The 72,089-nt window shown below is 38.0% G+C and overlaps 1 pseudogene; it reads right to left on the reverse strand.

Annotated features, from left to right (window-relative positions):
- Nucleotides 1-1,620: 1,620 nt before the first annotated feature.
- Nucleotides 1,621-58,831, reverse strand: LOC139704236 (growth factor receptor-bound protein 14-like; annotated as a pseudogene).
- Nucleotides 58,832-72,089: the final 13,258 nt, after the last annotated feature.

The raw sequence follows: 72,089 nt of genomic DNA on the forward strand, positions 1-72,089 counted from the left end.
TTTTATTAGTTATTGGTGGACCTTTATCATTTATTTTTTTATATGTGGTGATGAGAATCGAACCCAGTGCCTTACACATGCTAGGCAAGCAGTTTACCACTGAGCCACAATCCCAGCCCCATGACCAATAATTTATAATAGTAGATTAATGTTCTAAGTTTTATTGTTTTAGGAGTTAGATTTGCACTGAGAAGTAAAGTGAATATTAAAAATCCAATAAGTAATTATTTTTCAATAATATTGATTTTATTCACATTTCATGAATGCATTCTATGCTTTGTTAACAAAAATGTATAGTTTTTAATCTAAAAGTGAATTATGGAGTTTTGAAATATTGACTAAAAAAAGCTATCTTTCCAACAAGCTTGTTACAAGGCTCAGTTAGAGGGGATGGGCAATATTTTGTATAATATTGAGGTTTACTTGATGTTTTGTTTCTCCTCTTTTTTTTAAAGAACAATGATTATTCTTCCCACCAAACTGGGAACAAGAATCATAGAACAACAACAACAAAAACAACAACATCAAAACCCAGCCAAACAAACAAAACTAAAAAGTAAAAACATCCCAGATTGTCTTGGAGTGGTAACAGGCAGATTACTGTCTCAAGTATTCAAAATCTTTGGCTTCCATATTGATGTTGCCATGCTAAAAAAACTAAAAGGGGCACAAAGAGAAGAACAAAGATTTACCTATTAGGATCCTCATAGGTCTTGAATCTTTCTTTCTACCTATTTTAATTGGTTTACTGACTTATTAATGAAAGGATCTAATGAATGTTCTAAAAAGCATGAGTTAAACATGAAATATTAAGGTGATAATGTTATGTTATCATAGTTTATATATCATAAAGTGTGTGCAAATTATCAAATTTTTTAAAAGAATTTGATCATTTTCTTAAAAATAGATAATCTCAGCCAATTATTAAGAAGTGTAAAAAGTGCAATTAACAATGTGCCACTAATATGTTCAATACTAGTATAGATTTTATGGTACAATTGATAATTCAATGACTTTAATGAAAGTTTTCTAGACAAAAAAAAAACAATTTACTTCAAAAAATTTTAAGCTGCTACCACAAAGTATGATTTGATCCTTTGGCTATAATAAAGCCAGAGAACATACAATTCAAAATTGTTTTTAGTTTTATTAACAAGTCATGCATACTTTCTTTTAATTAAAAACTAAAGATTTTTCATGCTTCTTAATATTAAAAAAGTAGTATAACTGGAATTCAGTTTGCAAAATGGTCATTCTGAAACCTGATTTCTTCTTCATATTTGGTGTTTGAGAATTCTAGGGCTGTCATATTTTAAAAAGGAGCAGATAAATGTTTGAAGTATTCATATTTGAAGAAAATACAGTAATATATGAAACCACAAAAGAACACTCCAAATCATTTTTTCTTAAGGTTTAATTTCAACTTACAAATTTTAAATGACGATTGTAATGCCAATCCAAGTTTTTGCTTGTTTGCAAAGCACGAAATATTTTTTATAACTTTCAGGTGAAATATTCCTTTCACCACAGTATTTTTACCCTTATTTATGCTCTCTTTTTAATATTTTTCCCCCTTGAGTCTTTTCTCTTGAACAGTTTAACATGTAATTTCTGGTTCAGCTATAGTGCAATCCTAGAACAATAATGTTTCAACTTGCAAGGAAGAACACCCTTCTTGAGTTGGTAGAACTCCACCAGCTGGATTAGATCCATAAATCTAGTGTGGCCATCATCTAGCATGCGGAACATTTCACCATCATCTTCCACCTGCAATAGGAAAAGCAGCAAGCTGGTAAATAGGGTAAAGAATCCAGAAGGATGATGGTTGTTCCACTGCAAGCTATGTCTTCATGCCAAAATTGACAAGTTTATAAAACTAAGGATTGTGCAGAGAACAGCATGGCATGCCCACTTCTTTAATTTCACTTACGTTTAAAAGTATCATCTGATCCTTGGATAAGAAACATGCCTCCACTTTCTCTGCATCTAATTCTCCCAGAGTTCTGTTTAGTTAGGATAGTTTAACAATTTTGAGTCAATGAACTGAGAGAAATCTGTACTATTCAGTGTAAAAGTAGACAGAAGATTTTAATGCCTCTGTGTACAGAAATTAATTTCTGTTTCTAAACATTGTCTACTTAATGCCTCAGTATATTAAAAATGACTATTCATATAATTTTTATCAGCAAATTCATTCTGAAGCAATAATATATTATGCTAATGGAATGTCAGTTGACTTTTTTTGTTTGGTGGTGAAGTCTTCTAGCATTAAACACTCATAATTGCTGGGGACACTGATCAAATAATCAAAAAAGCAGGGTTGGTACTCTCTATGGCCTTTGAATGATTTCAAAAAGAGGCAATTCAAAGGAAAGCATTAGTAAGTTAAATAAGACCTTCCTGAAAGTAGATTGAATCTGTTTTACTCTGCCTGATTCCAATATGCATGTCACATATGTACATATGTGCACATGCTGACACACATCAGCAGAAGTGAAAAAAAAAAACCCAAAGCAAGTTGTGCCAGACAAAAACAGAGTCACAGATATTTTAAAAATGTTCCCAGGATTATTTAAATGTCCACCAATCTCACAGTTCCTGTGTTTCTATACAAATAATTTAAAACAAATGAACAAAAATTAGCAACAATAATAGCAAAAAAATGTCTTTGAGAGAAAAGAAGAGAAAGGGTTTTAAAATAATGTTTTTTTTTTTTTAAGGAATGGATAGAACTCAGAAAAAAGAATCTTTAGTGGCCTTTTAAAAATAGGTGGCATTGGGTCTATACAATATTGCTAAATCATATTTCATGGAAAAAAGATAAATTTAATTTTTACAATTCCTGTATTTCTTATATTAATTCAGGCTCATAAAACCATTTCTGCCAAACTTAACTCTGGTCAAAGCACAAGCTCCCACATTATATTTAATAAAAGGAACAACAGAAAAACAAAGTTTCCAAAAGCTTATGCATTAAGATCATATCTAATATACAAATGTGAAATCACAAATTACTTAGTGGTATAATTTGAAAGTGCTTTATTTTTTGTCCATGACTCATTGACAGGACAAAATTTTGGGGTTACTCTGACTACCCCTTACCAAGAAAACTCTAAAAAGAGAGAGGAAGAATTTCAATATGTTTCTACATTTACTCACAGATTTCATAGAAACATAGCATGTAACAAAAACAGGATATGTACTCATAAAAGCTGTAGCTGGGATCTCCTTAACTGTGTATTCAGTGGGTATGATTATTCAACTTGGTGAATGATATGTTACAACATAATCTCATACTACAAAACTGTCATCAGTGCTAATGAAGATAAAAGGTTTTTTTTGAAGATAAAAGGTTCTTTCTCCAGTTGTTTAAACTGACAACGGTTTCATTTCTCATCCAATACTCAATAAAATGTTCTCATTGTACTGCATTTGGGAAGGAACTTGGCAGTATCTGAAAAGTATCTGAAACTGAGTAATGTGAGAAGAAAATCCTTCAGATTATAAATCTCTCATAAAATATTTTATGCTTTTCTTGTGTACTCCATGGTATCCCATTAAAAGATAACACAAAAAATAATCAAAAAGTACTCTTTTAATAGATTCATATTTTTAAGCTGTTAATATTTAGAGAAAAAGCAATAGGGATGTAAACAGAAATAAAAGCAAACATTGAAAACATCAGAAAAAAATTTTCTACTTAATATACCCTGCATTATACCTAAAAAGAATTACAATGTATAGGATAATGTCATAATGTAAATCATATTTTAGAATCATATTAATTACTTGTTCAAATTGAAACATTGATACCCAAAAAGAAGGTTAGTTTTTTTTTCCTCTCATGAATTAATATCTAAAATGCTAGAATTGGCACAGAATGGATAACATTAGTGCTCCTAGTCAAGAACAAAGAATACTATTCTTTTCTCTGTTAATTTATACATAAATACTAAGCACACTCTGTGTACTGGGTATTACACAGATATTGCTAGAATTCAGTGATAGCCACTCTTACAGAACAAAGTCATTTCTGTGTTATGATAAGCCAAAATTAAAAACACTTGGTGTGCACTGAATAAATTATTATTATTTACTGTCAAAATCCAATCCAAATCCAAAATCCAAACCCAAATTCTACTCAACACTAAAAGTATCAAATTTACCCATCCACAAGTCCTTGTTGAATAATCAATCGCTGAGCTTCATCTCTGGAAACCTTGTGGTGAAACCATGGCTGGGACCAATGGATGGCTGAAGAAATAAAATGAATGAATACAAAGGTTTGCTTGCAGTGATGTAATTTCACTACATATATGTCCCCCATCACTTAGTAACCACATGTCACCAAAGTCATGTCAAGCTGCCCATCAGCTCAGTGACCATGGCTAGGAGCAGACATACCCATGTTTGTGGCAGAGGTTTGTGAGGAGGCAGTGGGTCTACCGTGACTTCCCATGTGCAAACATCCTTTTTTTCTGAGCAAGGAATGGGGGTGAAACAAACTCAAATTAAAAATTCTTTCAAGAAAGTGAAATCATGAGTATCCTCCAAGCGAGTCCTTCTTCAACTGCAACTGAAAGAGCTTTGGTGGGATTTTCTATAACTCTGCTTTTCTGACCTGAGAAGTCCATTGCTACCAGGGAGTTCTCAGATATACTTCTCTGGAAAAAAAATTTTGAAAAACAAAACAAAACCAGAAAACACTTGCAAGTCATGAAAATCTTCAAAAGTAATCATTTACTGTTTTGCTGGCAATATGCTTCAATTTGAGACTGGGATTCCCAAAGTGGCTATCAGGAAATTAAAAAGTTAAAAGTACATATTCACTATAAAATGATGCTATGGAGAACTTTGCTAAATAAGTTCAATGGCTATTTGTTAGGATAACTGAATTAAGTGCTGAGTAATGTGATGAAAATCTTTGAAAGCATGTCTTTCCCCTAAAACAAACCTTGTTTTCACATTATCTCCTAATATGGCAAAACTCCAACTGAGGAAGAAATAACCCTTCCTACTGGCTATAAGGAACTACCAGTTCTGAACTCATCTCTGTATTAAACTTTATGTCAAATACACGAACATTGAAGCCACAATTTTATGATTCAAAATATGTAAAATCTGTAACTTAGATTGATACACATCTTCTTAGAAATAGTACTCATGTTTTATAAAGGAGCAAATTGGAGTATGTGTTTTGAAAGCTTATCATGTCAAGTTTCATTTTATTTGGAAAATGAAATTTAGCAGAATAATAATACATAATATTAGATTTCATATTAAAATTTTTATGATGGGGCTGGGGCTATGGCTCAACAGTAGCGCACTTGCTTGGCTTGTGTGAGGCACTGGGTTTGATTCTCAGCACCACATACAAATAAATAAAGGTCTGTTAACAACTATTTTTTTTTAATTATGATGTAATATATAAACACTTTTTCTTTTTTGAAGAGATGGGTGGCCAAGTTAGAGCTGCAAAAACAATTCTGAATGAAAGAAGCACAGACATGGAAAGAAGACATATTTTAAAAATGTAATCAAAACAATGATAAAGTCAGTGTTTTTGCTAATTACTTCTTATATTCATAGTCTCTAATGGGAAAGTAAAACATATAAATCCTGGATCTTATTTTTATTTTCCTTTTTCTGGCGTCCTATTTTGCAATCATCTTTCAAGAAACAGGCATGCTATCCCACAATGAGTCATGAGTACTAAAAAAAGAGAAAATTGCCAAATGCTCTAGTCAAGAGTCTCACATGTCTTATACACTAGGAACATAACTTAAAACTAAGCAAAATAAAAAAAAAAAAAAACTGAATGGAAGTGTGTGTGTATCACTTATTCTTCAATAATTACTAAAAGAACAAAACCCAAAGTGAAATTACACTGGTAAATTATGAGCCAACCTGCATCTGGAGACTTGTGGCTTTCACACACACACTCTCTTTCTACATTTGGAAAAGATACTATAGTCAAATGTGGGCTTCAAATAAAAAATTATCCTCAAGAAAAAAAAAAATTTAGGTTCCTTTATTACTGCCTTACCCATCCCATTTTTAGCATCATTTTCTCTTCAAACCATGTGATAATGGCCGACAATCTTATTATGGTCCATCTATATTTCTAGAGATCTGGCATGCAATCTTCCATTTGTTACAGGAGCCTTTATAACTGACAGCTGCTCTTTCCAGACAGATACTGTCTCAGTAATCTCTATTTGCTGTCACACCTTAGTTTGCCCTTCTCACCCCATGATCTTCCATGCTGGGCCTTGAACCAGTTGGATATACTTTTGCTTTCCCAACATTAATGGAAAGTGTCTGCCTGTCCAAATCAGAGTAACAAACCTGGATCCTAATGATAGATTTATTCTTATAACATCTTTAACTTCACATGCCAAGATGGGTTCTATAATGAGAAGTTCCTGATAACATAAAATTACTGTGAGGAAAAAAAAAAATAAACAAGCTGTTGTTCTCTCCCTACCCAATACAGGGGACCAGATGTACAATAAGATCCCATGTTCCATAATTATTTGGCAAACAGAGAATACAAGACAATTAAAGAAATTTTCCATTTGCTACAATAACTACACTAAGAGGAAATAGGAGTGTAGTAAATGTTGTCTATTGAATGGCAGGTGGTGGATGAAAAAATAATAGTTTACCATTGGTGGACAAAGAAATGGAAGTAAAGCAAAGTCTGACAAACCCAAAAGGTCATTTTCAGCTCAATTTCTTTCACATAGGAAAGCAATGCTGGTAAAATTCAGAATTGGCTGTATTTCTCAAATATTTGTTCCTTTTTCTATCTCTTCTTAGGGGATGAACAGGGTAGGCCGTAGCAAAATGAGCCATGATTTTAATTGCATAGCCTTTCTCTCTAAGAAGGGAAGCCTGCGTGTATCCTGGATTACCCAGGCCAGACTCTGAGACTGCTTGTATCCACTTTTAGTGAGGTTTACATGTAAAATGTTTTTTACACAATATAACTGCATGGCAACTAGCCATGCTTTCTCTGTCACTCTATTTGAAGGATCTTGATAAACCTGCAGCTCAGAATGACTGAACAAGAGGGCAAAGAATTCCTCCAGACACCATTCTCTCATCTGCTTCATACAGTGGACATCCCAGATGAGTCAGGAGATTATGCAACTACCCCCTTCCTTTACACTGCAGGACACCAGAGATCCAACTAAGATCACACACCTTATGGTAAAAATAGAAACCAATATGTCCCATCTAGGGTTATTTCAAGTACCACATAGTGGGAGGTAAAGGAAAGAAACTTCAGCTTAGCAAGTCTAGCCCAGGGTCAAAATTAAAGACTAAAAAGAACTGAGCAGATATTTTCTCCTGATCTCCTCACTCCAGCCAGGAACATATTAAGAGACACTCCTTTAAATGAATTCCTCCTTTACCCTAAAATGAACCAAATCTATCTGGCTTCCTAAAATATCTGCTGATGATTCTCATTTCAAAAGTTGATATGAGTGGCTGTCACATGGTATTATGGGTAGGTGCTCCCTTTGGTATGAGAACTGTTGTTTTGTTTCTCTTCTCAAAACATGCACAAGTTTAAAAGAGAATACTGTTACTTGAGAAAGGTAACTAAATTATTCTAACTTTTTTATGTAACTCACTGAAAACAGTTCCTGAGAAGAAAGCAGCAGAGACAGGTGAGGGGCACCAGCACTATTCAGGTCACTGATCCCTCTGTAATCATCTAGAAAAGTGGGTCTCTCCATACACACAAAAGTAAACACAAATACCTCCCCAAACATCTAGGTCTCCTTCACAGACATTAAGAATAGCATAGATACAGTTCTCAGGTGCTACCTTCTATGAACACAACTCCTGTGTAAAACAAGCCCTTACTACAAGGCATTGGGACCTCTTGCCCCTATCACACCTGATTCCAGTCAGATTCACTCAAGGAGCAGTTCTTTTTACAGATGGGGTTGAATAAGCAAAGACGGGCTAAACAAACTCAGATATGCCATGATCAACAGCAGAATGACTTTAAGTGGGAAAAAGTAAGAATAATATCACACTTGTATTCTAACAAAAGTAATGAAAATGGAAAGGACTTTATTTATAACAATTTTTTTCCTATGATTAAAAGGACACTAAATAATAATTGCTTCCAAAGATTTGGCTGCTATTAATACGTCCATGCTAATAACTCTAGATTCTAAAAGAAAATTTGGAGGGATTTAGGAAAGGATTAAGATAATAAAATTCATTATTTTTTATATACAGATGGACTGAAAGATAAGAGTAAGCTGACAAACTAGAAAATATTCACCTTAAAGTGATTTCTATTATAAAAATCATTACATTCCTTAGTTTCTTATTTTAGGGCTTAAAAGTAATATGATACAAAGATGAAAAGTTATTCTTCCATAATTTAAAGCAACATAACTACAAAATGGGGCTCTTTTTCTATATCATCTATTGTGCTTCATAATCAACATAATTTCATGCCACATTCCTGGAACTGAGCATTTCACCTGGCTCATTACATGTGGGTAAATGTACCTTCCTTGGTCACAGTCAGGAAGAACACATTATTAGCCTAAGTGGAAACACGGTTTTCAGAAATCTGCATTAACTTATCTGTAACACAGGCACATACATCTGGATTTCTAGTATACTCAATATTAAGGAGTGCAGCAAGAATTGCAGAACATAAACTCTAAGTTCAGAAATAAATTTCTGTGATAAAGCACAGGAAATTAAAATTAAGTGCTAAAGAAGGTAAAAGATGTGCCTGTGTGTGTCTGCAAATAAATATCCAAGTTACATTTGGTAAAATTCTGAGAAGCACTGCATAGTTCATGTAATGCATAACCTATATTTTGACTTGTAGTTTTTGCATTTCCTGGAAAGCAGTCTGCTCTTTAAGGACCTGGAACTTAAAAAAATTACTGTTAGAAAGCCAGAAAGTAAAAACATACACATGCGTATATTACAGTTTTTAAAATTTGAAATCATTGGCATCTCTATAATAGGCTACAACAACCTCAGAATCAGTATTAAAATAAATAAGCAAACCCACAATCAAAGAAAATTAATTAAAAAACACACAATGCCAAGGAAAATGTTCTACAAATTATCTTATTAAGAATCTAATCCTCAAATGATGTAATGACATAGAATATACATTCCTTCAAATATTTAAAATATTTTACGAACATATAACATTATGTATTATAATTGAATATTTCATATATGTCCTATGATTTTTATCACAGACCATACACATATGCTATCCAAGTATAAAAAATTCAATATAACATCATACATACAAAGTATAACTTTACTTGACCAAAAGGAAATGGTAAATATATTGTAGTATATATTTGTAATGTAATAGCAAATTAACATAATATAAATATAAAATAAAATATAGGTTCAAAAAATCGATCCTTACTATGGGTGATATACTCTGAGAACTGCAGCCACTTCTGCCTTGATATGGAGGCATAAAATTCTGGTACAGCTTCATGCCATACTGCAAAATAAATAAACAAAAACACAATGTTACAACTTTTACTTTACTACACTGGTAATTCAATTAAAATATTCTTTCATTAATCATATGTTATCAGTATAAAAAAATAATTTTATGATTTTCCTTCAAACAGACAAGTAAAGCAACCAAAATTTGACAGAAAATCTTTTAATGCCCTTCAACAATACATTTAAAAAAGATATGTTTTTTAATTTGTTTGTTTTACTGAGGCTCCCAAATTAAGGTCTTGCTCACTAGTATTACTTTATACTGGTATTACTTACGTTTCTACTTACATACTTACATAGTTTGCAGCAAAATCCTTTGGATTGGTACCTTGTCTCGTGAAAAGAAAGCTCACTTGGGAAAGGTGTCATGCTGTACATTCCAAAGATTTAAAAAACCTCACATATGTCCTAAGCAACACTGTAAAATTCACTCTCATTCTGATGATTGATGAATTAATTTGTCTCTTTGGTAAAACTATAAATTGGGGCCTATCTGGAAAATTCATGGCTCTATATCATTCTTGGTTAAATATTCTTATAACCAAGAATAATTATTCTCATAATACTTTTGGGCTTCACATTCAGAAAACCAAAATACTGAGGAGTCCAGCTGATTTCAGAGTTTCAAAATACAATGTAGAAGATTAGAAATGTGGGGTCTTCACTTTTAGGAGGCAGCATCTGACAGACTGAGCCATCTGGCCATAATGGGAAAGTAGGAGGTCTGGATTCTAACGGGATTATTAGTTTGAGAAAAATTAAGACTGCTAACTGCCATGAGCAAACTTGTCCTGAAGGAATCCTCATCTGAATCTGGAAACTACTCCTTTAGATTTAAGCTATTTTGTTGAGGGGGGGGAGCAATTATATTGGCAGCTTTGAAATTTTTATGATTTTAAATTATTTATATTTATACATATTTATTTACATTTTGGCTACACTCCACAATTCTTTCCATTTCATGAAGATATAATGAACTTCATGTTAGGTCTCAGCAGCCCTGTTCCATCTACTGCTTCCACCTTTGTAATGTTGGCATTTGGCAGGGTGGTCATTGTGTTCTATCTCCTCAAGGCCCCAGCAGCACCTGAGCCAGCAGGTGCTGGGTCTCAAATGGGCCTGACAGTGGAAGTGTATATGGAAGGTGTGGAGGATGACTTTGAAGAAGAATGTGCTGCTGTTGATTCCATGTTGGCCCTGATGAACCATCCTTATCACCTGGAGGAGAATGACCATCTCCATGCCTGCCTCCAGGGGCTGCCAGAGTCCAAATGATAGGTAAGATGGCAATTCAGTGGCAGGTCTAAAAGGCCCCCCCTAAAGGTGCCAGCCCTTAGGTTCTTCAAAACCCCAATCAGGCCACAACACTGCTTCCGGGGTCAAGCTCTAGCCTAAGCACCACCACTTAGCTCAAGGTTTCCCGGTGGGTTTGCCTGCCCATGCCACTCTTCTGGCACCTCCCTTTGGCCCACCTGGGCCAGCCTCTATTGACCTGCATCCCCTCTGGCACCAGGTATGGGTCTGTGACCCACATATCTGTCTACACAACTTCTGAGCAACACCTACTCTGCCCAGTACTTGAGTGTCCACCTTAAATGGGATTCCTTCATGTACCCACACAGATGCACAGACACACACACTCACAGACATGCATGAGCACGCACACACACACACACACACACACAAAGAGTACTGTATAGAAAATATTGAATGACACCATGAAATCAAATCTTACCCATACGATAAATTTTATATAAATAGTTCAACAGTGCTAATTCTCTACTAGTTCCATAAAACCAATTCTAGCAAAGTGGATATATTTGGTAATTAGGCAAATAAACAAAAAAATTGGGGGGAGGGGATCAAGAGAATCATTATTTCAAGATTTTGCTTCTAACATGAATACAAACCCACACTCATTTAAAATTCTGTGTGCTGACTTCTTTATCCAATTATTTCCCAACTTTAAAAAATTATTTAATTCAAGGTTTGAAGGACATTAATGGGACCTAACGAAATTCACTTTAAATCAACTCTAACCCTACAATAACTTTAAAAAGAAGACAGAAGAGCTTAATTCCTAGTCAAGTTCATTATGAAGTATAGATAATAACCTCAAACCAACACTTTAACAAGGAACATGAGGATTGGCCACCTTCTTCATTGAAAAACCTGCTACCTACTAATAAGATGGTTATCTTCCTAGATGTATTGTTCCTGACACCTGCAGTGTTAGGTAGGTACCTAGGTGCCATTGAAGACCTTTAGTAGGCATTTAACTCTTGTCAAGGGTAGTCATGGGTCAACTTTAACATTTCTCTGTCCTATGGAGGGGCAGATAAAAGAATGAAATACCACAACAGAGAAGCCTTCTGAGTTCTAACTGAAGGGAGAGAAAGAGAGAATATGTAACTGGGACATTCTATGTGAGCAATCCACTTTTCTAAGTCTTTGATGTTCTACAATTCTATATGTAACTAGAATTTCTCCAAAGAGAGGCCGGATCTGTTAATATTCAAATGTAAAACAGACTGGTTTCTCATTGGCTACAGGTTAAAGGTACTCCTGGATGTTCGCCTCCTTTTCTGGCATCATCTGGAAAAGTTTTGTCATTGAAATAAACAAGGAACACTGATATGATAGGTAGAATAACCATCCCAGAAAGATGTCCACATCCTAATCCCTGGAACCTGTGAATATGTTAGGCTACATGGCAAAAGGAAACTGAGGTTGCTAGCCAGCTGACTGTGGGATGAGGATTATCCTGGCTTCTCCACGTGCACCCAATGCAATCACCAGGAACTTATAAGTGGAAGGGAAAGGCAGAGGGACAGAGCTAGAGAGTTGGTAGCAAGAGAAGGACTTGGTGTGATACTACTGTCTTTGAAAGTGGAGAAATATCCACCAGCCAAGGTATATGTGTGGCCTCACAAGGCTGGAAAAAACAAGGGAAGTGGTTTCTCCCCTGAAGACTCCAAAGGGCAAGCAGCCCTGCCAAGCCTTGACTGTGACCCATTCTGGACTTGAACTAAAAGAGTACAGGATAGCTGGGAGGAGTGTCACATGCCTACAATCCCAGTAACTAGGAAGGCTGTGACAGGAGGATCACAAGTTTGAGGCCAGCCTGAGCAACTTAGCAAAACGCTTGACCAAAATAAAACATAAAAATGTGGGGGTATAGCTTAGTGGTAGATTGCCAAGTTCATTCCCCAATACTGTCAAAAAGAAAAAAAAAAGAATATAGGATAATAAGTTTGTGTTATTTTAAGTCTCTAAATTGGGGGTAATTTACTATACCAGACTTGAAAGGGTCTTTGAGAATAATCAGATGAGGGGAAAAAGCAAGAAGTGAACAATCTTCCAGAAACTAAACATCACCAAGATGGAAGAATTAAAGGAATTTTTTGGCATATTTCATTGATTCTTGCACTTGCATTTCAAAATACAATATTTGTCTCTTCAAAGATGGCACAAAGCCAGACGTTATGTGGAAAGTAAATGGTATCCATGACTCTGAGATGAAAATGATTCAGGAAAGCCAGACTTGGAACAGGAAGAAGTTTTACAGATATCTTGACTAATTTATTTCATTTATCATTTCATATATACATATACACATACACATATAGCAATGTCTACATATTTAGACATATGTACATGTATATATAAGTAAGTCTGTGCATGCAAAAGTGAAATATGGCAAATTTCTAGCTAAGTCTAAATAAGTCTATAATAACTATTTAAATAAAAGTAAAACAAATGGCAAAAGTGATGTGAAAGTCACCTGTCATAATTATATTGTCATTATTTTTTTTTTATTTTTTTTTGTAATATCACAAAGTGTATCCTTGTAAAATCAATGGAACCTGAGATTCTCTGAGATACTGCTTAATGGGTACATTTTGTGGTGATGAAAATGTTTTGGAATTAGATAGAAGTGATGGTTGCACACTTTGAATGCACTAAATGTCAATGAAATGTTCACATTAAAAATAGTTTGATTAATTTTTAATATCAGAATTTTACCTCAACTTAAAATTTTTAAAAATAAAAAATAAAAATTCCCTCCAAAGCTAGTCTGATCACTTATCTGATTATGATTGTTCTATCCTTCTTTACCCTGATCTCTCTCTTACACAGGATGCTAGTAATGTTTTGAAGAGCTACCAAGTGGCAAATATGGAAATGGCAGCAGAAAAACTTCTAGGTCCAAAGTGGACCTAGTAAATACATAAGCTGAGAACTCGATTATGAAGTGAAGTGTACACTCTTCAGCCTAATGAAAGGGCAGAACCCAGGGATTCTACAAGACTCCATTTCTCTGATGTTAACTTCTAAATATATCAAAAAGCTAGTTTTAGGACACACTCACTGTTAATAATCTAAATCTTTATGTGATGATAAGTGAATCATATATGTTATGCATAGAATATGAAATCTATAAGTTAATAAATTATATTAGTGATCAGGCATAAATTATAAAAAAATATCTGGGTAAATGCTGAAACTTCTAATTTAAACAAAGGATTAAGAAAAATAGTAATTTGTATATTTTGTCAACTTTGGCAGTAAATGATACTAAATAAAGTATACAGACATACTCTTTGTATTTTACTTTTTCAAAAACAAAAAAAAAATCATGATTTTTACCCAATTGTGATTATCAAAGTAGTGTCTTTATAAGGAAATGAGTGATTACTTTTATAACTGTAAAGTTGTGTAAATTTACTGGCATGTAAGTTTCAAAATAAATTAAATAAACATGTGCTTTCAATACATTCTGAAAGAAATCAGTTCTATATCTCTTTTCTACATGTATCTGCCTTTAGAAGGTTCTTACTCATTTCCAAATGCTCATCAACAAATTATGCTTATGGAAGTTGTAATTTCCATTTAACACCCAAGTGGATGATTTAAAAATATGCTCATAGGAAAATCATACAATTTTTTTGATGTTCTACTAGAAGTAAGTTGTAATTATTAAGCTAGAATGTAATTTATAAAACACCTAAATGGAACATAAAACAATCACATGAAACATATCCAGGCAGACACATTTTAAACACACTTCACACTGAATTGTAAGCAATGTTGTATAAACGTAGACTAAGTTGTATAATGAGAGACATCCATTCAGTTATACTGGCTATGGATATAATACTCTTGGAAAAATAAAAATTAAAAATCAGAGAATTTCTAGAAATGGAATATTACTTCATAAACAAAAGATAAAATATTAGCCCATTCCACTTTACTCCACAAATGTTTATCTTTTAGATTAAAAAATACATGCATTTGGTGGTGGTTATTTTTCTTCTTTCTCATGTAGCCACAAAGATTCATATTAGGATTCACTCTTCTTTGCATTTTCAACTACAGATATTTTCAAACTTTTATGGTACTCACAGCATTTAATAGAAATTCATGCCTCCAGTGAGATTACCTTAAGCAATCTAATCGTGGTCACCCAGCACATCCTACTCTGCTCTTCTTCTGCACAGAGCATTTTCAGGTCTCGGGGCCCTCCTGCTTTGTTAGGCTAGAAGGGCCACAGCACATTGTTTATCGTTAATGCACATCTTGAAGGTAACACCTATTGAAATAAAAGCCACTAAAATTATCCTATATGTAAGAGAAAGCTGTCTCTTTATTAAAAGAAATTAAAAGAAACTCAAGCTTACCTAAAAGGCTGAGGCTTGCTTTATTGATCTATCAAAATATTAAGCCTGTACCTTAAAGCAGAATCCATAGTTAGTTTGTGCTCCTTGTTTTTTTTTTTTTTCTTTTTTTGCCCACCAGTGACACATAAATATCACTAATTCAAAATTCACTGAAAAACTGCAAATGCCATGGTTCCTTAAAAAATACATAGGAGTGTTGAAATGGGTACATGTTTTGCAATATTTCTTTTTGTATGTTTATAATGTTAAATAATGTATTCCTTGGGCAAACATTACCTAAATACAATTTCAATATAATATGACAAAAAGAAAATATTTTTTTTAAAAAAAAAAAAAAACCTATGTCACTACACCCTTAAATAATCAGGAACTTGATACAGTTTTATTAAAATTGACAAGCGACAATTTCTTTATAATGTAACACATGCATATGTGTGGGCATACACACACACATTCTATTTTAAACTCTCTATTCTCTTTATTCATCATTTCCAGAATTCAGAGAGAGAATATAGGAAACAATGACTTTTGAACACGTTTTCCTAATCCAGGTTTCAAATTATGGTATCTCCATAAAGGGAAGAAGGTTGGTTTGAGCTTCTGTAGCAGTTAGGAAAAAGGTAAAGGGGACAATGTGTCCTGCTTCATTAGACTACAACCATGCCTCATAGTTGTGTACTATGTAATACACCACAGGAAACAACCAGAAGGGTTGTGTGACTATCTTGCTTTACAAGAAGGAAGCTCGTATGGCTGAGCTCAGGGAAATTATCTGGCAGTGGACTGTGTCTGATTTTCAAGGCAAAGTGGAAACATGAACAGCTATTTCTTCTCTGGGAAATCTCTGAGAGTTAGAGCTGGTCATGGGAAATTACTGGGTCATATTATTCTGTGATAGGTTAATAACTTGGAGAAGTACTTAATTCTGAGGTTCAATGTGCAATCAAAATTGGACAAAATGCATCTGTTCTCTAAAACTTTGCCATTAGCAGTATGGTCTCAGACCAGGAAAATCTTTATCCTCTAGGATTTTTTTGAAAATGCAAATTATCAGGCCCCACCCCAGACCTAGTGAATCAATATCTGCATTTTAACAAGATCTCACTGATACCATATGCACTAAATTTTAGTAGCAGTGTGTGTGTGGGCATGTGCACACACACACACACACACACACACAGAATAAGAGAGAAAATATTCAGCAATATTAGCAACTCCTATTAACACCCAATCTTTAGTACCAAAAAGAAAGAAAAAAAGGTGGAGGTGCAGGGAGAAAATTAAAGGTATAATCTATGTTGGACCTCAAAACCTTCAGCCTTGGATAAAGAGAAAGGAGTAAACTCGGGGTGGGTAAAAATGAACAACATATGTGGTACAGAAATAAGAGCATCCAGATATCCTCAAAGATATATAGAAACTACTTTGAAATAAAACTGAACAATTTTTAAACATATCATGATAAATCTTTAGAATACAAAAAATGTCACCACCTCCTGATATCAGGTAATAAAATCATAAATATAACAAAGTAAAAAGTCTGTTTTAATTTACAGCTAATAATCTTATGTAACATATCACAGATGCTTAATTTACCTTTGATGTTCCTTTAGTAGAAAAATATAAACCAGATCTTCTTAGAAGGATGTAAATTTTTTCCAGGACTTCTTTCCCTGTTTTTCTGCATGTAAGAAGCCATGGATTTCAGGATATGTGCTTGAACTTAGAAACATCTGAAAGAAAAATTAGACTCTCCCCTAATATTATGGAAACAATGATTTTGTAGCCTTTTACCAATCAAATGTAAGTATGAAAATCTAAACAATATCAATATCAAACATCAAAATTATAAACTAGTTGATTGTCTATTTGTAAAGCTGGACATCATTTATAGGGTGAGGTCCTATACTTCTCATCCTTTCCCATGGTTTTTTATTTTGTGAGTTGACAGGTTTACCTATTGATTTCCTTGTGTTATAACATAGAAGACCACAATCCTGACTTCAATTATTAAAGACAAGAAGTTGAGCCAACTTCACTTTGCTGATGAGAATATACAACCTCTTATCTTCCATAGTTCTGTCATGGGGCATTATGACAGGCTGGGTTTTCTCCAAAGAGGACTGCAACCATATTTACCATCCCACATGTCCTTCTGCAATTGCATCTTGGCTTTAAACCATGAAAAGGCAGAGTTTGTTTCTCCATCCACCCTGAATCAGTGTAAGCCTGTCACTGCTTGGACCAAAATAAAATTGTAGAAGTAATCCTTTGCCAGTTCTAGATATGTCCTAGCCTGATGGCTTTCAAACCAACTTGACTTCTGCAAGTCAGATGCCACACAGGAAATGTGATTATCTGGAAACCCCCATGGGTGAGAAGCCCAGTGAAACTGGAAAAGCTCTGGAGGACGAAACGCCACACAGAAGGAGAAAGAGAGGACAGGAGTTGAGTGTCACAGCATGTGTGGTAAAAGGGACAACTTAGAAGGGGACCTAGAATTTTCTCTAACCACTGAGTCAAAGTGCTTCAGAGATGAAGCAAACTCTTCTTAAATCCCTGCTCCTCAAAATGGTTGGCAAAATGCAGGTGGGTCCTTTAAACCATTAAGGTTTGGAAGACTATGTTATACAGTTGTAATTAACTGAGATGGGGACACACATTGTCAGCGAAAGGAGAATGGAAGGGAGTCACTCTGTGTGCATGGCCATGCTCAGTGTCCTTAATAAGACACTGGAAGTGCATTAGTGTCTCATTAAAAGAAGAAAATAGAAATCCCTATGAATAAACAAATGGAAGAACTGAAAGTAAGAGAAATTATTAACTACAACAATGTACTTTATTTTTAAAGACTATTCATGGAAATGCCAATAGTACATACCTACATTTTTTAAAGTAATTTACTAAAATTTTTTAAATTTAATGAGCCACAGATATTAATTAATTGACATGTAAAACAGGTAAGTAGGTTTTTTATTTTGAGTGCTTTCCAATTTATTAAACCAAACCAATTAAATTTTAAAAAGAGAGTCATGGAAGTCAAACTAGAAAAAGAAGAAACATTTTAAAAAGTGGAAACATTGCCTCAGTGGAGAGAAGAGGTCAGGGGCACATGGAGGACTATCTAATTCCAAAGTCTACAATTTTTCTTGTTTTTATAATTTAGCATTAAAGCAATATAATTATGTTAGAGGAGGGTTTGGGAAAGGAGATAGAAGAAAACCTCCACCAACCACTGAGTCACAATACAATGGTGAAGCCTACAGGGAGCTGAGAGTTGGGAGTCCTGAAGTTGTCATTTACCCTAACATTCAGATGGTGGGGGGGGGGGTGGCTGTGAAACCCAGCGGCATAGAAGCAGCCTTCAGAAAAACATCTGGGGATTAATCATATTTCTAAAATATTCTGAAGTATGAAAATAAAGCATGCCCATATTGAAAATCCCACAGGAAACAAATCTATGGTAGATATGCCTGATTCATATATTAAAATCATATTGTATTGGAAATATTAAAAGTTATCTTTATGAAATACCAGAGAATACTGAGTGAGTTCAGGAATGCCTAGAGCTTAGCTTCAATCCTCATGAAGACATAGCTCAACATTAACCTGTGAAAAACAACTGCAGAGCTTCTGATACCAAATCTACTAATCTATCAAAATTAAAATAAACTGTTCATTTATTGTAATGACAATATCTTAGGAAAATGCCCCCCCAAAATAACTGCTAGTTTGGAAGAAATGAATCTAACAGACACAACAGTAAGGAGATTTTTAATTAGATAACCAGCATTCATGATTCAGCTAAGAATATCTTACAATTCTATGCCAGTATTTCTGTCACAGCTATTAGAGATGTTGGTATATGAAACAAATATATCTGTATATCCCTCCATTAATTTAATTGCTAAGTATTTTATCACAAATAGAATTGAAGGTGTTTATTATGAATGCTAATACTATGTATCTATTGATAAAATGTCTTCAATTTACTGAGAATTTTGATTTTTTAAAAGAATAACATAACCTATACACACATCACAAAGCAAAACTCTAAAGTTTCCTTTCATAGTGCACATTTTTGAATGTTTAAAATCCTTTGACAACTGGCCAGAACTGGGAAGAAAAATATTTTTAGGGGGATGAATTGATTTAGGGCATTCTTTACCCAGCTTTATGTTTGGTTGGTTCTTTGTTTGTTTGTTTGGTTGGTTGGTTAGCTTTTTGCCCCCCCCCAAAAAAAAAAATAAACATTCAAGTCAACATGTCAAAATATGAGCATGCCTAATAAGGACCTAAAATTTTCCCATTGTTATGTGATTTCTTACGTATTTTAATGGAAATATAAATTTACCTGTAAAATTTGTGTTGGGGATATTTCACCAGTGGTTTCAGTTGCAAAAGACACCATATGCTCTGGAAAAAAATACTGACAAAAAATAAAGGATAAATTATCGCTAAACCTATGCTAGAAAAGTTTGAATTATGACCAGTATAGAAATCTAAAGCAGAAGATCCTTAAGCCAATGTATCTAAAATCCACATTAAGTGCTTCTGAAAATGCTGGTCCTTGGACTGTACCCTCAGGCATCTTCCGAGGTAGAGTTGGGCCCAGATGACAATGATGCAGAGAGATGCTCTGACCTGGAGTCATAGGACACTGCCCTCAAGTTGACAATGAGCTTGTTCCCACATCTCTTCCCCAAATCCTCCAACTACTCTACCAGGTACAAAAAGACTACTGACCCATTTTACAAAATCAAGGCTCACAGAAGTCAAGGGCAAAGGCTGTACCCAGGTTCACAGTCAAGAACATAGAGAAACCAGGACTCGGTGTGGGAACTAAAAGTCCAATTCTTTCCACCTACTGTTTTTCCAAACTTGTTTAATAATAAAATTCACCCATGGCAGTTGTTTAAAATAGAAATTCCCAGACCTTATTCCTGGAGTTTCTGATTCTGTAGGTCTGGCCAGGTCTTGGAGTCTGTGTTTTTAATAAGTACTGGGACTCCCTTAGGTAAATTTTATGATCATACAAGTTTGGAAAAATATATTCTACTATATTTCCTCTATGACAGGGTTTTTCAACAGCAGATCTACTAACATTTTGTCTAATAATCCTGTGTTGTGGGGCTGTCCTGAGCCTTAGAGGATGTTCAGCAGAATTCGAACTTTGCCCACTTTGGCACTGCTCCTGCTGATCCCCACCCCACTCCTAGTCCTACAACCAAAACTGTATCCAGATATTGTCAGATCACCCAGTTGAACCATTGGCTCCAACTATACAAAGTGAATGTCTCGTCTTATTTAAATTACAAAGAACAATAATGATAATAATAATAATAATAATAATAATAATAATAATAATAATAAAAACAGAAATGAGCACCAAACAATATTTTGCTAAGAGCCAAGTATATGATGCATGGCATTTTTGGTCGAAAGGTGACGCCAGCTAGCCATTGAGATGATATGATTATGTTAAGATTTGCATTCATATGGATATTGGACTCCTGCTGTTCACCTAGGCCGGCTACGGGACTCCTGGAGAGTTCCCATTGGTTGGGGAAGTACAGTAGGAGGGAGTTCCGGGGGAGGAGCTCTCTCGGCGGTCCAAGAGGAGGCCGCGTGTGTGGAAAAAATCTTCCCGGGCGGTACCGGACATTGGCGGCAGTTTCAAAAAATAAACTTTGTTCCTGCTTGAGTGGCTCATGATTTTGTGCCCAGCCAGACTGCGGCAACTGGTGGCCCGCACGGGGAACGCCTGAAGTTTGGAGGTGAGTAAAATTGCTCGCCCCTGAGGGAAGGCAACAAAATGGGTGACCATTTCAAAAAACAATGTGTTCTCGTTTTGATTTATCTTGTTTTTGTTTCAAGCTGCCTATCCCTAGAATTTTCTCAGGCAAACTGGGAAAATTGGTTGGCTCAAGGTTTGAAGTTGTTCGGCCCTGAGAAAGAGAAAATTGATACAACTATTCTTTGTTCGGTTTTTGTTTCATTCTGTTTCGGTTTTGTTTTATGATATCTTATTGGGTTGCGTTACCTTTATAGTAGATTAGAAACTAGTAAAAAACAAACTGAAAGACTGTTAAGTAAATTGTTAGAGGTCCAGACTATGGTAGAAAACATGTTAGGTCAAGCGAAAGAGAAGGTCTCTCAAGCTAGTCAGACAGAGGAAGATTTGAAGAAAGAAAGCTTAGAGGAAAAACAACCATCAGGCGGGGAATTACAACAGGAGGCTGCTACTAACCCCGTTCTATCACCAGAGGGCGTAATTCAACCAACAGCTCCATCTACAGCTGAGCGGCCCTCAACTCCCGTAGTTGATGGACGGAATCCTGAGGCAGGACCCCAAAGATTAGCATGCCCTGTACTTGAGCAGGCAGGAGGGCAACGAATTCACCGTGCTTTAGATTTCAAAACAGTGAAGCAATTAAAGGAGGCTGTAACAACCTACGGGCCGCAAGCACCCTTCACTGTGAGCATGGTCGAATCCATTACCAACTTAGACATGACGCCAGCAGATTGGGCTAACATGTGTCGATCTGTGCTAAATGGAGGACAATATTTGTTATGGAAGGTTGCCAATGAGGAATTTTGCATGGAGACAGCTAGGCGAAATGCAACAGCCGGTTACCCTCAAAGAAATCTAGAGATGTTATTAGGAAAAGGACCTTATGAGGGTCAACGGCAACAAATTGAATATGATCCTGGCATATACGCACAAATTGCTGCAGACGCAGTTAGGGCATGGAAAACTTTACAGGGGCATGGAGATTTACAAGGACAATTATCTAAGGTAATACAAGGAGCTAATGAACCTTACGTTGAATTTGTAGATAGGCTTATTCAGACAGCATCTAGAGTATTTGGAGATACAGAACAGGCAATGCCATTTATAAAACAACTGGCTTATGACCAAGCAAATCGTTGCTGCAGAGAGGTCATCAGACCATGGAAACATGAAGATTTAAACACATATATTAAATTATGTAGAGACATTAATGAACAAGGGCAAGTCTTAGCAGCAGTACAACAGGCTTTAGATGCCAGGCCAAAAACATGCTATAATTGTGATCAAACAGGACATTTTAAAAGGAGTTGCCCCATAGGAGGAGGGTTTAACAAGGCTAGGTATCAAAGGAATAGAATACCGGGTATTTGCCCACGATGCCGTAGAGGGAAACATTGGGCTAATGAATGCCGTTCTCAAACCACCATAGAAGGTATTCCATTATCAAAAAACAGACAAGGACCAAGTGTTTACCCACAATATCATGGAGAAAGACATCAGGCTCCATTGCCAAAAAACGGACTGGAGGGCCCAATGCTCCGGGGCCCCAAACCACAAATATATGGGGCAGTGGAGGAACCCAGCAACACCATCAAAGTAGTGCCCAGGACGCATTATCCATTAAATCCCTCATCAGACAAACTAGAGGGAGCACAGGGTTGGACATCTGCGCCTCTGCCAGAGCAGTACTAACTCCAGAGATGGGAGTTCAAATCATTCCCACAGGAGTAAAAGGACCTCTTCCCCAAGGAACAGTAGGCTTATTATTGGGACGCAGTTCTTCAACACTAAAAGGACTTATGATAAGTCCTGGGGTAATTGATCCCGATTATGAAGGTGAAATAAAAATTATAGCTAGTTCTCCAAGAGGTATATCAGTAATTTCACCAGGAGATAGAATAGCACAGTTATTAATAATACCCAGCCTACATGATAAATTTTCCAGTCGTACTGTAGAAAGAGGTTCCAGGGGATTAGGCTCCACAGGTGTAGATTGGGCTATGCTGTCTTTAAATCTAGATTCTCGCTCAATGCTAAAACTAAATACTCAAGGACATGACTTTAATGGGCTACTTGATACAGGTGCAGACCTTAGCATCATATCTCATCAAGAATGGCCAAAACATTGGCCATTACAACAAGCCACTCAAACGCTTCAAGGCCTAGGAGTGGCAACTAATCCCCATAGAAGTGCAATGGTATTAGATTGGAAGGATCCTGAAGGATGTGAAGGAACTATACAGCCCTATGTATTGGATCATCTTCCTATAAATTTATGGGGACGAGATGTCCTAGATCAATTAGGTTTGACATTAACAAATAACATCAATCCTAATGCGCCCACTACTAGGGCTAGACAAGGCTTTAGGAAAGAAGAAAGATTAAGAGAACAAGAACAAGGTATGACAGCACCAATTCAAATAGATCAAAAAACAAATAGACATCGATTGGGTTTTCAGAAAGGGCCACTGAGACAATCAAAATTACTTGGAAATCAGAAAGACCAGTGTGGGTTCCTCAGTGGCCCCTGACTAAAGAAAAGATACAAATAGCCCATGACCTGGTCAAACAACAATTAGCGGAGGGACATATACAACCTTCCGTATCTCCCCATAATACTCCCATTTTTGTCATTAAAAAGAAATCTGGTAAATGGAGATTATTACAAGATTTAAGAGCCATTAATAATGAGATGGTTATTATGGGACCTGCTCAATCAGGGATTCCCCAATTGTCTGCTTTACCAAAAACCTGGTATGTTTTAGCTATAGATATTAAAGATTGTTTTTTTTCAATTCCAATTCATCCTGAGGATAGTCCACATTTTGCATTTACTATCCCTGCACTAAATCATGAAGGTCCTGATCAGAGATATGAATGGAAAGTACTCCCTCAAGGGATGGCTAATAGTCCAACTATGTGTCAAATTTATGTTAACAAAGCAATCCAGCCACTTAGAAATCAAAATCCTGAACTACAAATATTTCACTATATGGATGATGTGTTATTGGCACATAAAGATAAAAACACATTGCTAGAATGTTATGCCACACTTACAAATTTATTAAAAAATTATAATCTAGAGATAGCAATAGATAAAGTACAATTAAATCTTCCAATTAATTATTTAGGGGTTTTATTATCCTCAACCATGGTCCGTCCACCCAAAATTCAAATACGAGTAGATCAACTCAAATCACTTAACGACTTTCAAAAGTTATTAGGAGACATAAATTGGATAAGGCCTTATCTAGGCATACCAACAGGAGAGTTGGGACCTTTATTTGATATTCTAAAAGGTCCATCAGATCCAAATTCACCCCGCATGTTGACGCCTGAAGCAAGAAAGGCATTAAAAATCATTGAAACATATATGGAAAATATGCATTTGGATAGAATTGATATAAGTTTGCCTTTATTATTTATTGTACTGCCAACAAAAAATATACCTACAGGAGTATTCTGGCATGAAGGTCCATTATTGTGGATACATTTATCTTATTCTCCTAATACTATTCTTACTAGGTATCCTGAGGCTGTAGGACAATTAATACTCAAAGGAATAAAAGCAGCCAAGGGAGTGTTTGGGATTTCTCCCAATAAAATTATTACTCCATATACTATAGATCAAATTGATGAGTTAGCTAATGAGTTAAATACTTGGGCAATAATCATGTGTAAATCTAATGTTTCATTTGATAATCACTTACCGTCTAATCCTTTGTTGTCTTTTTGGTCTAAACATCCTGTAGTTTTTCCAAAGATGACAAAAAAAAAAAAAAAAAAAAAACCCTATCATGAATGCTCCAAATATATTCACTGATGGGTCAAATAATGGTACAGCAGCAGTAGTTACCCCTGATCAAACTTTTACATTTTTAGTACCCAAACAATCAGCTCAAAAGGTAGAGCTTAATGCAGTATTACAAGCTTTTATGATGTTTAAAAATTCTGTATTTAATTTATTTTCTGATAGTCAGTATGTAGTTAATGCTATAGTATCCCTTGAAGATGCTGGTAGGATTTCCCCTTCTTCTACTGTTTTCTCTTTGTTTTCTACTATACAAAGTCTAATCTGGGACAGAAAAGATCCATTCTTTATAGGACATATCAGGGCACATACAGGATTGCCTGGAGCCCTTAGTTTGGGCAATGAGTTAGCAGATAAAACTACACATGACATACATATTTTCTCCACAATAGAAGAAGCTATAAATTTTCATAAAATGTTCCATGTCAATGCTAATACTTTACAAAAGCGTTTTAAAATAACTAAAGAACAAGCCCGACATATAATAAAACAATGTCAAAATTGTGTGACATTTTTACCACAATTTAATCTTGGAGTCAATCCTAGAGGACTGATACCTAACCATATTTGGCAGATGGACGTCACACACTTGCCACAATTTGGAAAATTAAAATATTTACATGTTACAGTTGATACTTCTTCCGGATTTCTGATGGGCTCCCTTCATGCTGGAGAAAAAACTAAAGATGTTATAGCTCATTGCTTACAAAATTTTGCCACTGTGGGCGTTCCAAAACAGTTAAAAACCGATAATGGTCCTGGTTATACGTCCACCTCTTTTAAACAATTTTGCTCATCATTTGGCATTACTCACATAACAGGAATTACATACAATCCACAAGGACAAGGCATAGTTGAAAGAGCTCATCAAACTATTAAAATGTACTTATTAAAACAAAAGGAGGGAATTGGAAAGGGGTATATATCCCCCAAAGATAAACTTAAAATAACCCTTTTTACTCTAAACTTTTTAAATTTGGATTCATCAGGGCTTAGTGCTGCGGAAAGACATTTGTATCCAAAAAATGTACATAAGCCTAAGGTACTTTGAAAAGATATTCTAACAGGACAATGGAAAGGTCCTGACCCAGTGATAGTCTGGAGTCGGGGCTCTGTTTGTGTTTTTCCACAGGAAGAACAGCAGCCGATTTGGATTCCAGAGAGACTAACTAAAACAGCTCCTACAGAACAAAAGGAAGATGATTCCACTCAAATCCATAACAGCTGATATCCAGATCTCCAGCTTGGCTATTCTTACATCTGTGACAGTGATTAACCAGGATGTTTTTTTCAATATCTATTTTATTATTGCTTTTTCCCACATCATAAAGTTCTATTTTATTTTTGAGCTCATACAGACCTAGGTTAATGTTTTTTCTGATCAGTTTTTTTGACTGTGGAGTTTTTGAACATTGCAATGGAGATTTCACCTAGGTAAAGCTACAAGGCCTTTACTATTGTCTTATGTGTTATATGTTACGTGTGCACACTTCTGTTTTGTGTTGTATGTCTGTATGTCGTATGTCCATATTTCACATATGAGGGGCGCTCATGCACATGGATCCAAAAAAAAAAAAAATTTTTTTTTATTATTCACGTGATTTTAATAGTTTAATTTAATTTGGGTAAACAGCTGTTGAGGATTGTTCTAATATATGAACAAATAGAAGGTTAACAAATCTGTTTGTTTACTTTCACCTTTCCTTTTCATTATATTTAATAATTCTGTTCAGGATAATGTAAATTGTTCTAAATATTGTTTTCTTAGTACCTGTTGAAATGTTACATATTTTTTTTTAGCATCATTGTCAAAATTCCTATTTTCATCCCAGTGCCGGTGAAGACAAAGATAAAACCAAACTACAACTTCTTCGAGAGTTATCACAACAAACCATGTAAGCTGATACATCAATGATTTATAACTCAACAAGTAATGCTCAATCAATGAGTCGATTTATTTTGGAAGGATATGGACATATTGATAGATTCCTCTGCTTTGAACTGCTTACAGAACTTGCCTGGACTATGTATCACTTGTATGCTTTATTTTGGGAGGATATGGACATATTGATAGATTCCTCTGCTTTGAACTGCTTACAGAACTTGCCTGGACTATGTATCACTTGTATGCTTTGTGATCTATTTGTTGATGCAGCGAATTATGGTAGTGCTAGCCTATCTTTGCTGATGTGTCACCAGTGATGTAATTTTTCCTAGGAGCCGTTAATTGACTTGGTGTCATGACATTTCTGTATCCTCCTCCCTTCTACTAGTGATGGTCTAATTTTGGGGGCCAACAGAGGTGAGGTAAAGAACCTCACCCCCCCACCAGCACCAAGGCCAATTTTGGGGGCCAACAGAGGTGAGGCAAAGAACCTCACCCCCCCACTGGTACATAGGCCTATCCACAAGTATGGCTATATGCTGGACCGGTAGTCAGTGACGGGTATGATCCAATTGCAGTGGTATCAACCTAAGACAGGAGGCTGACGCCTAAAAGTCAGTTTTCCGATGACGGGTAAGAACCATATGTTGAATTGGACAAACCTAACAGGCACGGTCCCTAGCCAGATTGCTTGTTACTTAAACAGAAGGGGGGAGATGCTAAGAGCCAAGTATATGATGCATGGCATTTTTGGTCGAAAGGTGACGCGAGCTAGCCATTGAGATGATATGATTATGTTAAGATTTGCATTCATATGGATATTGGACTCCTGCTGTTCACCTAGGCCGGCTACGGGACTCCTGGAGAGTTCCCATTGGTTGGGGAAGTACAGTAGGAGGGAGTTCCGGGGGAGGAGCTCTCTCGCGGTCCGAGAGGAGGCCGCGTGTGTGGAAAAAATCTTCCCGGGCGGTACCGGACATTGGCGGCAGTTTCAAAAAATAAACTTTGTTCCTGCTTGAGTGGCTCGTGATTTTGTGCCCTGCCAGACTGCGGCAATATTTCTTTAAATACAACTTTTAAATTCTAGCTTTTAATAAAGATTTGCAACAAGAAAACACTTTCCCTTCAAATCTATTTAATTTTTGTTAGAACTCTTATTTTCTTTGTCAAAGATCATCCCATTATGTTTCTATTAATAGGTTAAAATAAAAGAGAATGTAAGAGGTCTTTCAGGGTTTGAAAATATTTATTATGGTGTGTATCATATATTTTTCATAAAGGATCATTTCAATCCAATTATCCAAAACTTCGTGTAAAAATATGCTACTGCTGCAGAGACAAAAACAATTTAAACTAATGAGCCCAGAGGCTATTCTGACTTCTCTATATCCCTAGTCTTCATTAGAATGTGACATACATTTATTTTCTTTTAAAGAGAATTATAATGAAAGTAGTATTTGCTATATAATATGCTACCCTTTATCTCATTTCTATTTAGCTCAAAAATTATGTCACTAAAAACAAAATAATTTGAAGCATCAAGATTCATGTCAATCTTAAATTTCTGGCTAAGCTACACATTCCCAATGATTACCAATCTATTTTTGTTTTAGAGAGTTTCTTACTTAAGTTTCCTAAATATTGTGAAAAAAAACTTAAACTACATTTTGGAATAGATTTGAGGATCTATAATAATTTATCTCAAAGTCAAATGTACAGTTGCTTTGTCTAGTTTTCCTCTAAGGCAAGAAAAAAAAAAGCAATAATGCCTCCAAAGTAGGTTTACCTATATTTTTAAGTTAAATGACTAAATGCATCTCAATTGAGATTCTGCAAGTAAGGCTAAAGAAATGTTTTATATGTGTCTGAACTTCTTGTATCATGGTGACTAATCATTGTTAGAATAAGAAATGTGAGTATAATTTTAAAGGGCCAGAATCACTAAATGGAACTATATTTTATTGATAGTGACCATATTCTTCATGTAAAATTTAAATGACTCATTTAATTTTCATTGACTGTTAATGGAGATTTCACTTACCATTGGGTTTTTAGAGAATTCATATTTGGCATAATTTTTTTCTAAAGTACAGCTTATTTTCTTCTTCCATTCCCCAATTAGACAGCACTTCAATCACCAGCTCATGGTCTTCTAATGTTCTTTCTGTGAAGAATGCTTCAGTGAATATGTTAACAGATAAACAGACACACACACAAATAACTGTACAAACGTTTATAATAGATTTTGTATACATGTCTCATATGCATAGAAAATTTCAACTCAATTCCTAAATATCCAGATTGATAAAAATTTCTCATCAATTTTGAATTAGTAATTCAATTTTTATACCAAAGCAGTCATCTGAAAAGAAAAATTACATATCACAATGTAAATTTTGCTAATTCTCAATTTCCTTTTATTGCTATGCAAATTATGATATAAATTTAATAACAAATCTGCATTAAGATACAAGAACTATTTTTCCTCCAACTCATCATGGTGCCAAAATTAAAATATTTGTTTCAGGGTTGAACAATTCACCTCATTAAGGGATGAAGATTTTTTTTTTAATTTTTATTGTTGGTTGTTCAAAACATTACATAGTTCTTGATATATCATATTTCACACTTTGATTCAAGTGGGTTATGAACTCCCATTATTACCCCGTATACAGATTGCAGACTCACATCAGTTACACATCCACTGATTTACATATTGCCATACTAGTGTCTGTTGTATTCTACTGCCTTTCCTATCCTCTACTATCCCCCTTCCCCTCCCCTCCCCTTCCCTCCCCTCCCCTCTTCTCTCTCTACCCCCTCTACTGTCATTCATTTCTCCCCCTTGTATTATTTTTCCCTTTCCCCTCACTTCCTCTTGTATGTTATTTTGTATAACCCTGAGGGTCTCCTTCCATTTCCATGCATTTTCCCTTCTCTCTCCCTTTCCCTCCCACCTCTCATCCCTGTTTAATGTTAATCTTCGTCTCATGCTCTTCCTCCCTACTCTGTTCTTAGTTACTCTCCTTATATCAAAGAAGACATTTGGCATTTGATTTTTAGGGATTGGCTAGCTTCACTTAGCATAATCTGCTCTAATGCCACCCATTTCCCTGCAAATTCTATGATTTTGTCATTTTTTAATGCAGAGTAATACTCCATTGTGTATAAATGCCACATTTTTTTTTTTTTTATCCATTCGTCTATTGAAGGGCATCTAGGTTGGTTCCACAGTCTTGCTATTGTGAATTGTGCTGCTATGAACATCGATATAGCAGTGTCCCTGTAGCATGCTCTTTTTAGGTCTTTAGGGAATAGACCGAGAAGGGGAATAGCTGGGTCAAATGGTGGTTCCATTCCCAGCTTTCCAAGAAATCTCCATACTGCTTTCCAAATTGGCTGCACCAATTTGCAGTCCCAACAGCAATGTACAAGTGTACCCTTTTCGTTTTTTTTTTTTTTAATATATGTGAACATGTAAATGTCTTTATTCATTATTATTTATGCATGTAAAAATATATATTTATGAAGTACACATATATGGATGTCTTTACACTTGTATATATTTCTTAATTTGGTCCACCAAAATACCTAAACAAGATATCACAGCAGCAATAAAACAAAAAAAAAAATCTCAACTGAAGTGTACCCTTTTCCCCACATCCTCACCAGCACTTGTTGTTGTTTGACTTCATAATGGCTGCCAATCTTACTGGAGTGAGATGGTATCTTAGGGTGGTTTTGATTTGTATTTCTCTGACTGCTAGAGATGGTGAGCATTTTTTCATGTACTTATTGATTGATTGTATGTCCTCCTCTGAGAAGTGTCTGTTCAGGTCCTTAGCCCATTTGTTGATTGGGTTATTTGTTTTCTTATTGTTTAATTTTTTGAGTTCTTTGTATACTCTGGATATTAGGGCTCTATCTGAAGTGTGAGGAGTAAAGATTTGTTCCCAGGATGTGGGCTCCCTATTTACCTCTCTTATTGTATCTTTTGCTGAGAAAAAACTTTTTAGTTTGAGTAAGTCCCATTTGTTGATTCTAGTTATTAACTCTTGTGCTATGAGTGTCCTATAGAGGAATTTGGAACCCGACCCCACAATATGTAGATCGTAGCCAACTTTTTCTTTTATCAGACGCTGTGTCTCTGATTTGATATCAAGCTCCTTGATCCATTTTGATTTAACTTTTGTGCATGGCGAGAGAAAGGGATTCAGTTTCATTTGGTTGCATATGGATTTCCAGTTTTCCCAGCACCATTTGTTGAAGATGCTATCCTTCCTCCATTTCATGCTTTTAGCCTCTTTATCAAAAATAAGATAGTTGTAGTTTTGTGGATTGGTTTCTGTGTCCTCTATTCTGTACCATTGGTCCACCTGCCTGTTTTGGTACCAGTAACATGCTGTTTTTGTTACTACTGCTCTGTAGTATAGTTTGAGGTCTGGTATCGCTATACCGCCTGATTCACACTTCCTGCTTAGAGTTGTTTTTGCTATTCTGGGTCTTTTATTTTTCCATATGAATTTCATAATTGCTTTATCTTTTTCTACAAGAAATGCCGTTGGGATTTTGATTGGCATTGCATTAAACCTATAGAGAACTTTTGGTAATATCACCATTTTGATGATGTTAGTTCTGCCTATCCATGAGCAGGGTATATTTTTCCATGTTCTAAGATCTTCTTCTATTTCTCTCTTTAGGGTTCTGTAGTTTTCATTGTATAAGTCTTTCACCTCTTTTGTTAGGTTGATTCCCAAGTATTTTATTTTTGGGGGGGATATTGTGAATGGAGTAGTTGTCCTCATTTCCATTTCAGAGGATTTGTCCCTGATATACAGGAATGCCTTTGATTTATGCGTGTTGATTTTATATCCTGCCACTTGGCTGAATTCATTTATTAGCTCTAATAGTTTCTTTGTAGACCCTTTTGGGTCTGCTAGGTATATAATCATGTTATCTGCAATAGTGATAATTTAAGTTCTTCTTTTCCTATTTTTATGCCTTTGATTTCTTTCATTTGCCTAATTGTTCTGGCCAGTGTTTCGAGAACTACGTTGAACAGAAGTGGTGAGAGAGGGCATCCCTGTCTTGTTCCAGATTTTAGAGGGAATGCCTTCAATTTTTCTCCATTCAGAATGATGCTGGCCTGAGGCTTAGCATAGATTGCTTTTACAATATTGAGGTATGTTCCTGTTATCCCTAGCTTTTCTAGAGTTTTGAACATAAAGGGATGCTGTACTTTGTCGAATGCTTTTTTCTTCATCTATCGAGATGATCATATGGTTCTTATTTTTAAGTCTATTGATGTGGTAAATAACATTTATTGATTTCCATATATTGAATAAGCCTTGCATCCCAGGGATGAATCCTACTTGATCATGGTGCACAATTTTTTTGATATGTTTTTGTATATGATTTGCCAGAATTTTATTGAAGATTTTTGCATCTAGGTTCATTAGAGAAATTGGTATGTAGTTTTCTTTCTTTGAAGTGTCTTTGTCTGGTTTAGGAATCAGGGTGATGTTGGCCTCGTAGAATGAATTTGGAAGTTCTCCCTCTTTTTCTATTTCTTGAAATAGCTTGAAAAGTATTGGTATTAGTTCCTCTTTAAAGGTTTTGTAAAACTCTGCTGTATACCCATCGGGTCCTGGGCTTTTCTTAGTTCGTAGTCTTTTGATGGTTTCTTATATTTCCTCCATTGATATTGGTCTGTTTAGGTTGTCTATATCCTCCTGACTCAATCTGGGCAGATCATATGACTTAAGAAATTTATCGATGCCTTCACTATCTTCTATTTTATTGGAGTATAAGGATTCAAAATAATTTCTGATTATCTTCTGTATTTCTGAAGTGTCCGTTGTGATATTGCCTTTTTCATCCCATATGCTAGTAATTTGAGTTCTCTCTCTTCTTCTCTTCGTTAGCATGGCTAAGGGTCTGTTGATCTTATTTATTTTTTCAAAGAACAAACTTTTAGTTTTATCAACTTTCTCAATTGTTTCTTTTGTTTCGATTTCATTAATTTCAACTCTGATTTTAATTATTTCTTGCTTTCTACTTCTTTTGCTGTTGTTTTGTTCTTCTTTTTCTAGGATTTTGAGATGAAGTATGAGATCATTTATTTGTTGTTTTTTTTTTCTTTTTTTAAGGAATGAACTCCAAGCAATGAATTTTACTCTTAGAACTGCTTTCAATGTGTCCCATAGATTCCGATATGTTGTGTCTGTGTTTTCATTTACCTCTAAGAATTTTTTAATTTCCTCCTTGATGTCTTCTATAACCCATTGATCATTCAGTAACCTATTGTTCATTCTCCAAGTGATGCATGATTTTTCCTTCCTTCTTTTATCATTGATTTTTAGTTTCATTCCATTATGATCAGATAAGATGCATGGTATTATCTCTACTCCTTTATATTGTCTAAGAGTTGCCCTGTGACATAATACATGATCTATTTTTGAGAAGGATCGATGTGCTGCTGAGAAAAACGTGAAACTCCTTGATGTTGGGTGGTATATTCTATATATGTCGATTAAGTCTAGGTTATTAATTGTGTTATTGAGTTCTATAGTTTCTTTATTCAACTTTTGTTTGGAAGATCTGTCCAGTGGTGAGAGAGGTGTGTTGAAGTCTCCCATGATTATTGTATGGTAGTCTATTAGTCTCTTGAACTTGAGAAGAGCTTGTTTGATGAACATAGCTGCACCATTGTTTGGGGCATATATATTTATGATTGTTATGTCTTGTTGGTGTATGGTTCCCTTGAGCAGTATGTAGTGTCCCTCTTTATCCCTTTTGATTAACTTTGACTTGAAATCTATTTTATTTTATATGAGTATGGACACTTCTGCTTGTTTCCGAAGTTCATATGAGTGATATGATTTTCCCCAACCTTTCACCTTCAGTCCAGGTGTGTCTTTTCCTATCAAATGTGTCTCCTGTAGGCAGCATATTGTTGGGTCATGTTTTGTGATCCATTCTACTAGCCTGTGTCTCTTAATTGGTGAGTTTAAGCCATTAACATTTAGGGTTATTATTGAGATATGGGTTGTTCTTCCAGCCATATTTGTTTATTTATGTTACTAAACATGGTTTGTTTTCCTCTTTGATTATTTCCCCCCCTTTACTGTCCTACCTCCCACTGTTGGTTTTCATTGTTATTTTCCATTTCCTCTTCCTGTAATGTTTTGCCAAGGATTTTTTGGAGAGATGGTTTTCTAGCTGCAAATTCTTTTAACTTTTGTTTATCGTGGAAGGTTTTAATTTCATCTTCCATCCTGAAGCTTAATTTTGCTTAATTTTGCTGGATACACAATTCTTGGTTGCAACCCATTTTCTTTCAGTGTTTGAAATATGTTATTCCAGGATCTTCTAGCTTTCAGAGTCTGTGCTGAGAGATCAGCTGTTATCCTGATTTGTTTACCCCTAAATGTAATCTTTTTCCTTTCTCTTGTAGCTTTTAAAATTCTCTCCTTATTCTGTATGTTGGGCATCTTCATTATAATGTGTCTAGGTGTGGATCTCTTATGATTTTGCACATTTGGCGTCCTGTAGGCTTCTAGGATTTGGGATTCTGTCTCATTCTTCAAGTCTGGGAAGTTTTCTCGTATTATTTCATTGAACAGATTGCTCATTCCTTTGGTTTGGACCTCTATACCTTCCTGTATCCCAATGACTCTTAAGTTTGGTCTCTTTATGTTATCCCATATTTCTTGGATGTTTTGCTCATGGTTTCTTAACAGTCTTGCTGAGCTGTCTATGTTCTTTTCATGTTGAAATACTTTGTCTTCATTGTCTGATGTTCTGTCTTCTCAGTGTTCTACTCTGCTGGTTGTATTCTCCATTGAGTTTTTAAGTTGGTTTATTGCTTCCTGCATTTCTAGGATTTCTGTTTGTTTGTTTTTTATAACCTCTATCTCCCTGTATAGTTGATCCTTTGCTTCCTGGATTTGTTTATTTAATTCATTGTCGAAGTGATCTTTCATTGTCTGATTTTGCTGTCTAATGTCTTCCTTGATACTCCAGATCATCTGAAGCATGTATATCCTGAATTCTTTATCTGACATTCCATCTGCTGCAGATATTACCTCTTCTAACGTTGAGTTGACCTGCATTGCTTTTGGTCCTTTCTTTCCTTGTCTCTTCATACTGTTCGTGTTTCTTTCTGCTTGGTGAAACTGTTGTGTTATTGAATTTTCCCCCTATATATTTATATTGCTCTTGTATAGTTGCAAAGTCTCCCTCACAGGTGCAGGTGGCGGCTCTGCCCCTCCTCCAATTGGGGCAATGTGCCTACCACGCTGGCAGGCCGCTGGGCCAGTTCTGCTGGTTGGTAGCAGGTCCGCCTACCTTGCAGGCGCGGGCGGCGGCTCTGCCCCTCTGTGGGCTGCTGGGCCTGTTCTGTTGGCGGTCACAGTTCCACCTACTTTGCAGGTGCGGGCAGCGTCTCTGCCCCTCTGAAGGCCGCTGGGCCTGTTTTGTCGGTGGTCACAATTCCACCTACCTTGTAGGTGTGGGGGTGAGGGGGTGGCTCTCCCCCTCAGCAGGCCGCTGGGCCTGTTCTGCTGGTGGTCACAGTTCCGCCTATCTTTCAGGAGCGGGGGGAGGGGGCGGCTCTGCCCCTCAGCAGGCCTCTGGGCCTGTTCTGCCTGTGGGTCGCAGGTCCACCTACCTTGCAGGTGTGGTTGGCAGCTCTGCCCCTCCGTGGGCCACTGGGCCTGTTCTGGCGGTGGTCACAGTTCCGCCTAACTAGCAGGCCCGGGGCCAATGTCATTTTTTCAAAAAAATGTCCTTTCCTTTTGAAATTAGTGGAAATGAGGGTTAAGAAAATTTCCTATGGTGTATAATCTCCTGTTATCAAGTATTCCTAAAAGTATGGAGTATTCCAGGTATGGTGGCACACACCTGTGATCCCAGCAGCTCAGAAGGCTGAGACAGGAGAATCATGAGTTCAAAGCCAGGCTCAGCAAAAATGAGGCTCTAAGCAACTCAATGAGACCCTGTCTCTAAACAAAATATAAAATCAGCCTGAGGATTTGGTCGAGTGCCCCTGAGTTCATTCCCCAGTACCCCCTCACCAAAAATATTAAATAAATTAAAAATGAAAACTATAAAGAAGTTTAATCATGAGGACAGTATGAAACAGTAATATAAAGTGAAAACTGTTATAAACAATTCTGTAAAATCATCCATTAACATGCATGAAAATATACCAGGAAATGCACCCAAATTTCAGTAGTGACGATTCTGAATGATGAGCTTATTAGTGACTTCTTTTTCTTTATGTTTTTCTCCAGTAAAAAGTCCCATTCTTTCCTACAATGAATAGTTGCTTCTATTTAATAATCTGAAAATGCAGAATTTTTATGAAAATACAAATTCTGACAAAGCTTCCCATCTCCTACCTGTTTAATTACAAAAGAGAGTTCATAGGTTGTAAGGAAACAGTGAAAAAAAGAAAGGTTATTCCCATCAAAGAACCCCTGGGGCAGAGCTGGGGCAGGCAGTGGCCATGCCTGTGATCCCAGCTGCATGAGGCTGAGGCAGGAGGGTGGCAAGTTCAAGGCCAGCCTGGGCGACTCAGGGAGATCCTGTCTCAAAGTAAAATAAAAAGGGCTGGGTGTGTAGCTCTGAGGTAGACCACTTGCCCAGCACATACAAAGCCCAGGGGCCAACCCCCAAGACCCCAAAAAAGAGTTGAGAGGGTCTGTATAAGTCTATAACCAGCAATCAATGAACAATGAATGGAACCTTTCTGTACCTAGAGTTTACCATCAGTTTCATGAATTTCCTGTAAAATCACAACATAAAAGTACCCCCCGAAATCTAAATTGGCCACAAATGTTCAATTCAGAGAATTAAGCCTTCTCAGATGGTTGGAGCATGTGCCAAGCAGCTCGCCCACCCCCCATACACTGCAAGCACTCAGGTATCAGTACATTCTCCATAATGATAAAGAAAGCCCAAATCCTTTCTTAAAGGCAATGTTATCTCAAGTATAAATTCCATGATGTACAAATGCTGGTCTGCCTCACATAGAGTGGATGAGAATGGACCACTCAGCCAGTCACCAACAACCAAGTTGCTCTTTCCTGGTAGGTTTAGGTTCAGCCCCAGTCCCTCAAAATGAGGCTCTGGGATCAGCAGCATCAGGGTCACAAGGGAGCTCAGAGACAGGCAGGATCCACGCCCCAGCCTAGGCCTCCTGAATCCAGGTCTTTTAACATGGCCTGGGAGCTATAGGACCTGATGGGCAAGGTCCCAGGCTGGTGCACTTGGGGGGCTGTCAGGTGGACGGACGGTGACCTGCCAATGCTGCACCTGGGCACCAGGCACACACTTCTTGGTCACTCCCTCAGGGATGCCAGATACAGCTCAATGCACCTCATTAATTCTTAGCCTGACCACTGCTTCTTTGGACAGGGAGAAGCATCCACTTTCTGTCATGCCTGGTCTCTCTCATACATGATCCAAACAAATCCTCACCTAGTCCTGGCCTAGATGCCTCGGGCCATGCCTCAAACACCTCCTAGCTGGTCTTGACAGCCACCTGGCCACATCCAACTCTGGGGCTCCCTGCTCCCATGGGGAAAAAGGTCAGCCCCATGTCACAGGTTGGGGTGCAGTGGACACAGGGAGAAGGTCAGGATGCAAGGTCCCGGGGCCTGTATTTTGTGTCATAGATTTAGGAATACACAGGTGTGGCCACACACACTCAGGAAGGGTGTGACTAAATAAACCACAGAAAGCATGCTCTCAGGGAGGAAGGCCCAGATCCTTCAGAACATGTGCCCAACAACCCATGGGCATCTGTCCCCACCAAACAAGCAGCAGTGCAGCCTGCTGGGGCCTGGCCGGGCTGAGAACATGAAGATGAATGCTGACAGGACAGGCCCCCCAGGGATGCTGCCTGGGAGGGAGAGGAGGAAGTAAACAATGACGAGGTGGTGCTGGCCCAGGGGACTGAGGGACACAGACTACGAAAACTGGTCCAGGCAGGGGAGGAGTTGGCACGGCACGGGTGCAGACTGAGCATCCTCAGCCAAGCCAAGAGTCGCCCTGTGGGAGCAGGGAGGAGGGGCTGTGTTGCAAGTGCAGAGAAGGCTGTGAATAGCCAGAGATTAGTGGACAGGCATCCCAGGTCAGCATGAGGCAGGAGGGCCAAGGGGCTGGAATGTGCTCAGAGCTGGAGGAGGAACATCACGGTGCTATCAGCATGTGTCAGGACCAGAATTTTCCCTCTAGAAAGCTAGTACTCAGTGGGGGGAAAAATGGGAGGAGAGAGCCTGGCCATTTTCTGCTATTTTCCAAATATTCTTCAAATACATGCCTCCCCTCACTTTTTATTTTTTAACTGAGTTGCCAACTCATTTGTGATTGAAGATGTATCTGAAACTGACATCTGTCAATCAGAATGGATGTCCTGAGCTCCCAGGGCTGTTCTGCACGTGTTCATTAGGATCTTCTCGCTTAACTTTTTAATGTGGAATATGTAAATCACAACCTTTTCCAAATGCGAAGGTGCTGATATCATTAGTCATCAGGGAGATGCAAATTTAACCCATAATGAGATACCACCACACACCCACCAGAGTGGCTAAAACTAAAGACTGACAATACCAAATGCTGACAACAGTGTGGGATGGGATGCGTGTTCCCAGGGGTTGGGGATATAAAATGGGACAACACACTGGAAAACTGACAGTTTCTATTAAAGTTCAGCACTTGCCTCACTTATGACCCAGCAGCTCCACTCAGGAGAAGAGACTATCTCCACATAAAGACATGTACAAAAATGTTTAGGGCAGCTTTATTCAGAAAAGCCAAAAACAGCAAAAAGCTCAAATATTCATCATCAAGAGACTGAATGAGTAAACTCGGCTGTACCCAAACTCAGGAAAACTGCTCAGCAACAAAGAAAACGTCCTGGTTGATACACAAGAACACTGACAGACCTCAAACACTACACTGAACACCACAGCCAAATACACACACACACACACACACACACACACTTACACACACACACACTTGTTTTTTTATTCATCTAATGAAATCCAGGAATAAGCAAGATTAAAAATTAATACACAGTGATGGGAAGAAGGTGGGGATTAATGGAAAGTGGCATAGAAAACTTCTGTGTGACAGAATCATCCTGTCTCAATATGGGTGATATTTACATGTGCATATATAAATTTGTCAATGCATTAAGTTTTACTTTTATGAAGTATGTATTTCCCAATATGCAAATATGTCAATAAAGTAATGATAGCATGAAAAAGCAACACCGGCAAGGAGAAGACACAAGTGGCCAAAGGCACCTGAAAAGATGCTCGACAACATTAGTCATCAGGGAAGTGCCAACCAAACCAAATGAGATGCCACTCACACTTCCTAAGATGGCTGTAACTTGACACAGAGACAAACCAACAAGTGCTGTCCAGGATCTGGAGAAATCGGAACCTTTCTGCATTGCTGGTCATAATCTCAGATGTGCAGCCACTGTGGTCCTCAAACAGCTGGACACCAGAGTTAACATAGGATCCTTTTCCATTTCACTCCTAGGTTAAAAGGAGGTTACAAACGGACATTTATACACCCATGTTCCCAGCAGAATTGCTCACAATAGCTACAACATGAAGGCACCCAAGTGCCCGTCAATACATGAATGGATAAGCAAACTGGTATATCCATATAATAGAATATTATCCAGTCTTAAAAAGGAATGAAATTTACACTATGACATAAAGGAAGCTTAAAAACATGTTAAGTGATATAAGCCAGACACAAAAGGACAAATACACAATTCTGTTTATGTGAAATAAGTCGAATAGGGAAGAATGTAGATTAGAGGTTACAGGGCCTGGAGGAAAAGTTATTGCTTAATTGGTTACAGGGTTCTGTTTGGGGTGATGGAAAAAAATGAAAATAGTGGTGATATTGCACAACATTGCAAACAGAATCAATGCCAGTAAATAACACACTTACTATAATGATTAAAATGACCAATTTTATATTATCTATATTTTAGCGCAATTTTAAAAATTCAAAATGAAATATGCAAAAAAATACATTGAGTTGTAGACTTTAAATGGGCAAACTGTATGCTATGTAAATCATATCTCAATGAAGCTATTTAAAATGAGAAGTTTAAAGAAGCAACTCAGTGGTACACACAAGATAGGTACATCTCAAACCCAGTGTGTTGAGCGACAGAAACCAGGCACCACAGCCTGTCACATGCAAGTCCTCTGAATTTCAACCCAGCTTCACTGTGTGAATGGCGGTTGGCTTTCATGGGTACAGACTAACTAAAAGGAGCAGGAGGAAACTAACTGGGGACAACAGGGCTTGTATTTTAGGAGGGAGGACGATCACCAGGCACAAGTACAGCAATGTGCCACATAAGACATTTCAGTCAGTGACATCCCACGTACAGCCGTGGTCCTGTAAGATCCCAATATATCACTTGGGAGGCTGAGGCAGGAGGATCACAGGTGCAGATCAGCCTGGACAACGCAGCTCATGGTAAAGCACCTGCTTCTCATGGCCAAGGCTCAGGGTTCAATCCTTGGTACAATGTTTACATGAAGCTGAAAGACTTCTGTCACCAACGGCTTCAAGGCCATCATAAATTCATGTCTAGAGTGAGCTGACTTAAATTAATTTACTGCACAAAGTCATACAAAGTGTAGTGCATACTGTCATGTAGTACATGACATTTGAGGACAATAAGTGACCATATTAAAGGGTGATATGTTTACTGTTAACTGAAGTTTTTATCATTATTTCAGAGTGGACTCCTACTTACACTGTGCTTCCATTAGACTCGTGTCTCCAGTTTATTAATTTTTTTTGGGGGGGCGGGGCATACCCAGGATTGAACCAGAGCAAGCACTTGACCATGAGCTACCTCCCCAGCCCTTTTTGTTTTACCTTGAGACAGGATCTGGCTAAGTTGCCAAGGCTGGCCTCAAACTCCCAATCCTCTGCTGGCCTCAGCCTCCGGAGGAGCTAGGATTATAAGTATGCGCCTCTACACAGGGCACTGTGTTGCTTGACAGTACAAGAGGCCACCCAGTGATGGGCCTGCACCACCTGGGCGGTGCGTCATCACACTGCGTGATGTCCCCACAATAAAGTCACCTGACAACTCGTTTCTCCAAACACTTTCCTGTTGCAAAGCGATACCTGGCCATATCTGTTGAAAACCACCTGCTGGCCATTCAGAAGGTGTGCATGTCACCAGTATAAATTACACCTCCATCAAGTGCCACGAACGTAAAGCAGGGCTTGAAGATGACAAGGCACTGCCAGCACTGGGACAGGTGGGGACAGAATTAGGAGGCCCACCAGAAGTCACCTGCATAAAATGACACAGTGAGTGAAGTGGCATCTCCCGGTGCCCCAGGACAGGCTCAGAAGTGACTGAGGTGGGGGATTAGACACCTGATGGGCATGGGGAAAGTAGGGGCCTGGCTTATGACCTGGGCCCCATGAAAAATAAAAGAGCCAGAAAACCCAGGCCTCTGGGTAAATGTAGCAAGGTCCAGAAACTCAAAAAGAATTTTTTAAAAATCCCACACGCATCTGAGATATATCCATCTTGCATTAGAGGTTCATATTAGAAAGAATAATTAATTTCCAATGGTGCTGGCAAATAATTAAGTCATTTTGTTGTTTTGGTTTGATTTTTTTCTAGCCTAGAACAATCTGTTCTACTCATGCCAAGAATAATAGACTCCCCCGCGCCCCCAGGCACAGGCAATACGGGATCTTCTCAGTTAGTTGATCCCCCATACAGGGTCTGTGGCCAGGAGTCTCACCAGATCCCACCAGCCACCACACCCTGTACCTATGTCCAATGCCCAGCCACAGAGAACACACGATCCACTTGGTGATGGTGAGGAGACTCCCCACAGCCCATCCAGTCTCCTTCCCAAGCAAGCTCAGGACCAGACACCTTCCATCAGCAGATGCTCCAGGCCAGGCTGCTTAGCTCAGGAGCTCTGGTTAATGCAGGCAGACCTTCTGCTGGCCTGGGAACCTCCATGCCACGCCCTCCCTCCCTGTCTGCAGCCTTACATCCAGAACAACTCCTTCACCACCACCGCACAGCCCTTCCCATCCTCCACCACCAAGAAAACCCCAGTTCTGCTCCTTGACCTTGCAGCCATCCACCTCCCTGTCCCCAACCATCTGTGGTCAGGTCCTGCCTGTTCCACATCCTCCCTGTGGGTAACTCAAGCCCAACCCCACCCAGGCCCCCAGGCCTGGCAGTTTGGGCTCCAGGCAACATAATGTCAGAGAACCCCTCTCCTGTTACCTCCTGCTCTCCCAGTAACCCTTCCTCCAGGTCTCTGTCTTAGCCACCTCAAACCCTCTATGGCCCTGAAGGTCTTCCAGATCATACAGGGATGAGCACAGCTGCACAGAGGAAGAGGAAGGCAAAAAGGATCATGGGAATAACCTGTGTTCTGAAGATCCCCATATGTCACAAGCCATCCCCTCTCAACCTCTTCTTAACCAGGAAATGAGAAACCACACTGAATAGGGAATATCCTCACCACAAGGAAGACAATGGCGGCCCCTGGTCAGCCAGAAGAAACCCTCGCCCGTTCCTCACTACCGCCACAGGTGGCCCCTCGACATTTGGTCTCTCCAGCTTTGCTCACTATAGAGACATTGACTGGATCTGATTCTGATTCTGACTCCTCACCACCCCAGCACATGATATGACACCACAGGTAGGTCCAGAGACAGCCCAAAAACCAGCCTGATGGATACAGCAGTCTTGTGGCAGAGAGGAGCTGTTCTCAGTGGGAGGAGGCAGGGGAGAGTGTGTGAACAGGGGCACAGGCAAGGCCACCTGGAATAGGGTCCAGGGTCAGGGGTGTTGAACTCTGAGCTGGGGTGGGGGAATCTCAAAGGTGGGTGAGGGAGATGGGGTTTGAGTAAGGGTCAGGCCTGAGCCAGGTGCCTGGGGGAGGGAGCTGGGGATGGAATCAGGGGTCTGGAGGGGAGTAGGGTTGGGGGAGCTCAGCTAGAGCACAAGGTGAATGAGAGGCCGGGCCCAGGAGGAGCCACGGTGAGCCGGGGCTGGTATGGGCTGGATAAGCTACAGTTCACAGGAAGTTTAGGCCTAAAATGCAACCAAATATTAGCAAGGTTTTAGCTTGTCTCCAGCAGGCCAGTGGCTTGTCCCTCCAAATGCTCCTCTGTTATCTTCTCCAGTGCTTTTCCCGTGCAGCCCCATCTCCGTGGCCTTGCATGCACACAATCCTGGCCAATGCACTGATTTATCTCCAGGAACACTGATGTCCAGGCTGGGAAACCCACACAGGAGGGCAGGTACTGGGTACCTGGGGTGAAAACACCAGATGCCACAAGCCAGGGCCCCACAACTCTGGGGCATGATGATGCTGAGGGTCCTTGCAAGGAAAATGGCACCTGCTGGGCTGAGGGCCGGGAAGAGCTGCACCACCTCTCTCAGGAACCTGAGACACAAAGAAGGTGGGAACCCGGTTCTGGAGGAAGAGCTGTGGGATGGTCAGTGACCCCTGAACATGCCTGCAGCAGTAAGGGGGCCCCCTCAGCAAAAGACACAATGAAACAGGACTGCAGCAAGTGTCCTCATTGGGCCCTGGGATTGCAACCCCCCCACACACACCCAGGTGACTGATGGGTGCTAGGTGGTCCATCTGCATGGTTATAGCTGGTCCTCTGGGAACCCAGACAGATCAGAAGGAGGGACTAGAGGAAGGGAAGCCATCCTGCTGGCCAGCTGCACTCCTCAGTGTTGGCCACAGCTTGTCCTTCCTGACTCTGCTCTGGGCCAGATGCCACTCTCCTTGTCTCCTGGGACATGGGGGGTCTTCTGGTCCTTGCAGTGACTCACCTGAAGCATAGGATGGCCCTCATGACCTCCCACTGCCCTTCCCACACTTCTGCAAAGAGATCCTCACTAAAGTCCCCTGCACCTGCCCACCAGAGCAGACCATCTCTTCCCTGCTAGGAGCAGAGAACTGCAGGTCTCCCTCTCACCATGTCAGGCCTCCTGCTCCCTGGTGCTCTCAGTGCTCAGCTAAGGCTGGCGACCCCTACTGCTGAGGCACCTGCCCCACCTTTAGACAGACAGGTGGGACCCTCAGAGAAGAAGCAAGAGGTCCTGTGCCATCTTCCATGCAAGATTCAGGCTGGTGGGAGGCCCTGGCCTCTTGTGGCCTGGTCTCGTTAGCAGGTCACAGATTGCTAGGGACAGGGCTGGCAGTGCTCTCCTCCTGACCCCAGACTGGAAACCTCAACACAGCTGTCAACATAGGAATCTGTGCTGGCAAGTACAGTGCACTGCTGGGCTACAGCCCCATCCAGGGTCCCGTGTCATTCCCAAGAAAGTCCAAATGAGAACACAGCACAATGGACAGAGAGGTGAGCCCTTCATACAGCTCCACGTGTTCAACTTCCAGAACAGTCTTTTTCCCTCAGAAGCTGCTCTTCCTCCTTTTTTTGATGTTCAATTTCCCTTTTTATTCTTGGTCCCTATCAAGTACCATGGAGGGGCCAGTTATACGTGCCCCTCCATCATTCTGAACTCAGAAGCATGTCAGCTGATCCAATGTGGATCTAATGTCTTCAGTAGAAAGACCAGCATCCCTTTGTTAGTTCAAGAGTTAACTATTTCAGTGTACCTGGCACCATGCTCAGAAAGGCCCTTTCAGGACCAATTCTGTTCCTGGCCTCAGTGGCATCCTGTCAGTGGCAGCTGCTTTGAGAGCAGGTATTCGCTTTGCACATTTGCAAAAATAAAAACTGTGCTGTGCAATCAAGTATTCAAAATACCTAGAAATTTGCTTAGTTTACACTCATTCAGTCACCAGGAACCTCGACTTTTACTGTGAGGGAAATCATGGCTGGCAAGGGATATGAATGGAACACACATTTGCAAATCAAGCCCAGTAACATACATGCTGTTCCTTCAAATGACTAAATGCAAACATAAAATAAACAAATCACTCAGCAACCAACATCATCAAAGAGATCCCACGTCAGTGCCAGGGAGAAGCCAGAGTTCACCTGCTCACAGTTTTCTGAAACACGCTCCAAGCAGGGCCCATTGACTTCTGGCCCACGTCTCACCCCCCAGTTCCCAAATCCCTCTTTAAGAGAGCTGTACATTCACTAGGATCACTCCCTCCCAAGCCGATGGCACCATGGGACTCATTATGCCTATGTTACTGACAGTTAGCTGTCACAAGCCATTGCTGCCACTGATTTACCCTGGCTTCAGCTCTATTATTTGAAGTTACACCTGCCCCTCCATCTTTTTGAAATCAGAAGCATGCCAGCTGATCAAATTCTCCCAATATCCACCTGCAAATTTTCTAATACCTGAACCAATGTCCTAAGTGAAATAAAGCCTATGCTGTATCCAAATTGCAAAAGTGAGGCTATGAAAGTCAAACCAATTCTGTTTTCTTTTCCTTAAAGAGGCATAATGAATTAACAGCTATAGCTTTACGAAAAAAAAAAAAGAAAATTAAAAAAAAGAAAAAATAAAACACCAAGTAAAATGTATGCTATAGCAATTTAAAATGCATTATTGGTCAGAAAAGGAGAGGCAATCCTAGACTGACTCACCAGCTGACTCTTCAACCAAGGATAGAGTCGTTTGTTTTTTGAACTTGAATGTTAATTTCAGCTTTATTCATAAAGGCCTCAAGCTGGACACAACAAAATTTCCATTAAAAGATTGATAGAGCCAGGTGCACTAGTGAATGCCTGTAATCCCAGCAAATGGGGAGACTAAGGCAGGAGGATGGCAAGTTCAAGGTCAGCTTTTGCAACTTAGCTAGGCCCTTAGCAACTTGGTCAAAATAAAAAACAGAAAGGGCTGGGGATGCAGCTCAGTGGTAAAACCTGGGTTCAATCCCAGATCCCCAGTAGCAAACCAACCAACCAATAAATAAATAAATAAACAAGGTGAGATATCTCCACACAATGGATTTTGTTAAACGATAAAAAGCAATGAACTACTTGCTGAAATGACATGGATGGGATTTCACAAATATTAGGCTCAGTGAAGGAACCAGACTTGATGTACAACCTACCAAACAATTCCATTTACATAAAAATAACAACAGAGAGCTCTAACCATATAAACGTTATTTGTTTTCAACCTGTAAGATCAAATTCTAAAACTGAGATAATAAACACCATGACAAAGTTAAGGAAATGTCGTTAAGCTCATCACTGGAAAAGGAGTAAAGACAAGGACAGTGGATGTGGAGAGGAGAAGGGAACAGGTTAGGAAGGTCCTTACCAGTCAAAAAATGCTGGCTACAATTGATGGATTGATGGAAAGGAGTTGATGTTGAAATAAAATATATTATACAAGGAACTAAAACATACACAGGCAGAATTATGGGTGGATGTGTCTGACTGGAGCCAGGGAAAAGTAAGGTAGTAGCAAAAAACTCCATCTGTCACAGCAAGGAACCCTAAGTATTGTCCTGAAGGGATAAACCAGACAGGTCACTAGAGCAGGCTGCATACCGGCAGCCAGGGACCACAGACAGGGAAAGGAGAAGTGGTCACAAGCGATGGCCCTAAACAGCAGACAGGTGGGCTGGGGTCAGAAAGAGTAACAGCCGCTTTCACTCCCAGCCCCTACGGACTCTCTGTTCTATCACATGCACATACCATCTTAACAAAAATGAGGAAGAGAAAAAGTAGAATACTAAAAAGAATAAAAACACAAACAAATGGGGGGGGGGGGAAACAGAGCAGGTGGTCCAGAATAAGACCCTTCCTTTAAAGGCACATATGTGTTCTAGGAATAATCTGGACAACAGATGAAATATTTCACCAACATTGCTGGAAAAGTGAATGATTGAGCAAGACACATACCATGAATCAAAATATAAAAAAAGGACTAAAACATTAAAGGCAAAAATTAATGTTAGCATACATCAATATCCTAAGGCATCTGCTGATCATGAGATGAGGAAGGATCTCAAAAGCATAAAAACAATGAATGAAATGCCAATAAATACACAAATGTATTTAACTGCATAAAGCACAATATTCACTTATATCAAAAAAATCATAAGCAGCTGGGTGCAGTGACACATGCCTGTAATTCCAGCAATTTGGGAGGCTGAGGCAGGAAGATTCCAAGTTCAAAGCCAGTCTCAGCAACTTAGCAAGGCCCTAAGTAACTTTGCGAGACTCTGTTTCAAAGTAAAAAATAAAAAGGGCTGGGGATGTGGCTCAGTGGTTAAGCACCTCTGGGTTCAATCCCTGGTAGAAAAAAAAAATCATGAGCAAAACCAGGTATGGTAGGTACACCTGTAATCCCAGCTACTCGGGCAGCCAAGACAGGAGGATTCCAAGACTGAGGACACCCTGAAAAACTTAGCTAGACCCTGCCCCAAAATAAAAAGTCAAAAAGGCTGGACACTTGCTTAGCACACATGAGGTGCTTAGTTCAATCCCTAATACTGTGAAAAAATCATAAGCCAAACTAAAAGGCAATCAAAAATCAGCAATCAAAATTAATAACATAAAGTTTATTTAAATATCAACAAAATATATTGAATATTAACATGAAAACACCAAGAATACAGTTTTTCAAATGAGTAAAGAACAGAAAACCCCAAAATTAACTAAGAGCTAATAAATATGTGAACTATGTAGAACCTCACTAATAAGCAAAGTCATGTAAATTACACTATTAACAGGAAACCAGATACTAAACAGTAAGAATCATACTTTAGAACTTCACAGAAAACTGATCACTCAATCAGCAGTGCTGGACTAACACCTGGCCATATGGGCAAGGGTGAGGTTGCATCTCCACCTCATCTCTTATGCCAAAATGAATCATTGAATACACAACAACACTGGAAGAAAATGTAGATGATGACTTGTATAAACTTGGCTTAGCAAAAGCAACTGAAGCATGATAACACAGCCAGAGACCACAAAGAATAAGACAGATAAATCTGACTCTACAAAAATTCAAACCTTCTCAGCAAAACACTGGAAAACAGACCAGGGACTTTCTCTTTCAGCCATAAGACACTAGCTTCAATCAGACCCTCTGCCACTGAGATCAAGTAACAGCACTGACTCCACTTGTTAAATATCCATTCAGAGGCATCACATTTCCAACACAACCAGGTCTCACAGCCCCCTCCCCAGGAATAAGGTCACAGCCTGAAGATGGGCTGCCATTCTGGTCACTATCCCCAGGTGGCATTTGTGAATTCACATGGCTGTGAGGCTCAGAAACCACACAGAGAGCAGCAGGGAAGCATCAGAGCTCGGCTGAGCCTCCAGAGAGACAGTCTGAAGATCAGGGAGTTCACGGCTGCATGTGCAATACATGGCATACATTATTTTGTGCTAGGTTTTTATCCTATTATTTTAAAACACATTTCAATTTCAAATAATAATTATAGCAACTATTTTAAAACTGAACAATATGTTATAGAAGAAATGTGTTTATTATAGATGCAATGTTTTTAAATAATTCCATATAAGCATATAAACTATATAAATTAAAAATGAAAATTTATTTTCTCTTGTTCCCTAGTCTCACAGATTTACACATTCTTAACTTTATTTGTTTTGAATACTAAAATTTAAGAGATAATTTCATCTGTCTTTTGATTCATTACCATTAGAAATCATTGATGCTCCATTAAAAATGATAATTTACATAGTTCATTTGAGCTCCATTTTTCTTTCTCCTGCTCCTTCAATTTTCCCTGGCTACACAATTTTTAATAATATTGTTTTAAAATCTTTTAATAGACACCAATTTTTTAGGTGATCTAATTAATATCTGGTTCTTGACATGTCTTATTTAGGTGGTATCTAGTGATCCTTGATCATGAAAGCTTTATATACAAGTGCCAATTTTTATTTATGAACATTTACTTTATATGATGGGGCTACATTGCTATACAATTACAGTAAGTTTTGTATTTTCTTTCTATAAATTGATTACTTATAAAATGGATAAAATGTGATAATTTCGGTATGTATGTATTATTTAAGTAATAAAGCATGTAGTGCAGGGCTGGGGATGTGGCTCAAGTGGTAGTGCGCTCGCCTTGCATGCCTGCGGCCTGGGTTCGATCCTCAGCACCACATGCAAACAAAGATGTTGTGTCCGCCAATAACTAAAAAATAAATATTAAAAATAATTCTCTCTCTCTCTCTCTTAAAAAAAGCATGTAGTGCAATTGGTCTCAAGAAGGAAATGCAATTCAATTAATAAATAATTTCTGAATAAAAAGAAAATCTTAATATTCGAGGTTTAGTAGACATTCTTTTTAATCTCATTTTCCATTCCCTTGCATGTGAATTTTCAATGCAGTTTTCTGATATAACGTTATTTAAATCTTGAGGATATCAGGTGAACTTTTAAATCACATTGAACATTTTCATACATATCTCCATTTCTTATTTTGAAATCCTCCTTAGGACAAATTGAGGGAGTAGAATGAATCAAATACTGTTTGCAATTACCTTTCATACTCAGTCTACATATTACTGAATCATATTAAAAACAGTTTAAGCAAAGATGCTTCTAGAAATAAATACATGTAACAGTTTATCACCTTGCTCCCAGCATTTGATTTCTGTTGAAAAATATTGGCTATATTAGAGAATATGTTATTTCAAGTTTATATTGTATTTACATACCAAGTATGAGTGACTATTGGAGATGACAAGGGGAGTGACTTTTGGTAAATGTATTTACTGTAACTTTCCCTTTGGTATTTCCCTTCACAATTGTAATATTCATTTTGAGAATATTATATAAATCCTAGTGATGTCAGAGGATTAAAAGCAGAAGCTAACTTCTGTTGAAATTGTAATAATTTAAAAGATAATTTCATCTATTTTTGATTCACTACCTTTAGACGCCATTGATGCCCCATTAAAAATTGTAATTAACATTCTTCATTTGAGCTCCATTTTAACATTCGCCATTGCAATTAACATACTTCATTTGAGCTCCAACTATAATAAAATAGAAAGCTAATACTCACCAAGGAAAAATCATGAGTGATAATATTATGCCTACTCTTTACATTTATTTCATTACTAAAACCTATGTCACTTCTTTTAATAATGTTTATATTATTCGTCAAATTGCTGAGCAGCCATGCCTACTTCGATATCCATCATGCATCACAATCTCAGTATTCTAAACAAAACTTGTCATCTTCTAGTAGGTTTTTTCTTCTTTTAGATTCTCTGTCCCAATGACATAGTTATCAAAATAATTTTCTATAAAGCCCCTATGTGTCCTTGACACTTAACCTCGGACAATCATCTATCTCAAGTTCAAGAAATTCTACTACTAAATAATTTCCAAATCTATCTCTTCTATTTTAGTTGCTAGTGTTTTACTCCAGGACCTAATAAATGTTTTTTTCAGAATCAGTGCAATAACATTTTAAAAGTAGTCTCTCCTCTTATTTTGTTTCACTTAATAAATGCTCCATATTGCAGCAAAACTAATCTTTCCAAACTAGAATGAGATTGTGCTTTACTGCTTCTTTACAAATTCAAGGTAATTTAAAATGCATTACCATCATTCATTTGGTTCTTCATGATCTGTAGACTGGCTATGTTTACTGTGTACCAATTTCCAGGACACTATAATCCACCCCACCCCAAAATATTACTTTCTGCCTAATGAATCTGATAAACTCTCACAGGTAAGTTTGTGTTTTATTATACTTCAACCAAGTTTAAACAAAAATCTACTCTACAATCTTCTTCATCTTGTTTAGGATCATTATTCTTGTGATTTAAAAGGAAAATGATTTTATACATTTCACTTTTTGCATCTACAAAGTCAAATTGGTTTGATGCCTGCAGTTACAATGTAAATTGGCTTTCCATATTTTCATTCTTTCTAAATGAGCTGAGAAAAGCAAACATGGTGAACTTCTTAGAGGAAAAAAACACCTAGTTTTCATTTATCTAATGCAACCAATTTATTGTAAAATAATTTCAGGACAGAATTTCTTGATAATGAATTTTACCCTCGAAAGTCAATCACAAAAATACATCAGTGAAGGAAGCACCTGCCTATCAAGAAGCTGTTCTATATTTTCTTTCTATTATAACACATTTCTCTGAAAGAAACTTTTTAGCAACCCTAAATATTATTATTGCATACAATACCATCTCCATTAAGTTTATTATGAAGTACCATATGTTTTAGTTTGGTGTTTTAAAGCAAAGAGAAGAGTACTTTTTTTTTAAAAGTAATGTTTTTATAAAGTAAACTTATGAGCAATTAAATTTAATTTTGTATTTTATTTTCAAATATTGACAATTCTTGTTTCTCAAGAATTATATTTTTTTTTTCCATTTTTAAAATAACCCAGGGAAAAAGTGTATGTAGTGGGGCTAAATACTTTACTCGGAGTATGTAAACACAACTCTAGAGTTCTTTTTTTTTTTTTTTTTTTTTTTTAGAAGTAACATTTTTATTTGTATGTTTAGATTATTATACGTGGTCCCAGAAAATAATATTTAGAAGAAATCTTGAGTAACATCATAAGTAAGCTTGAACTAATATATGAACAACTCAATAAAGAGACAGTGGCTATTGTCTGGGGCTCATGGGACATTTTCAAATGTCAACCATGTGTTAAAGCACACAAATGCCAAGCCAACTCAGAATCATTTCATACATGGCATCCTCTTAGTGTAATGTAATAATGTCATAAATCAATAGAAATATAGATTGTCAAATGATTTTGTCTATCTAAAAAAACCATTCCAAGTAACCCATAGGTTAAGGTGAAATCATGAGGAAGATTATGAGATATTTAGAGATGGACAGCAGAGGAGGCACCACAGGGCAGTAGTCATGCCACAGCCCCAGACAGTATGGATGGGATACTTAGAACCCCCAAGACAGCCATCAGGTAAGGAGGAAAAATCAAAAGAAAGAGGATTAACTTTTCAAGAGAAAAACCTAGAAATAGAGCAAGATAGTAAATGTGTGGTGGGGGCAGAAAGAATGACATTTAGAGGAAAATATCCATGAAAGAGAGCAACATTAACAATCAAAAACTCAGTGGGGTGTGGGAGGAAGCAATATTTTCAAAGTTTTGCTTTAAGAGAGGTCTTTATAGTATTGATCAAAGTATATATATATATATATATATATATATATATATATATATATATACACACACACACACACACACACACACACACACACACACACATAAGTACATAAACACAGAGAGAAATAATTCATAAGTTTATGAAGTTGGAGCCCTACCTCACACCATATATAAAACAACTCAAAATAGGTTGCACCTAAAATGTAAGAGCTAAACACATAAAACTCTTAGAAAAACATAGGCATGAATTTTCCTGTGTTTGGAATAGAGAATGATTTCTTAGATCTGACATCAAAAACACAAGTGACAACAACAAAAAAGTAAATTGGACTTTATCCAAATGGAAAACTTGTGTACTATGAAGGACATCATCACAAAAGTGTACGGGGCTGGGACGTAGCTCAGTGGTACAGTGCTCACCTAGAAAGTGTGAGGCTCTGTGTTCAAAACCCAGTACTGAAAATAAGAGAAAGAAAGAAAGAGAAAAATAACTGATAGCCATTGAATGGGGGGATATTTGTAAATTTTATATGATGGATTTATATCTTTAATGTATTAATGTATTAATATATAAAGAATTCTTGCAATGCAAAAATAAACAGGCAACCCAATTAAATATTGGGCAAAAAATCTGACAGATAATTCTCAAAAGAATTTATACAAATGATTATTAAATATAAAGAGAAGATCAGCATCATGAGTCATCTGGGAATTGCAAATCAAAGCTGCAATGAGATACTACTTCACATCTATTAAGGTGGCTGTCACCAAAACCAGATAATAAGTACAAGTGAGGATGTAAAGAAAGTTGACCCCATGCACTGCAGATGGGATTGTACAATGTTGCAACCTCTTTGGAAAAGAGTTTGGCAATTCCTCAAAGGATTAAAAATAGAGTTAAAATAGATACCATAGGGATTTACCCCAGAGAAATGAAAGCCCACTAAATTAAAACTGTTGCACCAACGTTCACAGCAGCATTATCCATAGTAGCAAAAATGTGGCAACAACTTGAATGTCCATCAACCTATGAATGGATACATAAATGCGGTCTATCCATATAATGGAACATTCTTTTTTTTTCCTTCAATTTTCATTGTTGGTTGTTCAAAACATTACATAGTTCTTGATATATCATATTTCACACTTTGATTCAAGTGGGTTATGAACTCCCATTTTTACCCCGTATACAGATTGCAGCATCACATCGGTTACACATCCACTGTTTTACATATTGCTATACTAGTGTCTGTTGTATTCTGCTGCCTTTCCTATCCTCTACTATCCCCCATCCCCTCCTCTCCCCTCCCATCTTCTCTTTCTACCCCATCTACTACAATCTACAATTCATTTCTACCCCTTGTTTTTTTTTTTTTTCCCCTTTCCCCTCACTTCCTCTTGTATGTAATTTTGTATAACCATGAGGGTCTCCTTCCATTTCCATGCAATTTCCCTTCTCTCTCCTTTTCCCTCCCACCTCTCATCCCTGTTTAATGTTAATCTTCTTCTAATGCTCTTCCTCCCAACTCTGTTCTTAGTTACTCTACTTATACCAAAGAAAACATTTGTCATTTGTTTTTTTAGGGATTGGCTAGCTTCACTTAGCATAATCTGCTCTAATGCCATCCATTTCCCTGCAAATTCTATGATTTTGTCATTTTTTAATGAAGAGTAATACTCCATTGTGTATAAATGCCACATTTTTTTTTATCCATTCATCTATTGAAGGGCATCTAGGTTGGTTCCACAGTCTTGCTATTGTGAATTGTGCTGCTATGAACATCGATGTAGCAGTGTCCCTGTAGCATGTTCTTTTTAGGTCTTTAGGGAATAGACCGAGAAGGGGAATAGCTGGGTAAAATGGTGGTTCCACTCCCAGATTTCCAAGAAATCTCCATACTGCTTTCCAAATTAGCTGCACCAATTTGCAGTCCCACCAGCAATGTACAAGTGTACACTTTTCCCCACATCCTCGCCAGCACTTGTTGTTTGACTTCATAATGGCTGCCAATCTTACTGGAGTGAGATGGTATCTTAGGGTGGTTTTGATTTGCATTTCTCTGACTGCTAGAGATGGTGAGCATTTTTTCATGTACTTATTGATTGATTGTATGTCCTCCTCTGAGAAATGTCTGTTCAGGTCCTTGGCCCATTTGTTGACTGGGTTATTTGTTTTCTTATTGTTTAATTTTTTGAGTTCTTTGTATACTCTGGATATTAGGGCTCTATCTGAAGTGTGAGGAGTAAAGATTTGTTCCCAGGATGTGGGCTCCCTATTTACCTCTCTTATTGTTTCTTTTGCTGAGAAGAAACTTTTTAGTTTGAGTAAGTCCCATTTGTTGATTCTACTTATTAACTCTTGTGCTATGGGTGTCCTATAGAGGAATTTGGAGCCCGACCCCACAATATGTAGATCGTAGCCAACTTTTTCTTGTATCAGACACCATGTCTCTGATTTGATATCAAGCTCCTTGATCCATTTTGAGTTAACTTTTGTGCATGGCGAGAGAAAGGGATTCAGTTTCATTTTTTGCATATGGATTTCCAGTTTTCCTAGCCCCATTTGTTGAAGATGCTATCCTTCCTCCATTTCATGCTTTTAGCCTCTTTATCAAATATAAGATAGTTGTAGTTTTGTGGATTGGTTTCTGTGTCCTCTATTCTGTACCATTGGTCCACCCACCTGTTTTGGTACCAGTACTATGCTGTTTTTGTTACTATTGCTCTGTAGTATAGTTTGATGTCTGGTATCGCTATACCGCCTGATTCACACTTCCTGCTTAGAGTTGTTTTTGCTATTCTTGGTCTTTTATTTTTCCATATGAATTTCATGATTGCTTCCTCTAATTCTACAAGAAATGCCGTTGGGATATTGATTGGCATTGCATTGAACCTATAGAGAACTTTTGGTAAAATCGCCATTTTGATGATGTTAGTTCTGCCTATCCATGAACAGGGTATATTTTTCCATCTTCTAAGATCTTCTATTTCTCTCTTTAGGGTTCTGTAGTTTTCATTGTATAAGACTTTCACCTCTTTTGTTAGGTTGATTCCCAAGTATTTTATTTTTTGGGGGGATATTGTGAATGGAGTGGTTGTCCTCATTTCCATTTCAGAGGATTTGTCGCTGATATACAGGAATGCCTTTGATTTATGCATGTTGATTTTATATCCTGCTACTTTGCTGAATTCATTTAGTAGCTCTAATAGTTTCTTTGTAGACCCTTTTGGGTCTGCTAGGTATATAATGATGTTATCTGCAAATAGTGATAATTTAAGTTCTTCTTTTCCTATTTTGATGCCTTTAATTTCTTTCGTCTGTCTAATTGCTCTGGCCCGTGTTTCGAGAACTATGTTGAACAGAATTGGTGAGAGAGGGCATCCCTGTCTTGTTCCAGATTTTAGAGGGAATTCCTTCAATTTTTCACCATCAGAATGATGCTAGCCTGAGGCTTAGCGTAGATTGCTTTTACAATATTGAGGTATGTTCCTGTTATCCCTAGTTTTTCTAGAGTTTTGAACATAAAGGGATGCTGTACTTTGTCAAATGCTTTTTCTGCATCTATCGAGATGATCATATGCTTCTTATCTTTAAGTCTATTGATGTGGTGAATAACATTTATTGATTTCCGTATATTGAACCAGCCTTGCAATCCAGGGATGAATCCTACTTGATCATGGTGCACAATTTTTTTTTTGATATGCTTTTGTATCCGATTCACCAGAATTTTATTGAAGATTTTTGCATCTAGGTTCATTAGAAATATTGGTCTGTAGTTTTCTTTCTTTGAAGTGTCTTTGTCTGGTTTAGGAATCAGGGTGATGTTGGCCTCGTAGAATGAATTTGGAAGTTCTCCCTCTTTTTCTATTTCCTGAAATGGCTTGAAAAGCATTGGTATTAGTTCCTCTTTAAAGGTTTTATAAAACTCTGCTGTATACCCATCCGGTCCTGGGCTTTTCTTAGTTGGTAGTCTTTTGATGATTTCTTCTATTTCCTCAATTGATATTGGTCTGTTTAGGTTGTCTATATCCTCCTGACTCAATCTGGGCAGATCATATGACTTAAGAAATTTATTGATGTCTTCACTGTCTTCTATTTTATAGGATTATGAGGATTCAAAATAATTTCTGATTATCTTCTGTATTTCTGAAGTGTCTGTTGTGATATTGCCTTTTTCATCACGTATGCTAGTAATTTGAGTTCTCTCTCTTCTTCTCTTCATTAGTATGGCTAAGGGTCTGTCGATCTTATTTATTTTTTCAAAGAACCAACTTTTAGTTTTGTCAATTTTTTCAATTGTTTCTTTTGTTTCGATTTCATTAATTTCAGCTCTGATTTTAATTATTTCATGCATTCTACTTCTTTTGCTGTTGTTTTGCACTTCTTTTTCTAGGATTTTGAGATGAAGTATGAGATCATTTATTTGTTGTTTTTTTTCTTTTTTTAAGGAATGAACTACAAGCAATGAATTTTACTCTTAGAACTGCTTTCAATGTGTCCCATAGATTCCGATATGTTGTGTCTGTGTTTTCATTTACCTCTAAGAATTTTTTAATTTCCTCCTTGATGTCTTCTATAACCCATTGATCATTCAGTAACCTATTGTTCATTCTCCAAGTGATGCATGATTTTTCCTTCCTTCTTTTATCGTTGATTTTCAGTTTCATTCCATTATGATCAGATAAGATGCATGGTATTATCTCTACTCCTTTATACTGTCTAAGAGTTGCCCTGTGACATAATATATGATCTTTTTTTGAGAAGGATCCATGTGCTGCTGAGAAAAATGTGTAACTGCTTGATGTTGGGTGGCATATTCTATATATGTCAATTAAGTCTAGGTTATTAATTGTGTTATTGAGTTCTATAGTTTCTTTATTCAACTTTTGTTTGGAAGATCTGTCCAGTGGTGAGAGAGGTGTGTTGAAGTCTCCCATAATTATTGTATGGTGGTCTATTAGACTCTTTAACTTGAGAAAGGTTTGTTTGCTGAACATAGCTGCACCATTGTTTGGGGCATATATATTTATGATTGTTATGTCTTGTTGGTGTATGGTTCCCTTGAGCAGTACGTTCCCTCTTTATCCCTTTTGATTAACTTTGGCTTGAAATCTATTTTATTTGATATGAGTATGGACACTCCTGCTTGTTTCCGAAGTTAATATGAGTGATATGATTTTTCCCAACCTTTCACCTTCAGCCTATGTATGTCTTTTCCTATCAAGTGCATCTCCTGTAGGCAGCATATTGTTGGGTCTTTTTTTGTGATCCCTTCTACTAGCCTGTGTCTCTTAATTGGTGAGTTTAAGCCTTTAACATTTAGGGTTATCATTGAGATATGGATTGTTCTTCCAGTCATATTTGTTTATTTATGTTACTTAACATGGTTTGTTTTTCCTCTTTGATTATTTTTCCCCCTTTACTGTACTACCTCCCACTGTTGGTTTTCATTGTTATTTTCCATTTCCTCTTCCTGTAATGTTTTGCCAAGGATTTTTTGGAGAGATGGTTTTCTAGCTGCAAATTCTTTTAACTTTTGTTTATCGTGGAAGGTTTTAATTTCATCTTCCATCCTGAAGCTTAATTTTGCTGGATACACAATTCTTGGTTGCAACCCATTTTCTTTCAGTGTTTGAAATATGTTATTCCAGGATCTTCTAGCTTTCAGAGTCTGTGCTGAGAGATCAGCTGTTATCCTGATTTGTTTACCCCTAAATGTAATCTTTTTCCTTTCTCTTGTAGCTTTTAAAATTCTCTCCTTATTCTGTATGTTGGGCATCTTCATTATAATGTGTCTAGGTGTGGATCTCTTATGATTTTGCACATTTGGCGTCCTGTAGGCTTCTAGGATTTGGGATTCTGTCTCATTCTTCAAGTCTGGGAAGTTTTCTCGTATTATTTCATTGAACAGATTGCTCATTCCTTTGGTTTGGACCTCTATACTTTCCTGTATCCCAATGACTCTTAAGTTTGGTCTCTTTATGTTATCCCATATTTCTTGGATGTTCTTCTCATGGTTTCTTAACAGTCTTGCTGAGCTGTCTATGTTCTTTTCAAGTTGAAATACTTTGTCTTCATTGTCTGATGTTCTATCTTCTCAGTGTTCTACTCTGCTGGTAATATTCTCAATTGAGTTTTTAAGTTGGTTTATTGCTTCCTGCATTTCTAGGATTTCTGTTTGTTTGTTTTTTATAACCTCTATCTCCCTGTATAGTTGATCTTTTGCTTCTTGGATTTGTTTATTTAATTCATTGTTTAAGTGATCTTTCATTGTCTGATTTTGCTGTCTAATGTCTTCCTTGATACTCCAGATCATCTGAAGCATGTATATCCTGAATTCTTTACTGACATTCCATCTGCTGCAAATATTACCTCTTCTAACGTTGAGTTGACCTGCATTCCTTGTGGTCCTTTCTTTCCTTGTCTTTTCACACTGCTTGCATTTTTTTCTGCTTGGTGAAACTGTTGTGTTATTGAATTTTCCCCCTATATATTTATATTGCTCTTGTATAGTTGCAAAGTCTCCCTCGCAGGTTTGGGCGGCTGCTCTGCCCCTCCTCCAATTGGGGAAATGTGCCTACCACGCCGGCAGGCCACTGGGCCTGTTCTGCCAGTCGGTAGCAGGTCCACCTACCTTGCAGGCGCAGGCGGTGGCTCTGCCCCTCCGTGGGCCACTGGGCCTGTTCTGCTGGTCGGTCGTAGGTCTGCCTACCTTGCAGGCATGGTTGGCGGCTCTGCCCCTCCCCCAACCAGGGAGATGTGTCTACCACGCTGGTGGGCTGCTGGGCCTGTGCTGCTGGTGGGTCACATGTCCGCCTAACTTGCAGGCATGGGCAGCGGTTCAGCGGTTCTGCCCCTCCGCGGTCCACTGGGCCTGTTTTGTTGGTGGTCGCAGGTCCGCCTTCCTTGCAGGCACGGGCTGTGGCTCTGCCCTTCCACGGGCCACTGGGCCTGTTCTGCCTGTCCATCGCAGTTCCGCCTACCTTATAGGCACGGGCAGCAGCTCTGTCCCTCCCCCAACCAGGGCAATGTGTCTACCACGCTGGCGGGCCACTGGGCCTGTCCTTCTTGTGGGTCGCAGGTCTGCCTATCTTGCAGGCACGGGCAGCGGCTCTGCCCCTCTGCGGATTGCTGGGCCTGCTCTGCAGGTGAGTCACAGGTACGCCTATCTTGCACGTGCGGGCAGAGGCTCTGCCCCTCCTTGGGTTGCTGGGCCTGTTCTGCAGGTGGGTCGCAGGTCTGCCTACTTTGCAGGTGCGGGCGGCGGCTCTTCCCCCTGTGGGCCGCTGGGCCTGTTTTGTCGGTGGTGCAGGTCTGTCTCTCTACAGTTCTTTTAAAGTCTATCTTCTTTAATATAAATTCATTAGTCTTTTAATTCAATCAAATTTCAAAGATGTCAGAGCATAATTTTAATCAAACTGCATGCAAATTGAACTGAACTTCCGATTGAATCCCAAGAACTACCAACTAAAATTACTCATCTGGTTAAAAGCTGAGCTCAATGTCCAGCATGTGGAAAGCATTTACTGAATGATGAATACAACCATTATTAGTACATGCAACTTGGCAACCACTACCACTGCTACTTGATGACCAAGGAAGAAGATAAGAAAAAGGAGAGAAAATATGAAGAAAAGGGAGGAAACAGTGATGGCAGAAAATAAAAGAAAGAAAAAAAATGTAAGAAGCAGGGTGAGGAACAAGAAGGAAAAGGGAATCAGGGATAGTAAAAGGGGACAAGAAGAGAGGAGACAATAAGTAGTACAGTCAGTGTTTCTTGAGACAAGTTGTTTTGGGGATGAGGAGAATTTACAAAATTTAAAGTGGAATTTGAGTAAGTATTAATTTTTCTCCAGTATTTGCTTTTTTGGCAGTATCAACACAAGATAATGTGCTCACGTTAATGTACTTCATCAAACATATATTTTCCATTAATTGCTGTATTTGTTTTAGCCAAATCAATATGGGGTTTTGGGTGACTCAGTGGTAGAGCATGTGCCTAAGCATGCACAGGCTCTGGGTTCAAGCTCAAGCACCATAAAAATAAAAGATGCTTTGGTAAACTAAAATGATGTTTGGAGGTTACTTAGGCTATAAACTAAGTAACAATTACCAGTATTCAATATTGTACATGAAAGAACAAAAATTTTGATGAGACTTCAAAGCTCTTTCCAAATACTGCCTATTAACTGCATGTTTGAAATTTGTGACTTATTTAAAAATTGCATTTAAAAAATTTTGCTTGGCTTTTTCACACTATATGAAGTGTCCTTTCAAAGGAATTTTATAAGGTCATCTTTCAGAACGTATATTTTCATTGTACATGGAAATTTTTTCATTGTAAAATAAGCAGATTTTAAACTGTACAATATTATCTAGGTATAAAAAAACTATATATACCATCACAGAATACAGAAAATGAAAAAAAAAATGACTTAAATGAAGAACGTGAAGTATAGTAAAGGTATCAAACTTTATATATATATATACATATAGAAATCCCTTATATAATTAATACATTCTGAATATAGATACAAGTTCAACATGCACACACATCTGTATATATTCCCCCAAGATAGCAGGTGTTCAACAAGATGTCCAACTTGTATAGGTTACTGCCTCAAAAAATGATGCCAAGAATCCACAGGATTAGAAAAATGGACTACAGGATCTAAAACAACAACAACACTAACAAGTATATTTTAAACTGCTCTGTTGAGGGAGTGAGTGGCCAGCTTAGGGCAGAGAAGAGCTAGAGGCAACACAGGAAGATCAGTTCCAATTCTTCTTTAGCTCTCCCCAACCCATTTCCCACCTCTTTGCCTTTGGACTGTTATTGCCTATCCTTTTTCCCTCACACCATTGCTGTGGGGATCTTCTTGGGCAAGAGTTCTTCTGTGTAAAGTTAAAGTAGGTGGAGGCTGACATGCTTTGTGCATTCAGTCGTTTACTTCTCTAATCTAACTCCCAGTGTTTGTAGATTGCAACCTGGCAAAACTGTCTTCTATCTACATTCCAACATAAAAAAAGAACTTGGGGTGCCATCTTGACCACAGTTATTTTCTGCTGGGCTATTTCAAAATCAAGTGATAGCTGTCTTATGATGCACTGCATGGGTCTTTCTGTCAAAATGTCCATGTCCCATGCCCTGTCCCACACACAAGATTCTTCAGCTTTCTTACAGAGATAAACACTATGTTCTGGCCTTTGGTTCTTCTCCAAAACCAAAGAACCAATAAAGGTAGTGGAATAATTTTAAATAAATATAATAAACTATGATTCACGAATATATAACTGTAAGAAAAGAGAAAGATTACTCATGTCACCAGAAGTAAGTAATATTCTGGGCATCATAGAGATGGTAAAGACATGAGGTTTACTAATGCTCTTCTTTTCTAAGAGGGAAGATACAGCCACTGATATATTAGGGAAACAGAAGTATTGTTTCTGTCTCTAAAGAGAAACACAAATAAAATTATTGTATAAAACTTTAAACACCAGAAGAAAATATTATAGAAGTTAATTAAAAGAGCACAGCAAGTACAAGACATAGAAAGAACATTAAATAATATGGCAGAATAAAAATCTAGTTAGAAATTAAAACAAATTTCTTTTTGAAGATGGATTAAAGTAACCAAATAAAATACAAGGATCCATAAATTCCACAAAGGAAAATAAAATCCAACAATGTGTTTTCTGCAAGAAATCGAAGACTTGGAAATGCTGAAAAGGACTAAAAACATATGCCTGAAAGATATAAATCAAGGTAAAGCTTGAACAAAAGTCTTATGTTCTCACAAGCAAGCAAAAGAATCTTGCTTTGGATGTTTCAGAGCTTTATGTGAGTTTACAGGTGATTTGTATAAATGGTCCTGATCCAATCTAAGTGAAAAAGCAATAATCCAAGAAGAGGGTGGCTAGTGGGGGTGGGGAGAGGAAAAAATAAAAGAGGAAAAAACAACATGTGAAATAAAGAATTTATAATCAACATTCTGCCATCAGTACAGATGTAATAGTAGGCCAATCCTGCTTTCTAAGAGTAATTCTAATTATAAAGAACCATCTGCCTTGTGGATCTCTCATCTTCAGATTTTATGACGTCAATAATGAAATATGTTTTAAATAATTGTATTTAAATCTATCCAGTGTATTTAAGAGAAAATAGAAAGGGGAGTTTTTCCTTTCAGCTTGCTAAGTGATGTTCATTAATAAAACATGTTATATGGAATGTAATGAAAGAGATCGGATAGAGAGAGTGCCATTGGGGAAGAAAGAAGTTGATGTGACATTGTGGACTACTCTCCTTACAGATCCTGTTGATATTACCTTTCCAGGCAGGAATTATACTGTTCAATGATTTATCATAATGATATAAGTTGAAAAGGGAGATTTTAGAACAAAAATCAAAATTGTTGATCAGTAAAAGAAAAATGCCTTGAAAAATGAGAGTGGACATATGGTTAATCTTTATACTTGTTTTTTTAACTACAGAGAAATGAAATACTTCCTCTTAGCATGAATTCAAAAGAAATCACTGATGAAAATAAATGTCATGTTTAGCCATTGTGCTTATTTTTTCTTCTGATTAATCATGCCACTTGAGAGTAAAAACAGTATTTTGAATATACTAGCATGCATTAAGGAGGTCCTTTCCCTGAGAAATATTTTAGTGTTAGGGGGAATTTGTAGCATGCAGCTGATGTGTTTAAATCCATGACCTGTCTTTATCAAAGTGACTTTTTTTTAAGAATGTATTTCTATTCACTAATATTTTAAAACTTTGTAAAAAACCTTCAAAGATTATATATGTGTATAATACATAACACCAGAATTATATAATGGTAGTATTTTGTTCTGAAAATAAAATTTTAAATAAACAATGAAGCAAGAATCAGAGAGGAAGATAGGCAAGGGTTAGATCAAGAGAATGGTGGGATTGAAATGTTAATGCCTTCAGAGCCCTTTCTCCACCCATATCAAGAATAACCCTGCACCTGTTCCAACCTGTTGCTAAGATAACCTGTCCCAGAGATTGTCCCTTCCTATAGGGAGTTGTTAATTGCCTTCCGGCCCTGATGGCTCCAACTTGGCCAATCCATCCCATCTACTGCTCACATTTTGGCCATCACACTGAGCAGCTCCTGGGCCTAGTCACATAAGCAGGAAGGAGAGAGATAAGGGGAAGAGAGCAGGAGAACAAAGGAAGCCTAAGTCCAATTAAAAAAAGGCAGAATGGCCCCACTTCTAGAAACACCATCTATGCCCCCCTTCTCCCTCCTCAGAGAAGTCTATGCTATCCCTTGTTAAGTAAAACCTGCTTTATATGCTTGCCTTAGTGTGCATTTTCTAATGTTCTACTTCAACATATGAGGGAGCAGAACCAGCAGTATCAACAACATAAAATAGAATTATTTTTTAGAAGACTTGATACTGTAATTAACTGTTTGATTAATCATTTACAAATATCCTTTATCTAAAAATAAACTTTAATCTGAGTATGTTACATCTATATTTTTAAATATATTTTTAAGTTTCCTCAACTTAGCATATTTCCTCACTTTAGCATATTTATATCCTCCCCCTTTTTTTCTTTTTCTGTTTCAATTTCAAAATAGATTATATGATGTGGTAAAATGGTTTGTACATGGTAAGGGTTTCCCCCAGATATCCATCAGGATATTATTATTAATTTATTATATAAAGCAATTATGTTAATTTAAGTGCCTTATTTATGATGATGATATATGTATACCAAGAAGATATAAATAACCACATTTTTTCAGTGTTTTAACAACTTTCTTATAATCTCTGTCAACATTACCCTAGCTAGTACACCTCAACATTGATTTACATTACTTTTCTAAGGTTCAGTTTTCCTCATAAAATTGGGTTTGTGGCATATTATTTCCCCAATAAGAAGCTTTCAAGTACATGTAAGGAGAAAAATCCTACTAGATTGTACACAGACTGTCTAAAGAGGCCCTCAGCATTGTCCTGCCCATCTCCAGAGTCTGTCAATATATCAAGATATCACTCTGAAGCTTATCTTATGTTTTATGGTACAGATCACCCTTAAGTAGGAAAGTGATCTAGAAGACCTAACCAGTCACATAAGCCCTTCAAAGCAGAGTCCCTTCTCTGGCTGGGACATAAATAAGAGATACTTGAAGCATAGGAACTGATCACCGAGGGCACTCTGAGAACTGAAGAAGCCAAACAAGAAGGAAAGGAGGAGGACTTCAATCCATGAAACAGGTCTCCAGTTGACAACCATCAAGAGCATTGGAACCACAAATATGCAACCCCAAAGAAGTGAATTTTACAGTAGTGAGAAAAGTTACAAGGGGTTCTTGGGTGTTAACTTCAGACTTGTGAGAATGATTGTTTTAAAAGATTTTTTTCTTTATTAAGTCATCAAGTTCATAGTGATTTGGGTCACAGGGATAGAGAACAAATACATACACAAAGGCAGCAGAGTCAGAGAAAGACTTCTTGAGAAAGAAATAACTAACCATAATCCCAAAGTTCAGAAGAAATGTATACATGGTAAAAGAAAGGGAAGTGAGAAGGGCAGAATGAAGATTCCCAGAGGCATGAGTTTGGGGTTTAAGTAGTATTTTGATACAGGGGTGTAGAGATGCGTGCAAAGAGAAAAAAAAAATAACGGAGTCACAAAAGTCAGTTATTCTGTAGTAATAAATTCATTGTTATTCAGAAAGCTATGGTACATTAATTGTGAACTCTAATCCATTAGAAAGTATGCTGGGATTTAAATACATGCACCTTAGTCCTGATATAGTACTAAGAACAGCCCAATGGAATAGAGAGTAGAGACAGATCAAAGGCTATTTTAACAATCCACATAAGAAAGAATTAGAATTTCAACTAATGAATTTGAATTTGAAAGCTACCCAGAAGATAAATAGAGTATGGAGAGGAAAACTAGGGAGGAAAGAGTGAAGGATTATTCCAATTCTGGCGGGTTTACTAAGGAACTGGAAGTACTCCTCACTGCTGTTCAGAGTTACAAATTTCAGGTAGAACTTTAGGATGAGAAATCTATGCATTACATTTTAATGACATTTATGGAATTCAGCTGAGCTATGTATCAGTTAATTATTTTTAAATGAGAAAAAAATCCAGCTAAAGAAATTTAATAGGCATTGACTACATGGGTATAACATTGGAAGAAAAGGAGGTTTGGTCATCAAATGGATATTTGAGAATTACCAGCATGTTGATATATAGTAGAAAACCAAAAAGATTTAAGAACCCTGAGCATATGGGTATAGTAAAAAGTAAAAATGAAGTAACTATGAAGTAAAATAAAATGAACAGATGAAGAATAAGGAAAAGACACTGTCACAATGGCTTAGAGAGGAAGTAACTTAAATGATTTTAGATGTAATAGAAGTAAAATAAAAATAATATTTTTCATTGGATTTACCAAAAAAAGTAAGTCTTTGTGGATTATAACAAAACAGTCTCAGATGGTATGTGGGGGTCAAAATCTCAATTAGAGAGAGCTAACAAATTAACTGTAAAGTGAAGTAGTAAATTCCCAGCTACACAATTATCAGAATGCAAACTTCTTTCAAGAAACTTGTGAATAGTACAATGAAGATGAGTAACTGACTTAGTCTATTTTTGTGTTGCTATAACAACATACCCGATAGTAGATACTTCATAGAAAAAGAGGATTATATATCTCAGCTCTGGAGGTGGAGGATCATATTGTCAGCATCTATTCTCTTCTGGTAATGGGCTCATTGTGGATGTCATCACAATGGTGTGGAACAGAGAAATCACATGGCAAGATAGCCAGTGGAAGATGGTAGGACCTAGGCTTTCTTTCTATATAACTATCAGCTCTCATGGGAACTAATTCACTTCTATGAGATTTGTCCCACTTCCAGAGATAGCATTATTCCATTCATGAGGACTCAGTCCCTATGATTTAGTTACCTTCCATGGTCCCACTTCTCAAAGATTCTTAATATTGCCATACCAGGAGCCAAAATTTTAGCCCATTAATCTTTACGGGAACATAATATTCATACAAATACAACAGATGATAGAATTGAGATGGTGATAATGATGAAGATGAACATGTGTGTGTAATTTGTTATATATACACACACACACACATATATATATAATTACATGAAAATTATATAATTATATATAAATCACATATATGTATGTGTATATATATAATTTAGACATGTGATTTTTTAAGTAATTGATAAATGGGCTAAGAGAGATAAAGGGTGGGAAGAAGAGAGTAAATAAAGATGACCATAAGTTTGTCATTCTTAAAGCTCTCCCAAGAATTTATTGTTATTTTTTAACATGGGGTGGCACTAGTAATGAAGAGATTTACTAGCAAGTACAATTAAACAGTTTTTAAAAGTCCTTTAGATTATAAAAGACCCCCCTCTACATATTTTGTTGTTACTTGTGACTTGATTCCTGAACAGCTGACTACTTAATTCCATATCTGCTGTGATATTTTCATCTTCACATCACACATACCTAATCATTCAAATGAACTATAGAAGTTACAGTTTAAACCTTGATTAATGCAGTTATGAGAGCAGCCACCACACAGGAAGTATCACTTCATTCAACCATCTTGAGTGCTCATCAAAATTTAGAGATAAGTCAATCTCATCAATGTCAAGGTCACTTTTTTTCTCTAATCAGTACATGATGTAGTTCATGGAGACATGCAATTCTCTAAATTCATTTTCACACATGATTAGCTTGCAGTGAGAGACATATCACCCCCAGACCCTGCTACCCATACTTATTCTCCATTCTATCTGAGCTCTGCAAGTAAAACAACCTTAAAGACTGAAAATTAAGGGACTATATATACCACAGATACCCAGCATTTTATTGTCTAAATATTGAAAGCAAGCTTTAAGTATATAATAATTAAATTATTATTGTTTAGTGATAATAAATCTATTTAATGAAATACTATGTATTTTTTAAATGAATGTAAAGTTAACATGTAAGTGGAGAATACACTCTTGTTAATGGAATTTTTTAAAAAATGTGCTATTACCAAAAAAAATTCTGCAGAATTATAATTTTGTTAGAAGTGTAGTTTTATATGTGAATTACTTTTCTTTTAAATTTTAAAGTTCACTTACATGCATATAAAATTAAAGGCTCTATGTTCTAGAAAAAAAAATCTATAGGAAATAAAATATTTATCCAAAGGCATTTAGTAATCATGTAACAAATTGAATCTATGGTAGGCATGACTGAGTTTCAGAGTAATATCATATTTGAAAGAAAATATTCCAGGTCCTCCCCCCATAATTTCACAACAATCAGAGATTTTCATAATTATATCTTGAACATCATCAATAGAACATATTCAAAAACGTAATTTTTACTAAAATATACCCCTTTTTCTTTATAATTTTCCCAGATTCATTCAGAAGTTCTTTCAAGTGCCCTGCAGACTTAAGAACCACTGGTCTTTCTATATGCCCAGCTTGCCTTCTGAATCTGCATCAGATAAGCTCTCAGAATATATCTGACAGAGAAGAACCCTCCAATTAAAGAGCAGGGATGAAAAGGACAAACATCGATCTTTGTTTATGTTTTTTTAAATGAATAGGGAAGAGGTATAGTTTAAAAACAATTTCACATAAACATTCCTACCTCCATAAAACTATGACTTTTTATTACATAACAAACACGGATTGAAAGGGCTAAATTGGAAGCACCTGCAGTTGATGCTTTGACATTTGGGGTCTTCCTGAAACCCTAGGGACTTTCTTCCACTTCCAAACTTTGCTAATCACTAGAGATGGCAATGTGGGCCTGAGTAGACTTTTGAAACATGAGCCAGCTCATGCCCCAACAGCCTGCTTTACAGAGATCTCACTCCCTGTGTCATCATCCACCTGTGCTAATGCCCTCAGGAGCAGATATCAGATAATAAGGAACAGCCCTTTGCCTCAAGTCCCACTGAATTAATTAAGCCAGACAATCCTAAACCTCACTACCCCACCCCACTTCTTCCTAATCATAGAAACCACACCAAGAGCTCTTGCCCACATTTCCTCTCCCTTCTGTGTTTTTTTTTCTTCTGTGCTTTTGACTGATGCCAGTGCTCCTAGCCCCTATGTGGCACTCATGTCATGGTGTGGAAACAGAACTGGAAACAGAACATAAGAAGCTACCTCTTCAATGGCAGCTTCCACTGAGCTGTTGGCCCTGCCATACCTAAATAATAATGAAGACTATGTTTTAAAACACACACACATTTTATTTCTTGGAGATTTGAAATTGGACTTTGCAGATGCTCTAGTGTTTGAGATCAGCTGATTGATAGGCTGCCTCTTCCTCTCCCCTTCAAACCGAGTGGTGTGCATATTATCTCATTTCTATAGTAGAATTTTGGTACCAGAGATCGAAAATATTGGGCCCAGCAGCCCACCAATGGAGGGCATGTCAAAATAGCATCCAAGGCAGTGTCCTCCACAGAGGGCATAATGGTGTGGAAGCCGCAGGAACTGGCTCAAAATTGCAGGAGGGCAGCACGGTGAGTTTGAAAATTGATTAGCAGAGGGGACAGTCTGAGGGCAGATTCCCCCTCTCTCAGCCATTTGGCAGTGAGTGGTGAGCTGCAGAGGCCCATGCCTAAGCTGGCAAGTGGTTTGATGCTCATTCTTTTCAGCATAGGGTATGGGTGGCTGTGAGTGGTTAGGGCAGCAGCTGAGCGTTTGTCCTTATCAATTTTTCAGCCCCCTGAACTGGCAGTCTGGAGAGGCAGTGGGGAAAACTGTCCAGACCCCATCTCCATGGTCCCCGTGTGGCACCTGAAACCCTGTGGCACCTGAGACATCAGTCAAAAGCATAGCAAGAGGCAGTGGGCTGCAAAGTTCAGTCCCAGTTGCCAGGGATGCTGGGCGCTCCAGCTGCACCTGTTCCCAGCACCAGAACAAGGTAGGTGGGTCTGGAGAAGCGCACTGCCACAGGCTCCTGAGCCTTTCCATGGGCCCAGGCCAGGCAGGCTGGGGTGGGCGCAGGCCTGAGGTGTCTCCTTGGTGGGCTCGGGTGGGCACAGGCCTAGAGTGGCTTCTCAGTGGGCTAGGGTGGGGGCAAGCCTTTTGCACCTCCTCGGTGGGCTTTGGTGGGCACAGGCTGGGGTTATCTTTTAGGTGGGTGCAGGTCTGGGGCACTTCCTCCATGGCTTCAGGAGGGCACAGGCCTGGGGTGCCTCCTTGGTGGCTTCAGGAGGACACAGGCCTGGGGCGCTTCCTCAGTGGGCTCAGGCCTGGGGCATCTCCTTGGCGGCTTTAGCAGGGCACAGACCTGGGGCACCTTATCGGTGGCTTCAGGAGGGCACAGTCCTGGGGCACTTCCTCAGTGGGCTTAGGCCTGGGGCACCTCCTTGGCAGCTTCAGCAGGACACAGGCCTGGGGCACCTCCTTGGTGGCTTCAGCAGGACACAGGCGTGAGCCGCCTCCTCAGTGGCTTCAGCAGAGCGCAGACCTGGGGCACCTCCTAGGTGGTGGCTTCACAAGGGCACAGACCTGGGGTGCCTCCTTGGTGGGCTTGGGAGGAAGCAGGCCTGGAGCACCTCCTTGGTGGCTTCAGGAGGGTTCAGGCCTGGGGCAACTCCTTGATGACTTCAGGAGGGTGCAGTCCTGGAGTGTCTCCTTGGTGTCTTCAGGGGGGCACAGGCCTGGGGCACCTCCACAGTGGGCTCAGGCAGAAGCAGGCTTTGGGCGCCTCCTTGGTGGGCTTGGGCAGAGGCAGGACTGGGGAACCTCCTTGGTGGCTTCAGGATGTCACAGACCTGGGGCGCCTCCTTGGTGGCTTTAGGAGGGTGCAGGCCTGGGGTGCCTCCTTGGTGGGCTTGGTTGGAGGCAGGCCTGGGGAAGCCTCCTCAGTGGGCTCAGCTGGGCACAGGCCTGGGGCGCCTCCTTGGTGGTTTCAGGAGGGTACAGGGCTGGGGCACGTAATCAGGTGGAGGCAGGCCTGGGGTGCCTCCGCCATGGAATCTGGTGGGTGCAGGCTAGGGTCTCCTCCTCAGGGGCTCTGGCAAGTGCAGTCTGGGTTCACTTCCTCGGTGGGCTCTGCAACTGAGATATCTAGAAACTGCACTGTGTTTGCAGCTTCCCGAGAGGAAAAAAAAAAAAAAAAAAAAAAACACATGCAATGTTTAAGGAGCAAAATGGAGTGCAATGTGGCCAGAAGGATAAGGTCAAGTTTGAGGAAGAGAATAGTAAGACAAGAATTCCAACAGTCAGTAACCAAATCATATACGGCAGTTGCCATGGAAAATATTCTTTTTGAATTTTTTAAATTGCAATTTTTTGACACTTAAAAAACTTTTATTTTCACTAAATTAAATCCACATTAAAACATTCTGAAAAGGTACAATTTTTTTTTCATTTTTAGCAAAGTATTATAAAACATAAAGACCCCAAAGACAGAATACTTTACCTTTATAATTGAAAATCAAATTAACAGTATATTAAATATTTACAAAACTCTCTTTTAAAAATACTTATACAGTTACATGCAATTTTGTAGAAATGACAAAAGAATGGCTAAAAAATGGAAGAATATTCCTTCATTCCTAAAAAGAAAGCATGTCCAATAGAAGCTGCAAAGGTTTCATTCTTAGCACCAATGCCTTATCTCTGCACATGGGAGAAGTGATACACGTGGCCACCATTCCTTCCTCTATGTGAGAAGGGATTTGTCCCGACCCTTTGGCCTCCAACAGCACAGTAAATGGTTTTATAGAGTACTGCAAGAGTGGACCACATGCCTCATATAAATTCAGCCCTGGGACTGTTCAGCAATAGCCTCATTAGACTCCATTGCTTTCAGTTTCACCTGACTTGTTACTTGCAAATCATCTGTGCTTTGGAAAGGATGGCCATCGCTTCTCGGCCTTTTGGCTAAGATCAAGTGTGGAAAGGATGGCCAGCCCTGCTCAGGATCCACAGGACCATCATTAGAGAGGAGGCTGAACAGGGAGATCATTTCCCTCACAACCTTTAGGAAAGGCCAGCAGTTACCAGGATAGGAGACTAGCATCAGACAACACCCTGGAGGTTGGCTGCAAACACACTGCCCTGAATGAAGAAAGGCCGCAGTGGTGTGAACAAGCTAACTCCCTTAGAGTTAGCAGACGGTGCTGGCTTTTTAATACCCTGTCACATATGTATGTTCAAGAAAAATCTTTTGTCTTTATTTTTATTTTAACTGATAGCTCCCATTTCCTCAGTGCTCATTAGCAATTAGAAGTTTTAATGTTAAACACTTTCCAATTTTTGATATTACCATGGAATGAAAGTTAGAAAATAAGCTGAAAATTGAGTATTTTGCTTAAAAAATCAGAAAGATACACTTATTTAACATAAGTCCATCCCAACACTGTTCTACCTGGGATTGTACATTCCTCTGTCCCCTTCAACACATGGCAGGCTATGAAGGCAGGTTCTGAAGAACACAGCACCATGCAAACCCATCTGGTTCTGGGTAGCAGGACAGGATGGCTCCCGCAGGCCAGGATGCTGTATCTTCAACTGATTATGAAGTATTCTAGTGAAGTGAAAGATGCTTTGGGTGCTTACTGACTGGTTACATTTGGAGAAAGACTCATTAGCAGTAACTCTGCTAGTCAAGGTCTGCTCATCCAATCCGAGACTGAACATGGGTATAGGCTTGTGGGTGGGCAAGATTCCCTTTGCATCTACTTCTCATGTTGAGTCACTCAGTTCCTGACTGCACAGCCTCGCACCACACATTTACATTCAGAGAGGACCAGAGATTTTCTGTGGCTGAGACATAGCCACTGCTAGGTCAGGACTGATACACTGCACTCTGAATATCACACTTTAGATGGAAGTTTTATTTTAATTTTTGTTACATTAGGGTTAACCCCTAATATTTATCAAAACAGTATTAAGTGTAACAACATTTTCATTTCACTATAATGACACTAATACTTAATAAGATTTTATTCTTTTGCTATGAGACAATTTGAATTAGGCTTTATTTAAAATATTTCTTTGTTTAAAAAAACCAACAAATTGAAACTTTAGCTTTAAGCACATATCCAGCCATTGTGATAGCCTTAAGTAGTATCAAAACCATAAACATTTATGAGCATTCTACTATTCTTGAACACAACAGGACAAACTCCAATCTGGTGCTCTCTAAGGCAAAGTTGTGTCAGCT

This window comes from Marmota flaviventris, unplaced genomic scaffold, assembly GCF_047511675.1.
Source record: "Marmota flaviventris isolate mMarFla1 unplaced genomic scaffold, mMarFla1.hap1 Scaffold_48, whole genome shotgun sequence".
NCBI lineage: Eukaryota > Metazoa > Chordata > Mammalia > Rodentia > Sciuridae > Marmota > Marmota flaviventris.